Source organism: Akebia trifoliata, chromosome 4 (assembly GCF_017979445.1).
Source record: "Akebia trifoliata isolate Shusen 1 chromosome 4, ASM1797944v1, whole genome shotgun sequence".
Lineage (NCBI taxonomy): Eukaryota > Viridiplantae > Streptophyta > Magnoliopsida > Ranunculales > Lardizabalaceae > Akebia > Akebia trifoliata.
Genome location: NC_141378.1, coordinates 30876494 through 30948582, shown reverse-complemented (window position 1 = coordinate 30948582; position 72089 = coordinate 30876494). Strand labels below are relative to the sequence as shown.

The 72089-nt window shown below is 36.7% G+C and overlaps 1 protein-coding gene across 6 annotated transcripts; it reads right to left on the bottom strand.

Annotated features, from left to right (window-relative positions):
• Positions 1-35814: 35814 nt before the first annotated feature.
• On the bottom strand, positions 35815-52954 carry LOC147404707 (succinate dehydrogenase subunit 7A, mitochondrial-like). 6 transcript variants are annotated; one of them, XM_086440761.1, is made up of 6 exons: positions 52823-52948; positions 51744-51834; positions 51589-51657; positions 37791-37893; positions 37543-37643; positions 35815-36105 (listed from the first exon to the last, which is right to left on the bottom strand). In XM_086440761.1, exons 1-5 carry the CDS (start codon positions 52849-52851, stop codon positions 37558-37560), a joined length of 378 nt encoding a protein of 125 aa, XP_086296887.1. In that variant the 5' UTR covers positions 52852-52948; the 3' UTR covers positions 35815-36105; positions 37543-37557. The 6 variants fall into 6 exon arrangements, with proteins under 6 accessions (XP_086296887.1, XP_086296889.1, XP_086296888.1 ...); XM_086440763.1 differs by lacking the exon at positions 35815-36105 and adding an exon at positions 52649-52750 and having other exon boundaries at positions 37395-37643; positions 52860-52875; XM_086440762.1 differs by lacking the exon at positions 35815-36105 and having other exon boundaries at positions 37395-37643; positions 51589-51654; positions 52823-52954.
• Between the last annotated feature and the right edge of the window lie 19135 nt (positions 52955-72089).

The following is a 72089-nucleotide window of genomic DNA, read 5'->3' as shown; positions in this document are numbered from 1 at the left end:
CGCACCCCGCAGATCGAGGGCGCTTTTAGTGGCGACTCCGCTGGGGACATTGAAGATCAAACTTGAAAAACCCCAAGTATGGGAGCATTGTTAAATCAACCTAGAATGTTTTATTTAGTTTGTTTAGCTGCTTATTTTATCTATTTGTTGTTATCTTGGTTCGATTACTAATTATGCGTTTGGATTTTGAAAATTTGGTATTTTGGCATATTACTGTTATGATTCCAATCGAGCATTATTTATTATTTTTATCCAATTGAGGGTTGTTTAGGGTGATCCCAAATAATTAAAAAATGATTAAGAAGTTTAATTGAGGATGGAGTGATGATTAGTGAATCACGTAGGTTTGATTTTTTTCATTTTAAAAAAAAATATAAAAATAAAATAAAAAATAGAGTTTTTCGGTGGTTGATGTATCTTCGATATTTTTTTTTTTTTAGTTTGTTTTATTTTTATTTTTTTATTTTAAATTTTTTTAGGTTCCATTACCAATGATAATGGTTGAGGGAGTTGACTTGTAAAAAAATAATCCTTTTAACACCTCTCCGTTTCCTATTTTTTTTGTTATCTACAGCAACATGGGGCTGGTATACATTAAAAAAAAATCGATTTAAAAAAAAAAAAAAAAAATCTGCTTTCTTAGGTATTGTTCACAGGAGTTATAAGTTGGTGTGTAACAAGCAAAAATTGCTTTTTTTTTACGCACATATCATCTTCTTAAGATGATTAAGTCAGTTGGGTTCAACGTCTTTTAACAGAGAATGAAATCCTCTCTCTTCTTCTATAGTAAATCTTGAGTCTCTTTAAAGGATTGTTATACACTCAGAGATTTCAAGTTTTGATTGATCAACTGAAATCAATGGTTAATGGTGGAAGATGAACATGAAGAACAGCACTAACACCAACGTTTTAAAAAAAAAACCTGTTGGTTTTGGTGCTGTTAGTGATTCCTTTTGTTGGTTTTTTGCGCATGTGTATCGACTTATAAAGAGATCAGGAGGAGTACTGATGACTCCATCACAGATGGAGATGTCTTCTTCGATGATTAATCCACACATCATCTTCTTCAACGGTTTTTACCCATTCTTCATCGTTTTTTTAACAGAGACTGATCTAGTCTCTCAATCTACTAGGTTAAATTTGGTCCGGTCGATTTAGAACTCCATATTAATCACTTTTTTTTCGTGATTTAGATTTTGCAATAATCGGTTTTTCTTGAAATCGTTTGAAGTTCAAACGGTTGTTCAATCAATCTCTTGTTTCGGCTGTCGAAGAGAGGTCGTGAAGGTTGGATTTTGAATATCAAAATCAAAGAAAATCTAAGTTTAGATCTATCCATTCAAGACCATCAGATTCTAATTCGTTAGGTGACAATGGGCAGGTCCAAGACACCAAATTGAGTATAATACAATCTGACTCAAATCTGCAGATCATATAATGCCGATTTCACCTTTTTTCTTTCGTCCAGCTGCTCGTTTTTGGTAATGTTCAAATCTGACAAACTTTTATCAGTAAAAACGAATGGAAGGATTTTGTTTGCTAATGTTTTCATGAATTAAGAGAATAAGGAAAAGAGGGATTGAAGGCCGATTGGTGTTGCCGTCAGCAACATAGTAAAAAGAAAGTTGAGATTTTGGCTAGAAATGTTTCTTTTATAATAAACCTGTGAAAAGCTTGTTGTTTAAAATTTTTTTATGAATGAGCTAGTCTTACTAGCTTAGTAAGATTCTCTTTTTACTGCGAGTCATTGTCACGTGACATTTAAGAGTAATTCCATGTCACATACTTATGGAGGACAAAAGTCTAAGAATTTTTTTTTTTTTTAAAAAAAAATTCGTCACGCGATATTTAAAAGTGATTCAATGTCATGTACTTATGGAGGGCGAAAGTCTAAGATTTTTTACAAAAAAGAAATATTTCAAGAAAATCCCTTTTATTTTGAATTTTGATTTTGTGATCGCCCATTTTCAAAACATTGGATCAAATAAAAAGTGAAGTTTAGATCCAAACGTTTATATTAAAACTGGAAGTTTGTGACATTGGATTACCAACATTATGGACCACGTGGCCTAATGACTCTTGGTAAAATTTGAAACTGTATGAGTTGGTCACACTAGCCTATGTTCTCAAAGCATTTGCTATGCATGTTTAAAAAAAAAAAAAAGGAGTTCATCCTACTCATCTCAACGATTATCATCACCAATGTAACATCTATTAGAATCTTGATTTATCCTGGGTCACCCAAAATAACCTTTAATTGTAATACATAAGGAAATAATGCTTGCTTCTAACATTGGTATGCTTAATGTGCTTATATGATTCGAATGGTGGTGATATTGATTAAATATTCATACGATTCGAATGGTTTTGGTTTTGATTAAATATTCATGTAATCCAATGTATAATGGTATGATCAGGGCCATGGGCCCATTTGTTTGAAAAAACCTCGGGCACACCCCACCCTGTTTTGCACACACCACATGCATGTTTACTATTTTACTCACTTACACGTCCCATATAGCCAACGTGGCACTAGTGCGTGGCCCGGTCTCTTCGGAGATGCGACGTCATTCATGAAAATCACAACTCCAGTCACGTACCTTAGGGTATATCAAACTGGAGCACCAATACCGTCTGATCAGGTGATTCTGAGAGATATGTTGATGCACCCAGGTTGGAGCGACCTGAGCCTTTGACCTATTGTAAGCCACACAGTCACATGTCCCGATTACCAACGTAGTACTAGTACGTGGTCGGTCCCCTCGTGGGATGCCAAACCATTTATGAAAGCTAAAACTCTTGACTCGTACCCGTAGGTGTAAAAGATAATCTAAGTATATCAATTGCATTTCTTAGTCAAAATCGGTGCCTAAGTAAGATCTTGCCCCGCTGTACCCTACTGTACGAGGGGGATAGACTACGTCTATTCTAGACGAGAGGTATTTAAGTGGGCCCTTGCTCAGTATTGTGCGCCACCTCTCAACTGGAGATCGAACTGGCTGTTTTTGGCTTCAGAGAAGTGAGTTGAGGTTTTAGATTATCACCTATACGGTATATCAAACCAAGTCACCACGTATCGAAAGGTATATAGGTGTGCTTGGGCAAGGGTGGCCAGATAAAAATGCATTGCACGTAGTAAGCTTAGAGTCTAGAAACCTTCCCTGTAGGTCACGACTCGAACTTATCGTGGGTGTTCCCGGGTTGTTTATTGAATGAAACATTTTGATTGATGAATGAAGGTGAATGATGTGAATGATGAGATCAGAATGCATATGAATGTATGTGAATGATGAGATAAGGAATGTATGGTTGTCCTCAAGGATAAAAAAATTTGTTTCGAAAATTAAAATGGGTGCACCGACCCAATAAAAAATCCATCTCTTGCAAATGACCCAGCCCAACTCGATCCAACAATCCTGATGAACCGGACAATTTAAATCGAAATAGAAATCAAATTTTCAAAAAAGAAAAATAGTTTACAAAGGGAAAGTATTTTTCAAAATAAGTGTTTTCCAGAAAAAGTGTTATTCTCTAGAAAATAATGTTTTCTAAGAAAAAGTGTTTTCCAGAAGAACAAGATTTTCCAAGAGAAAATGCTTTCCAAATAACAAACTATTTTTCAGATAAAAAATATTTTTCAGAAGAAAATATTTTTCGAAAGAAAAGAAAATGAAGGAAAAATGATTTACAAAAGATCTATTTTTGCGTGGAAAATTTTTGAAATATGTTTTTTACCAAAAATCTATTTTTTGCATTGACCTTGTAAAATTATCAAAATATGTTTTTCTAAAAAGAAAATGACTGCAAAAAAATAATCAGAATTGTGAAAATCGTTATTCAATAAAAACATTATTTTCAAGAGTGCAATAAAATTATTTTCCTTCTGAATAATCATTGAATGGATGAAATGTTGAATGGATTGGTGCATAAAATTCAATAAAATCTCAGGGTTCATTTAAAATGCTATCAAGGGGGTGATACTGAAATTGGTTAAATTCACCTTCAAAGAGGTTTTAAGGATTATCGTTGTATGTAAGCTCAATCGTCCATCATCTAGCTAGGATTGTAAATCCGGTCAGTTAGAGTAAACGTCAATATCAAGTCAACAGTCAGAAATGACCTCAAAATTTCTCAACATCATCCAGTTGTTCTTTGAAGATCATAGTACTTCAATCCTACCGGTTATGAGCAATATCTCAGTCCTCAGTCCTAATTAAACTCGTATGGGTAGGATCCAAATCATTTGGGTCAAAAATTACCAATTTAACCATCTTACACAAATACCCTTCAACCCTCTCTAATTTACCCCCACATCTCTCTTAAACCCCACACCATTATACCATTTTTCATCATTTCACCCAACTCTACCCCCAAAAATAACTCTCAAACTCTATAAAAACCCCTCATTCTCAACTTTCACTACTTAATGAAAATTTGAGAAAAATATTCTCTAAAAAAAAACTCTATAGTTATCTCACTACTCAACTCTCAAACTCTCAACCTTCAACTTTCAACTCTTAATTTCCTCTTAAGCAAGTCAAGGAAGACTCATCAAGGAAAGTCAAGGGAGATTAAAGTGGGTTTGGACAAAAGAACACCCCCCCCCCAACTCCCCTCTTCTACTCATCCCTCTTTCTACACTTTTGCACACACCACAATGGTTTGAATCATCAAAGGGCTCCTTTCTCAATAAGGGTGCCCTCAATGGTTTGAACCAACATTAAAGCCCCTCATACTCGAGGGCACATATCGGATTTTTCGATTCTCTTTATTTTATTTTATTTTACTTTCAACAGTTGACTAAATCCGAGGTTTCCACCAACGGTTTGAACCAACATTAAAGCCCCTCATACTCAAGGGCACATATCGAATTTTTTGATTCTTTTTATTTTATTTTATTTTACTTTCAAGAGTTGACTGAATTCGAGGTTTCCACTAACGGTGGATGGAATAGAGTGCCTAACACCTTCCTTACTCCATAAAATGGACCCCCTTACCTAGAATCAAAGGTTGGACCAAGTATACTTTATCCGTACGAGAGTCATCAAAATGCCAAAAATATGATTTTTAAGAAAAATGCAATCCGGGTGACCATTCACACCCATTTCAAATATGAATGGTGGCGACTCCAAAATACCCCAAAGTGGAGGGATATTTTAAAATGATGAAATTCCCGTGTCCACAGCTTGACGACTCTGCTGGGGAGCACACTAGCTGGTCCAACCCTCTTCTTTGATTCGGTTTATTGTTTTAAAAAAAAATACTTGCTTTCATTTATTTGCTTTTCGTTTATCTATTAACGTTTGCTTTGTTTCTTTTTATTTTTCAAGTTTCATATGGGAATGGTTGTAATATTTATTTACTTATGCTTTGTTCTTTTATTTATTTTTTATTTTATTTTGTGACCAATAATGTAAAGATAGATACATTTAAAAAAAAAAAAAATTTCGCACGTGCACATGCGATTCACAACCCAATGCACAAGCCACCCCCTCCCTCGTTAAATTTCTATACCCGGATGCCGGTACTCTCATGCCCCCGAGATCATTATTTTGGGTGGCGGGGAGAAGAACATCCGCCCCAATCACCAACCTAAGACATGCACACTTCGGTGTACATCGAGATTTGAAGAATGGGTATCCGAAAAACTACCTACAAACCCGCATGCATCGAAATGTAAATAATAGACTTAGGACACTAATTTTCAAAATCGAATGTGTATCCATCCCATGCTCATATGTGATGTAATTTTTTTTTAGCCCACGAAGGCAAGTTGTATAGATTTAGACCGTTTTTCGTTTATTGTCGTCGATTGTTCCCTTTAGTAAATAGGGAAAATGTCATTTCTTTGTGATTTGCATCATTATAAAAATAAATAAAAAAATTTGTGGCCCAAGCCAAAAAACAAAGGCTATGTCCCTCAAAATCCAGAAAAACTTGGGCCAAAATGGGATGAGGACCAAAACATAGTAATATTGGAAGGCTAGAAAAGCTTCTGGTCCGTGTTTGAAGCACGGACTTAAGAAAAATGGTTAAGTCCGTGTTTAAAGCACAGACCAGTGTGAAGGCAAAAAAAATAAATAAATAAATTTTTTTTAAGGTTCTGGTCCGTATTTGAAGCACAGACTAGCATAAAAATGTTAGGTCTGTACTTGAAAAACAGACAAAAAAAAAATATATTTTTTGCTCATTTTATTTCTTACATCAGTCTTGATAACTTTTCTTCTAGACTTTATTTTTATTTTAAATTTTAAGGCTTGAAAATGATTGAATGACTCACTTTACCGTTAAAGTCAAGGCCTACCACTTAGAATCAATCTCGCTCAGAATGGATTTTGTCCAACATGGCTCACTATCGATCTCGGTCATAATTAAACCCATTATCATCCTTCATTGAGTATCTACTTCAAAAATGGGTCAACGACCCATATCAGCTTCAAAATGGGTCCACGACCCATATCCATATCAAATGAGTCCACGACCTATACCCACTTCAAAAATGGGTTTACGACCCATATCTGTTTCAAATGAGTTCATGACCCATATCCATGTCCAAATGGGTTCACGACCCATACCACTTCAAAAATGGGTCCACGACCCATATCCACATCAAATGGGTCCACGACCCATATCAACTTCAATGGGTCCACGAACCATATCCGTTTAAAATGGGTTCACGACCCATATCCATGTCCAAATAGGTCTACGACCCATATCCGTTTCAAATGGGTCCACGATCCATATCCAATTTAAAATGGGTCTACGACACATATCCGTTTCAAATGGATCCACGACCCATATCTACTTCGAAAATGGGTTTACGACCCACATCCATCTCAAACTGGGTCTACGACCCATAACCCATCCAACCAGATCCACGACCCACATGCATTTCAAACTGGGTCCACGACCCACATCCTGCGATTTCGATTCAAACCATGACTCGTATGCCATCTATCAAGATTAACAATAGGGTAGTCAATCTAAATGAATCCAACTATTTTCAAAAAAAAAAAAAAATTCAAAGCACTAATTACAATTCTTGATCAAAGTCGGTGCCTAAGAATGATCTTGCCCTGTTGATACAAGGGGGATAGACTACGTCTACTCGAGGAAAGAAGGTGATTTAAGAGTGTCATTGTGCGCCGCCTCTTCCTTGGAGATCTGACTGATCGATCTTGATTTTAGAAAATTGGATTGGGGGCTAACAAAAAAGATATTTTTTTCAATTGGACTTATTTCAATGATCTACTTTTTCAAAATATTTTATCGACTCCGGGTCGATGTCAGCTTTGCGCTGATGTAATTTTCTTTTCAAAATATTTTGTCGATGCCAGTTCCGTGTTGATGTAATTTCTTTTTCAAAATGCTTTACCGACTCCGTGTCGATACTAACTCCGTGCTGAGGTAATTTCTTTTCAAAATACTTTACCGACTCCATGTTGATGCCAGCTCCATGCTGATGTAATTCTTAAAATAAAAAAAATACTTTATCGATTCTGTGTCGATGCCAGCTCCGTGCTGATGTAATATCTTTTCAAAATGCTTTATCGACTCCGTGTCGATGCCAGCTCCGTGCTGATGTAATTTCTTCTTAAAATATTTTACCCACTCCGTGTCGATGCCAGCTTCGTGCTGATGTAATTTCTTTTTCAAAATACTTTACCGACTCCGTGTCGATGCCAGCTCCGTGCTGATGTAATTTCTTTTTAAAATATTTTACCAACTCCGTGTCGATACCAGCTCCGTGCTGAGGTAATTTCTTTTCAAAATACTTTACCGACTCCTTGTCGATGCCAGCTCCGTGCTGAGGTAATTTCTATTTCAAAAATTTTTACTGACTCTGTGTCAATGCCAGCTCCGTGCTGATGTAATTTCTTTTTAATATTTTACCGACTCCGTGTTGATGCCAGCTCTGTGCTGATGTAATTTCCTTTTAAAATGTTTTACCGACTTTGTGTCGATGCCATCTCCATGCTGATATAATTTCTTTTAAAATGTTTTACCGACTCCGTATCAATGCCAGCTCCGTGCTGATGTATTTACCGATTCTGTGTCGATGTCAGCTCCATGGTGATGTAATTTCTTTTCAAAATACTTAACCGACTTTGTGTTGATGCCAGCTCCGTGCCGATGTAATGTCTTTTTTAAAATGCTTTACCGACTCTGTGTCGATGCCAGCTCCGGCTGATGTAATTCTTTTTCTTAAATGTTTTATCGACTCTGTGTCGATGCCAGCTTCGCGCTGAGGTAATTCTTTTTCTAGTTTTTACCGACTCTGTGTCGATGCCAACTCCAGTTGATGTAAATCTTTTTCAAAATGTTCTTCCAACTTCGTGTTGATGCCTACTCCATGCTGATGCCAGCTTCATGTTGATGTAATTTTTTTTTCTCAAATAATCCAGCTCCGCGTTGACGAACCACATTTTTTAAATTTACTTAACTAAGATTTTCTTTTGGGTGCCATCCCTAATAATTAATGGACGTAATAAAACATCATGCATTTTCCTTTTTGTAAGTAAGATAGTAATGCTTGGTCTTCTTTACACACAGGTGGCCAAACGAAAGAAGTTCAAACATCCTGAGAAGCTTCCGTATTTCCTTCAATCTTCATCAAGTATGAGTAACTTAGAAGACCCACAACATGCCACGAATGAACTAGCTGAGGCTAATGCAATGATAGCAAAGCTATTAGAAACAACGAAAAGGTAGGAGCAAATCTTGACGGTCGTTTTAAGTAGCACTAATTTTCTACAAGCACAGGCCACTCAACACCAAGCATCTGGGTCAAACCCCGAATTCCCTGAACAAACACGACCAGATCAACAGACCACCCCACCTCCTACTATGCCAGTGTATCATGGCCCTCCACTTTACATCACACAGAATTAACCACCTCCAGTGGTGACCCCAGATGATGAGTATAAATTCAGGGTTCCCCAAGCCAAAAATTCTACTGATGAAAAAATGGCCCAACAAAACAAATCTCTCCAAGAGGAAATGAGACGAATGAAGGGTGTAAATACCCTATGAAGGACCAGGTTTAAGAACCTTTGCTTCTACCCCAACGCATAGCTGTCGGCTAAGTTCAAATGCCTAGAATTTGAGAAATACAACGGGGTAGGGTGTCCTTTGTAGCACTTCAAACTGTATTGAGGGTCGATGTGCCAATATGACGAGGATGACATATTGTTGGTACAGTTATTTCAGAGAAGTTTGACAGGGCTTACTCTCAAATGGTTCTTAGGGTTAGACCACTCACTTATCAAGAATTGACAGGACTTGGCAGAAATGTTCTGGCATAATTATAGGTTTAACATGGATGTTGGTTTGGATAGAAATGACATGGCACGAATGATGAGGAAATAAAGGGAAACAGTGAAGGAATACGTCCAAAGGTGGCGAAAGTCAACTTCTCAGGTACAGCCAGCCATGACAGAACAAGAGATGAACACCATGTTTATCTCTACATTGGGACATTCATTATACACCCATTTAGTGGGGCATACCACGGGTACTTTCTCCAATCTTGTTCAAGTAGCAGACCGGGTCGAGGACGGGATCCGAACCCTTCTAATATTTGACTTCACAACCCTAAGAGCAGCAGCAAGGACATCGGCATTGAAGAAACCAGTGCCGTTGGTCAAGAAAAAAGATGAGCCTCAAAATGTACAACACAGCCAACCTCTCTTTATTCAGGTTCCAATTCAGAGGCCACAGGCACCACAAGTCCCTTGGACGCCAGTACCTCGAGCTGTCTGGGCTCCAGCATCGCAAAATCCCTTCCGGATGGTTCCTTCACAAGCCATGCCAACACAGCCAGCGCAACAGTATGGGCAGAATCAACAAGCAAGACCTAACACGGTTAATAGAGTGTTCACCAGATTACCGATGACACTGTCAGAACTACTTCCCACATTACTACAGGGAGAGTACCTTACTAAGAGACCACCAAACCCAGAAGCTTCTAAAGGAGGGGTACAATCCTAACATCTTCTGTGAGTTTCACATGGGCGCACCAGGGTACTCCACTGATCAGTGTTGGCAGCTTAAACACCAAGTATAGAATCTGATTCATCAAAAGGCCATCATATTGGATGGTTCAGTAAACCAAGCTCCACAACAAAATATCAATCAGAACCCTTTGCCTGCCCATAATAGAGGAGGAAATGGACCTGCAGTGAACATGGTTATGAGAGAAGAATCCGACTTCAACCCTTCAGTGTTGATAGCTCCTATAGGATCAAAGGTCCGAGTTCATCTAACAAAAAAGCCAGCAATACCAACTGTTAACGTTCTCCCCTGATACACTGACAACTCCACCTCATTACCACTACGGATATCCGACATGACCATCTATTCTGATGACCAATCTACAAGCTCTATCGTTCGACCTCCGCACATCATTCCATACGCATCTCCCAACCCTCAAAACTCATCTTCTCGTCCACCTCTTCACATGCCATATGCTTCATCTTCGCGACTAGTACTAGTTTTTCCTTGTACCCCTTCAAATCTTACTCAAACTATTACCACCCCTTCATCAAAGCCACCACCCCTCATCTTCCATGTAAAACCTGAACCACCCCGAATCACAATACACTCTTTCAAACCTTTCCCATACAGTTCCAATTAGGCGGTCCCGTGGAGCTATGAAACGAGTATTGTCACCTCAACAAGGGTAGAAACAATGAAAAAGGCTATGGTAGCAAACATTGGTCACATGACCAAGACTGGGGTATGCCACAAGATACTAGGAAGGACAGTGAGGGTCAAAGAAAAAAGGGAAGAAGTGGTAGAAGAGAATGAAGAAAAAATGAAGGCAAAGGGGAAAGATAAAATGATTGAAGAAGACAGGTCAGGATAAGAAAAGACAAAAGAAACAGGAACCTAAAGTGACAAACAAAGAGGGAACATACTTTATCAAACTCATCCGCAAAAATGAGTTCAATACAGTGGAACAGCTAAACAAGAGCCCAACACAGATCAGTATCTTGGGTCTCCTGCAAAGCTCAGAAGAATATCAACAGGCACTGGTAAAAGTCTTGAATGAGTCACACGTACCAGAAACTACTTCACCTGCACAATTAGAACAAACAATAGGACAAATCATGGCTCCCAACCTGATTGCTTTCACGAAAAGTGAACTTATCCAAAAAGGACGCGGACACACCTAGCCACTGAACATTATGGTTATGTGCAAAGGTATGATGGTCACCAGGGTACTAATCGATAACGGCTCGGTTCTCAATGTCTGTCCTTTAGAGACCTTCCACAAGCTGAATGCAAACTAGTCCCATATCAAGCCCAACAACAAAGTTGTCTGAGGATTCAATAGCTTAAGAAGAGACTCTCTTGGGGAAATTGATTTGCCGGTCACTATCGCCCTTGCACTTTTGAAGTTACCTTTGAAATCATGGACGTATTGCAATGTTCAATCTTCTACTAGGGAGGCCATGGATTCATATTGCAGGGGCAGTACCATCTTCTCTACACCAAAGGTTCAAGTTCATAATGGGGCAAAACATGATATCGGTTCTAGCAGAGAACTTAATCCCAGCTGGTCGAATCCCAAATGTGCCATTCATAGACGTGGAGATGACAAAAGACAAAACAATATACCACTCGTACCAGTTAACCATGGTCAATCAAGTTGAAAAGGAAAAGGAGAAGGCAAGAGCAGAACTGTCGAAAGCGAATTTGATGGTTGGACGAATAATGAAAGAAGCTGGCTACCGAGCCAAGCAGGGTTTGGGGCCGGGAGGAAAAGGCAGAACTACTCCAATTATCACAAGAAAATACACATCTTACTTCGGTCTCGACTTCAGACCCACAAAGAAAGACATTGTTGACATGAACGACAAGAAGAAGGAACTCCGGTTAGCAAGACGACAAAACCGAGAGCCAAATGTCTGGAATCTGGGTAAGGTTCCCCACATTAGTATCAACTTTCCTAGCTCTCAAGCCAAACCCGACAACTTATCTGAAGAACAGCCACAAAAGCCAGCAAGGAAGCCAAGAGTTGTAAGTCTCAAACAAAAATACGTAAAGAAAAACACGGTTGTTAGTCCCCGCCCTCTTGTGTGGACAACATTGATATTCTATTCAACGGGGATTCCATCGAGGATTCAAAAGAGACAACATGCGAGCCCGCGAAAGCGAAAGTTACCACAAGTAATAATTCCCCATTTCCAATCAGCATTGACTGGGCATCAGTCGTCATTCCACCCAACCTGAGAGTACCTAAACCCGACCTTGACAACTGTCAGCCGGAAGTGATGGTCATCTCAGAACTATCAAACAAATCACTTTCTCATCTCATCAAACCCCCTCAGAGAAGGGGAAACCTTAAACAATTGGGAGGAATTCCCATTAACTCTCGAGGTTGTTGAGGCCTCCAAAAAAAAAATCCATTAGACGAATCTAGTTTGCCCGAGGATCATAAAGAGTCCTCATCCTCGGGGAAAGACTATTTTGAGGGCTCCCTATCTTTACCAATGAATTTGCATGATTATTCTTCTTACTTTAGGTGTCCGAAAAATAGCACTCAAAAACCAAAAAAATCAAAAAAAATCAAAAAGTCTTCAAAAAACAAAAAAATCAAAAAGCTTTCAAAATTTCAAAAAAAATAGATATATTCCAAAAATCAAAAAATGAGTTTTCTCAGAATTTAAAGGATTTGTCTCAATCGAATAGACCTTTGGAAAGAACAGAATATGAAAGGGATGAGTATGACTTTGATCTCAAACTCGACTTCGACCTCATGGGTATTGAGGAAGAAGTGGAATACTCTCCTAAAGAAATCAATGACCTTCTAGAATGACATGAAAAAGGTGTTCAGCCAAACATTAAGGATACGGACTTAGTTAATCTCGGCACTGAAGATGACCCACGTGTTGTAAAAATCGGAGCTTTGTTAACCCCTCAGTAGAAAAAAGAAATGATTGAATTACTACGTAACTATCAAGACATCTTCGCCTGATCCTACAGAGGTATGCCCGGCTTAAACACAGATCTCGTCGTTCACAAACTACCAATCACTCCTGGGAACAAGTTGATCAAGCAAAAGTTGAGAAGACTTAAGCTAGAGTGGACCCTCAAAGTCAAATATGAAGTGATGAAACAGTTCTAAGCAGGATTTCTCGCAGTCTCCACGTACCCCGAATGGCTAGCCAATGTTGTTTCGATACCAAAGAAGGACGGGAAAGTGGGAATGTGTGTCAACTATCAAGATTTGAACAAAGCCAGTCCTAAGGATAATTTCCCACTACCTCATATCGACAATCTAGTCAATAACACAGTGGGGCATGGCATGTTCTCATTCATGGATGGGTTCTCCGAGTACAATCAGATAAAAATGATAGAAAAAGACCAGGAAAAGACAGTATTATCACACCCTGGGGTACGTTTCATTACAGAGTCATGCGATTTAGGCTTAAGAATGTCGGGGCAACTTATCAACGCGCAATGACGGCTTTATTTCATGATATAATCCATAAAGAAATGGAGGTTTACGTGGATGACATGATTGCTAAGTCCAACTTGGAAGAGGATCATTTGATAAATTTGAGAAAGTTATTCGATTGGCTAAGGAAGTACAGTCTAAGGCTCAATCTAGCAAAATGCATCTTCGGGGCAACGTCAGGCAAATTCTTAGGTTTCATCATCAGTAGAAGAGGCATTGAGATAGATCCAACAAAGACCAAGTACATTCTCGAGATGAAAACACCGATATCAGAAAAGGATGTCTGAGCATTTCTGGGTAGAATACAGTAACATCAGCAGATTTATTGCACAACTCACGCCTATTTGCGGACCAGTATTTAAGCTACTCAAAAAGGATGTGCCAAAAGCATTGAACAAGGACTGTCAAGAAGCTTTCGACAAGATAAATAAATATTTGCTCAACCCGCCAGTCTTGGTTCCTCCTACGTCAGAACGACCCTTATTAATGTATATCTCAGTGCAAGAAACGTCCATAGGCTGTGTACTGGGGCAACAAGATGAATCAGGTCAAAAAGAACAAGCCATTTACTACCTTAGCAAGAAATTCACCGATTATGAGGCAAAGTATTCGATACTCGAGAAGACTTGTTGTGCACTGGTCTGGGCATCTCAACAATTATGCCATTATCTCCTCAACTACTCAACTATGCTTATCTCTCGAATGGACCCTCTCAAGTATCTCTTCGAGAAGCCAACACTGATAGGTCACACCGCAAAATGGCAATTACTATTATCTAAGTTCGACATCACCTATGTCACTTAAAAATCCATCAAGGGACAAGTCATTGCCGACCACTTAGCTGAGCATCCCTTACCTGACTATGAGCCATTAAAGAAAAATTTCCCAATTGAAGCCATCATGTTGACAGAAGTTGAAAACAATGATGAAGAGCAAGGTTGGAAGATGTATTTCGACGGAGCTGCAAATCAAAAAGGAAATGGAATAGGGGCAATTTTGATCAAACCAGATGGATCTCATGTTTCGATCGCCATCCGATTGAAATTCTAATGTTCCAATAACGAGGCAGAGTATGAAGCATGTATCGCAGGGTTAAAAGCAGCAATCGACTTGGAAGTGGACGAAATCGATGTATTCGGGGATTTAAGTCTAGTAGTCTATCAGACAACTGGAGAATGGAAGACTCGAGAACAAAGATTAGTCCCTTACCATGAATACCTTGAAGAACTAAGCTCAAACTTCACCAGAATCTCATTCACTTACATGCCACGAGCCAAAAATTAGTTTGCTGATGCACTAGCCATACTTGCTTCCATGATTAGTATTTCCGAAGACTTGGTAATCGATCCTATCAAAATTGGCATCCAAGATGAACCAGCTTATTGTTTACCAGTGGATGTAGTAGAGCCTGAGGAGAAATCATAGTATTCAGACATTAAGGCATACTTAGAAGATCGAACCCTCCCATCAGATGTGACAACAAACGAACGAAAAACCATCCAGAGATTGGTATGGCAATTCTTTTTAAGTAATGGGACTCTGTTAAAAAAATCATATCACGAGATTCTCCTTCGTTGCGTCGCAGAAGCAGAAGCTAAACGAATGATCGAGATCGTACATGGGGGAGTCTGTGGACCTCATATGAATGGTCATATGCTTGCTAAGAAGATCATGAGAATGGGATATTACTGGACTACCATGGAAAGTGATTGCTATCAGCACGTTCGAAAATGCCATCTCTACCAGATCTATGCCAATAAGATCAACGCTCCACCTTCAGAATTGTATAGTATGACTACTCATTTGCCTTTCTCACTCTAGGGCATGGACGTTATTGGACAAATCTCCCTGAAAGCTTCAAATAGACATCGCTTCATCCTAGTCGCTATCGACTACTTTACTAAATGGGTAGAAGCAGCATCTTACGCTAATGCTACAAAGAGCGGCGTTCTGAAGTTTGTCAAGAACAACATTATCTACAAATATAGGCTTCCCAACGGATTAGTGACTGACAACGCCAAGAACTTCAAAACAAGGATATGATCAAGATGTGCGAAGACTTCCAAATCACTTATCACAACTATGTACCCTATAGGACCAAAATGAACGGAGCAGTTGAGGCTACTAATAAAAACATCAAAAGAATCATCGAGAAAATGGTAGTCACCAACAAGGATTGGCACGACATGTTGCCTTTCGCCCTTCACACTTATCGGACTTCATTTCGAACTTCAACTGGGGAAACTCCGTACTCATTGGTTTATAGAATGGAAGCAGTCTTACACGTTGAGGTTGAGATGCCCTCCCTCCGGATCTTAAAAGAAGCAGAGCTAGACGAAACAGAATGGGTTCTGGCTTGGTTCGATCAATTGAATTTGATAGAAGAGAAACGACTTGCAACTATCTGTCATGGGCAAATTTACCAATGGCGAATCGCACGTGCTTACAACAAGAAAGTCAAACCACGAAATTTTTTACCAGGAGACCTTATCTTAAAAAAGATTTTACCAATTCAAGAAGACGTCACGGGAAAATTTCGACCGAACTATGAGGGACCATTTATAGTGAAAAAGATAATAACATGAGGAGCTCTGATTCTCACAGAAATGGACGGATAAGTCTTTCCGCAACCAATCAATGCTGACACTGTCAAGAAATACTACGCCTAAGAATTGATCCTGAGATGACAAAAAGTTATTTTGTTATCCTAAAATAATTATGCAACCCTAGTCAATCCTTTTGAGCCATCACGTTCATTTCTTAACCTAAAACTGAGGCAAGTCAACGTTACAAAACAAAACAAAAGAGAAAAAAAATAGAAAAAATACAAAAGAAAGCATCAAGTATACTCCTGGCCCGCATGAGGATAAACTGTGAACTGCTAAAAATAAAAAAAAATCAAAAAGTCAAAAAATCGAACACTTGATCTTGAGCTCAACTCAAATCTCCAGCCTAAACAAATTCGAGAGACATTGGGAAGAAACATATATCACCTTTTCGAAGCAAAAATAGACGAACCCCATGTCTAGCCCACTTCAGATAAACTCGATAAACTTAGACCTTAACCTTTTTGTACCTTTCCACTACACTTAACCTTAGCCAACATCTTATCCCACCAAAATTCCTTTCGGACCAGGGAATGTTCTAAGGCATTGCAATGACAATGGCAGCACCAATGATCTTGTAACTTGATCCGGACCTCAAGTCTTATTAGTCGTTGGAAGACTCGAGAGGGGAATCTAGATCGGATATTCGAAAAAAAACAAGTACTCGAAGCGTAGAGTAGCCGATCTCGCGGCTCAACTTGAGTTGTCGAACCATGAATAGTCGTCAGCAAACTCGAGAGCATAATCTAAGTCGATCACTCAAGAAAGAGCGCCACTACAAGAGTAGAGTCACCGATCTCACAGCTCAACTTGAGTCACCAAACCACAAAGACACAGAGGCTCCAAACAAAGTTGGTAATGTAAAAATCCAAAAAAATACAAGTATAATCTGAAAGGGCATAGTGAAAATCCGAAAGGGCGCTATGAGTAAAAGAATCAGACTATGGCAAGATCAAAGCCACCGGCACGATGAAAACCCAAAAAGGCGTCAATGCGCAAAAATGTGAAAATCGGGTCTGGTGAAAATCGTAACTGGCACCAGGGGCAATAAGGGAAAACAAAAATAAAAACAAAAACAAAAAAAAACAAAATGATGAACTCCTGGCTCGCATGTATATAAACTATAAACGACGAAAATTTCTCGAAATCCCAAATCCCACGCTCATTCGATATTTACCTAGTACTGGGGCATTGGGGATGACTTTAAAAAGAGCCTAAGAGCTACTGACATCTATATCCTCAGAAGTTGGCAAAAATACATATATCATCGAAATAACAAAGGTTTTTCAAAAGTCTTCATATTTTGGATCTACAATATCTATTTGACAAAGACAAATCACCAAAGATTCAAACGTTTTCCAAACTATTATTTTGACCAATGATGAAAAATCTATGACCTATTCAAACTTCATGTTTTCAAAGCAATAGATATACTTGAGGTCAAATAAGTAAAAAACTTATTTTCTTTTCATTTCAAAAAAAGTTTCACATTACATTTTTTTTCTAATAAAAAAAAAATACATGGTGCCAATCACACGTCTCGATGAGCAATGAAAAAAGAATCAAGTATCCCTTCCAAGTCACGAATTTGGGTAGCTTGCCCCGTTACCACCACCTCAGCGTCCGAAGCATCATAACTCACCAGGTAAGACGCAAAGGCATCGAAGCAGGGATCCTAAGGTCCCGCAAATCACAAATCTCAAAATGGAAGATTCCTTACTCCTCAAAGACCTAGGACGACCTCTTGATCTTGGTAACTGTGTATCTCTACTGCGAATGAATACTCCAAATTCCAACCAGAGCAACATGCTGATATTACAAGAGAATAGCACCGATGCAACATGCTCGTTCGTAGTTTATGCTCCTGTTGATATTGTTGCAATGAATGTTGTTCTAAACGGGGGTGACTCAGACTATGTAGCCCTCATACCTATAGATTTTGGTAGATTCGACTCCAACAACAAAACTCTTTATTGGATCTGTGGCAATTATTAACAACCATATTGCTTGCATCGCTGAAAGGATCAAAGGCGTCATTACAAGGGACAATGCATGAATTGGGAGGATCAATTTATGGTCCAACAACAAAACTCTCTCTTGGATCTGTGGCAACTGTTAACAACCATATTGTTTGCATCGAAATAATCAAATGAATCATTACAAGAGACAATGCATGAATTGGGAGGATTAACTTGCTGTCCAACAGCAAAAAAAAAAAAAAAAAAAAAAACCAAAGGAAAAAAAAAATTAAAAAAAAAAAATCAACAACATATCATTTTTGCAAAAGTGAAATTTAAATTTGTTCAAGACTCGTTAGAAAACTCTCGTTTCAAAGTTTTTCTCAAAACTATCACAAATTCGAGACCTCGAACGAACTCCGCACCACGAGGTTGAGGAAATCAAAAGGCTTACCTTGTCAGACCCCGTGCTTGGGTAGTCACTTCTTATCATCAAATCCATCAAACTAATCGATGTTTTCAAACTTGTCAGAGCAAAATCTTCGGACCTGCACAAATCAGGATTTTGTCTATTATTTGCAGTTCTTTGCACGCAACTCCTACAAAGAGGGGCAGCTGTAGACACCCAAATTTGACCGAGCCTTCGACGCAAAATGTCCCAAAAATTATAAAAATTGGAATGGGCTCCGAATTCAAACCTACAAAAATCCAATGTATTTTGTCATTCTTTTTCAATAAACAGCCCAAGGCTACTCACTTGGCCCATGGACCCAAACACCTCACCACCTTCCTATATTCTTAAACTCAACCCAATACAAGTCCAAACCCATCTTTATTCTACACTTCCCAACCCAACCTAGATCCATCACCTAAGCCCATTTAAATTAATCCTATCCATCAATACACCCAAGCCCAACCTCCAATCTAAAACCCAACCATTCTTTAATCCAATCCATTACCAAAGCCCAAAGCCCAACTCATTACCCAAACCCAACTCAACCCAACCCAACATCATAACCAATCACCACAATCATCAAGGTGGGACACATGTCACCACCTCAACTCACCTCCCTCATCCCCAACTTATCCCATCACCTTTTCTCTAAATATCATCTACCCACACCTCCAACTTACACCTCTCCCCTAACCTATCATATCCATTCTTTCAAATCAAATACTTACAACCTACACCTCCCCCTAACCTACTATCATTACTCCCTACTAACCAACAATCACCTTCCCCTAATCTATCATCATCATTCCCTACAAAATCCACATCTACAATCTAAACCTACACCCCTCATCTCAAATCAAATACTCATCCTCTCCCACCAATTCATCTCAACCCTTCATTTCTACCAATTTTAAATAGGGCATCATCTCTCTCACCTTCCCAAAATATCACCAACCACCCTCTTACACCATCCATTCTCTTAAACCAAACACCATTTAATCACAACCACCATCTTAAAAATCCATACCATTTCTCATCATTTCACCCAACTCTACCCTCAAAAATAACTCCCAAACTCTATAAAACCCCCTCATTCTCAACTCTCACCACCTAATGAAAATTTGAGAAAAATACTCTCTAAAAAAAATTCTCTACTCATCTCACTACTCAACTCTCAACTCTCAAACTCTCAACCTTCAACTATCAACTCTTAATTTCCTCTCAAGCAAGTCAAAGAAGACTCATCAAGGAAAGTCAATAGAGATCAAAGAAGGAACAATGTGGGTTTGGACAAAAGAACACCCCCCCAACTCCTCTCTTCTACTCATCCCTCTCTCTACACTTTTACACATACCACAATAGTTTGAATCATCAAAGGGCCCCTTTCTCAATAAGGGTACCCTCAATGGTTTGAACCAACATTAAAGCCCTTCATACTCGAGGGCACATATCGAATTTTTTGATTATCTTTTTTATTTTATTTTATTTTATTTTACTTTCAAGAGTTGACCGAATCCAAGGTTACCACCAACGGTGGATGGAGTGGGGTGCCTAACACCTTCCCTACTTCATAAAATGGACCCTCTTACCTAGAATCAAAAGTTGAACCAAGTATACCTTATCCGTATGAGAGTCATCAAAATGTCAAAAATAAGATTTTTAAGAAAAATACAATCCGGGTGACCATTCACACCCATTTCAAATATGAATGGTGGCGACTCCAAAACACCCCAAAGTGGAGGGATATTTCAAAATGATGAAATTCCCGTGTCCACAACTGGGATAGTATATCGATGTTTCGGACTGAAGTAACCTAAGCTTTGTCCTAGCCTATCCTCAACATATAGTAAGCCTAGAACTTAGGTGCGGTCCTACTATGCCACGACTTGAATTGACCATAAGTGCTCTCGGGTTGCCTTTCTTTAATCTAACCAAAAGGTAAGTGGGTGGACCGATCCACACCGCTCAAATGGAACCCGCATCATCGGTCCAACCCAATAAATGTAATTGAAAAGTTATGTTGACCAATCACTTTCCAACCCATTAACTCGATTGGTAAGTTGATCTTTCAGATCAATATACAAGTTGATTGAGTTAATTGGTTCAATAAAATGTCTAATAAGGTGATATATCATTTTTGGGTAGAATCGATCCAAATGTGGTAACTAAACTTTTTTTTCTGACCAATTCTATTCAATGGATCGAACCTTTCTTTAAATCAAAATGGTTGAATCACATTAAAGATCATACAAAACAAAAAAATAAGCATGGCTTGTTTTTAATGTATCAGTAATGGGAGTTAGTTTTTTTGTTAAATGGCTCATGATGATGTACGATTGTTGATGGATCGAGCCTTAGAAGCATTCACCACAGTCAAGAAGTACAATTTTGATGCATATGGACTTCAAAGAGTATTCTCCCTCAAGATAGTGAATGTCAACTAGAACCTCTTATGTGCTGCAGTCAATTTCTAGGACCCGAACTACCATGTATTCCGTTTTGGTTTAGTCATACTTTGCCCAACTCACGAAGATTATTGCAATATTATGGGGATAAGCACATTGAGTCCAATGATTCATCTTCCATTGAAATCCAAATTTACAAAAGAACTCTCAAAAGGATTAGGGGTTAAACTTAAAAAAGTAAGAAGATTCACAGATCACGGTTTACTGAACATGCGAAGACTTTCAGAAGTATACCGAACTCCTAAACACGAAAATACTGGGGATTTCGCTCCGGAACCTCACAGGAAGGCTAGAGATTTTACTTTATGTTTGGGGATATTGTCAACATATTTTCAGGTTTTACTTAGGATAGGCCATCAGTTGCCGAGCTTCTTCGCAGATATTGCCAGACAACTTAAAAATAAGGTTAACCCAGTCCCCACAATACTCGTCGAGACTTTTGAGGGATTATCAAATGAAAATGTACCAGAAGGGGCAGGATTTCGAGGAAGTCCACATTTACTTTATATATGGTTATGTATCCGACTTCGCATAGTAGAATTTTCGCAAATCAAAGAAAGTAAATGGGAAAAATTCGTAGGAAGAGAAATATTGGTGGACTTTGCATCCATGGAAGACTTGAAGAACTGGCTCTCAAATTTGACTACACAAGATGTAAATTGGAATAGATTGGGATCAAGAATGGATGAAGGCACCGTGCTTAGTTCAAAAGGGTCTGATCATGTAATGCTCACTAGTCTGCTGAATACATCTTTTTATTCCTCAAGGATAATACCAAGACAAATAGGATTCCCTTTATGGATCCCAATGCTTCCAAGGAATCGACATCCTATTAAGGAGCTGACTGTGCACTTAGTGGAACACATAGCTACGGCATAGGACCATCGGATGCTTACTGAATCGAAATATCAACAAGCATTCAAGAAGTAGAAGAGAGGAGACTCTCCTCTTACTGAATCGAATGCTTAATGAAAATGTACCAAAAAAATGCTTGTTGATCTTCCGATTTAGTAAGAAGTAATAGGGTCCTAGATCGAGTCATTTTTTGCTTTAAGAGGAGAGTCTCCTCATTTCTTTTGTGTTCGCATTTGTCTCATTGGTACAATTTTTAATGAGAAGTCACTTTCAATAAGGCCCTAATTAACAATAAATCACCTCATCAGACATAAGCGCGACCAACACAACTCATCAATTATAATAATAAAAGCAAATGCTATCAAAAGGGATCATTTACCTACCACCAATTCTTAATTCACCTTTGATGGGGTTTCAGGATACTATTGCACCCAAACTTAAGCATCCGCCACCTAGTTGTTGTCAAGAGTTAGGTCGTTTGGGAAGAACGTCAACACCAAGCAAATCATTAAAGATGGCTTCTGAATCTAAACTCACGAAAATGCATAAGATCTTGGCAGTCTTTGCAATGGATATGAACAGCATAAAGAGCAAGGTAGAAATGCTAGAACAGATCTCTGAGTCAACAAAAGACCACCCTGACGATCAAATGGGCAAGGGACCGGAAGGTAGCACAGCTAAGAATCTGGATGAGGTTTATGAACTTGACAGAAATGATGAGCACTTTAATGAGAATCCGATGTTAACCAAAAGAATGACTCAGTTGGAAACAACCATGAAGAACATAAAAGGGATTGACAAAATTGCAACAGGGATAGAGGCTTTGAATCAAATCCCTAAGATCCGTCTGCCCGAGAAGTTTGTAATGCCAGAAATGGAAAAATTCAATGGAGTAAGCTGCGTAAAAACGCATTCACTAACATGCACACAATGGGCCTTAGTGACGAACAAATGACATTGTTATTCCAACGTACTCTATCAGGATTAGCGCTACGATGGTTAATGTCCCAAGATCCAGTTGTAATAGGGACATAGGAAAATATGTCAAGGATGTTCTGGCACCAGTACAAGTACAACACCGAGATAGAAACTTCTCGAAGGGATTTGGAATCCACTAAGCAGAAGAATGGGGAAACATTTACTAATTTCATTAGTCGTTGGAGGGCTAAAACTACACAGATGTGGGATAGACCATCAAAAAAGGAACAAGTGAAGATCATATTGAAAAACCCCTCGTAGGAGTATGCTCAGCATTTAGTCGCCCAGTATCTCCCCATATTCGAATCCTTGTTACAAGCCGGAAGCCAACTTGAGAATGCTTTTGCCTCTAGGATCCTTTCCAACTCTTCTAAAAACAAAGCCAAAAAATCCTTCACTAATTCTAAACGTAACATCAACCATGCCTATATAACCAACACTTCCTCCACCCCAATCCAACCCTCAGCTCGTACCAATAATCAAGCAAATTCGGGTAGAGCCCCCCTCGACAGTTCACAAATCTAGGGATGACCCTCACCGTAGCTTTCCAAAAACTATTGAAAAAGGGCTTCTCACCCCTCTTCAACCTCGGCCTCTGCCAAACCGCCTACCAGCTTCACATAACCCCAACGTTTTTTGTGAATACCATCAAAACCTTGATCATCATACTGACCGATGCATCTCTCTCTGTCATACCATCCAAAATCTCATTGATGATAAAAAAAAAGTCATCATTCCTACCCCAACACCGCCAAATGTCACTACCAATCCACTACCTGCATATCAACCTCCACCAACATTGAATATGGTCTCTAACACCCAATTACCATTCGACCCAGTCTCTCTCATCCACCCAATCTATGGCAAACCTCCTAGTTATCCCCTTGTTGGAATAGCTTTCATTATCGAAGTCTATGCTACAAGCTATGAGCCATTTGATCTAGTTAAAGATGAGACATATTGTCTCTCCCCACCTCACTATGATAGCCCGTCATATACCAGCTATGTCTTGGCACAAATGATCTCGAAAAATCTATTCTCTATAACAGATGAAGATCATTACTTGTTGGCCGAAGAAGACGAGCCATTTTCACTCTCTTATGATGAAATCAAGCGTGTAACACAGGGAGGTAGAATCTTTAAACCACCAGAACTTAGCGTTGACGATCCAGCAGCTTTGGCAAGGAAAAGAAATTGATCCCATCAAGGAAACCATTGAAAATGATGATATCGTGATCAAACAGTTGAATAAGGCAGGCGCCAACATTTCAATTTGGGGTTTACTCATGGCCTCCACAGCCCACAGGGAAGCTGTTCTCAAAGCATTGAGCGCAACTCAAGTTTTCCTCGACACATCTCCGGATCAACTGGCCAGTATAGTAGGGGCAACCTATGCTAAAAATAGTCTATCCTTCTCAGACTCAGATCTCCTAAAAGAAAGACCAAGCCACACAAAGCTACTACATATCACAGTTGACTGCAATGGAATGAGAGTCCCTTTAGTTTTGGTAGATAATGAAAGTGCACTAAATGTCTATCCTTTGAAGACCTCAACTTGCCTCTGGTTCAAAACAGAAGACTTCAAACCAACTAGCCAAGGCGTCAGAGCTTACGATAATACCAAAAAGGGATGTACTAGGGACTTTGCAGCTACGAATATCCGCGGGTATAGCAGACTTCCCTGTGGAATTCTAAGTCTTGGATATTCAGTCATCATTCAACCTATTACTAGGGAAACCGTGGCTGCATCAGATTAAGGTTGTACCTTCTACTTGCATCAGAAGATTAAATTCATCAAGGACGGTTTGGTGCTCACACTTCATGGGGATGCCGAAATTATGGAGATTGTGAACGATATCGAAACCAAGGATAAATCGTTGTCTGAAATTCAACTCGAACAAAAAGAAATACAACTCAGCGGGTTTGAATTTGAAAATATTCATGCTATTCAATGGGATAATTCTGTAAAAGAGCTCATTCCTATTGACAATACATTCAGCTATTGTGTGGCCAGTATGTTCAAAAGCATGAGATTCTTCCTAGGCATGGGCTTAGGTCGTAGACAATAGGGGATCAAAGCTGCACCAGCCATTCAAGAAGTAGTTGGGACATTCGGATTGGGGTACGAACCTACCAAAGAAGACTGGGCTCGATATTAGAAGACAAAGAAAGATAAGGCAAACACAATAAGACAAAGGCATGTCGTTGATCTGATCAAAATGAAGCCTTAACGCAAAACCCTTAATGGGCACTTCATGAAAGCAGGGGAAGATTTCCCTTATTGTGGTTTTCCAGAACCCTTCATTGACCACGTCACGGGTACTCACCAATCAGGATTTGAGATTTTCTTTGGGTTGAGTTGGCCTGATAAGGAAGAAGATAGAGCATCTGAAGAACTTGAAAGAGTAGATGATTGGCAGATAACTGTGGATTCATTCAATATCACTCAGATGTTTCTCGAAGAAGGAAACGTGTCAGTCTTGTCAATCAAAAATAGTATTCAAAACCCACAGTCTATAATCAGACCTGCAGTCGGGTCTCTTTCCAATTACAATGTAATGAGTCCTTCGTTGTATATCGAATCTAGTCTTGTTAAGTTTGTCAAGTCCATAGTAATTCCTGTCACCCCATCTATCTTTAATGAAATAAAATAAGTTTCTGATTACCCCGAGTGCAATAATAATTTAACTAATAATTTGACTTTGAAAGACAAATCTTCTAACGGAAAGACTCCTATCGAATTAAATAAATTACTTGAACAAGAAAATAAACGTCGGGCTCAACCTATAATGGAAGAAATAAAACTAATCAATCTCGAGACTAAAGAAAATCCTCAAGAGATTCAAATTGGAGTCACCTTATCTCTCGAGAAACACGAATGGATAGTAGATCTACTCAGAAAGTTCAAAGACGTATTCACGTGATCTTATGAGGACATGCTAGGAGTAAGTACGAATATTGTTTAACATCAGATTCCATTGTATCCCAATGCTCGGCCAATAAAGCAGAAACTCCGACGTATGAAGTCAGAATGGACTTTGAAGATTAAGGAAGATGTCACTATATAGATCAATGCCGAATTCTTGGAAGTAGTACAGTACCCAGAATGGATCGCTAATGTAGTTATAGATCCGAAAAAAGATGGAAAAGTGAAAATGTGCATGGACTTCAGAGATTTAAATAAGGCCAGTCCAAAGGATAGCTTTCTGTTGCCTCATATAGATGTATTGGTCGATAATATAGCAGGGCATGCCATGCTTTCATTTATGGATGGATTTTCGGGGTACAACCAAATAAAGATGGACTTTTGTGACATGCAAAAGGCATCATTCATCACGCAATGGGGAACATTTTGCTATAAAGTCATGCCTTTTAGCTTGAAGAACGTTGGGACTACCGATCAGAGAGCAGCTACGACTTTATTGCACAACATGATACACAAGGAGGTCGAGGTCTATGTGGATGACATGATAGTGAAATCCAAAGAACGATCGAGACACGTCGTTGCACTAGAGAAGTTTCTCACAAGAATCCAAAAATACCAATTACGCCTTAACCCGCAAAAATACGTATTCGGAGTGACTTCTGGAAAATTGTTAGGATTTGTGGTCAGTCAAAGAGGGATCGAAATAGACCTTGAAAAAATCAAAGCTATAAAAGAAATGGCACCTCCTAAGACTGAAAAGCAGATTTGAAGGTTCTTAGGCAGAATTCAATATGTTAGCAGATTCATCGCTCAGCTCAGCAATGTGTGCAAACCTATATTCAAGCTTCTCAAGAAGAACGAGCCGACAGTATAGAATGAGCAATACCAAAAAGCCTTCGACCAAGTTAAGGAATATCTCTCAAATCCGCCCATTTTGGTTTCGCCTACCCCAGGTGAACCTTTTCTCATTTACTTGTCAATCACGGAAGAAGCTATAGGATACATGCTAGCATAGTATGACAAAGACAATCACAAAGAGAGGGTCATCTACTATATCAGCAAGAAGATGTTAGAGTATGAACGAAAGTATTCAGCTCTCGAAAAGACCTGCCTAGTACTAGTATTGGCTATTCAAAGGCTTCGGCACTACATGCTCTCTCATTCAGTCATTCTGTTATCTCGGATGGACCCCCTAAAATATCTCTTCGAGAAGTCGGCATTGACAGGAAGAACTGCACGGTAGTTATTGTTGTTAACAGAATTCAATATTACGCATGTTACGCAGAAATCTATCAAGAAAATAGCAGTAGCAGAATACTTGGCTGATCATCCAGTGGTAGAAGGAATAAGACCTATCGATCAATTCCCAGATGAAAATATCCTCAACCTTGAAGAAGAATCATGAGACCGAGTATGGCAGTTATACTTCGATGGAGCGACGAATCAGAATGGGTATGGAAAAGGGGCAGTCTTGTTCTCTCTCGAAAAATGCCACATTTCGATTGCTATTAAGCTAGCTTTCTCCAGTGCTAATAATACAGCTGAATACGAAGCATGCATCGTCAGGCTTGAGGCTGCTTTGAATCTAGGTATCACAGAAATTGAAGTATTTGGAGATTCAGCCTTGGTCATACATCAGTCGTTGGAAGAATGAAAAACTAAGGACGTGAAACTAAAACCCTATCATGAATATTTGCTAAATTTAGTAAGGAAGTTCAAAATCATCCTGTTCCAACATCTGTCAAGGGAAGAAAATAGATTTGCTGACACTCTGGTTACTCTATCTTCAATAATCCATTTGCCTCCAAGCATGGAATTAAAGCCTATCACCATCGAAATCAAAGATAAACCTGCATATTGCCATCAGGTCGACATCATCACTCAACTTCCTGACAGAAAGCCGTGGTACACTGACATCCAAAAAGTATTGGAAAAATAAGAGTTTCCAGTTGAAGCGTCAAGCAAATAACGACAAACCCTACAGAGATTCGCATCCCAGTTCATCCTATACGCAGGAAACTTATATAAGAGGTTTTATGATGGAATTCATTTGTCATGTGTTATCGAAAATCAAGTTGAACGGATAATGGAAGAATTGCATTTCGGAGACTGTGGACCGCATATGAGTGGGAAAATGTTAGCCGAACGAATCATAAGACAGGGATATTATTGGCCAACAATGGAAACAGACTGTTATCACTTAGTCAAGACCTGCCATAAATGTCAAGTACATGTTAACCTCATACATGTACCTCCATCTCAGTTAGTTGGTTTAACTTCGCCATGGCCATTTTCTATCTGGGGTATCGACATAATTGGCAAAATCACACCTAAAACATCGAATGGACATGAGTACATTCTCGTGGCCATTGATTATTTATAAAATGAGTGGAGGCCACTTCATATGCTATTCTCACTGCATCCAAAGTTGTCAAGTTCATCCAAACACATATTATCAGTCGATATGGGGTACCTTCTGAACTGATATCTAATAACGGGTCACACTTCAAAGCTGAAGTGGTTACTTTGTGTTCAAAGTTCAAAATTCGACACCACAAATCATCACCCTACCATCCTCAAACTAACGGAGCAGTTGAAGCAGCTAATAAGAATCTCAAGACGATCATCAGGAAGATGTGTCAATCACATAGGGATTGGTTTATAAAATTACCATTTGCACTCTGGGCATACTGTACCTTGATACGATCTTCCACCGGAGCCACCCCTTATTCATTAGTATACATAATGGAAGCTGTCTTACCAATTGAAATGAAAATCCCGTCCCTCAGGATTTTAATGGAAAGTCAGTTATCAGAAGCAGACTGGGTTTGTCACCGATACGAAGAGTTGAACTTAATCGATGAAAAACGACTTAGAGCTCTATACCATATGAAAGTTTATCAGAGAAGAATCGATCGGGCATTTGATAAAAGGGTTAAAGTTCGTGACTTACAAGTTGGGGACCTAGTACTCAAAGAAAACCGAGCACCCATCTTCAATCCTAGAGGTAAATTCAAAACCAATTGGGGAGGTCCCTTCATTGTCAAAGAAGTGTTGCCTAGGAAAGCTGTCAAACTCCAAAATCACGATGACGTTGAATTACCAGAACCGACAAACCTTAACCAGATCAAGCGGTATTACATTTGAGGAGACCATCTTCGATCGAACCAATTTTCTTGTTACCCAATTAAATATCTCCTTTCTCAACCCCTTATAGCCATTTAAAAAAAAACATTTTTCTTCCTCAGCCAGATCACCTAACCTAGGGGAGGGAATGTGTTTGAACTACGTTTTGGTCTAATCCCAAAATATTGAGGTACGTATGCAACCTGAGAAGTTACTTCAGGCCCAACCAGTTCAAAAAAATAAAAAAATATGTTCCCCCGCAAAGAAAAAAATATAAAAAGAAAAAATTGTCAAAATGGGGAAGGAAAAGAAAATTATTTTAAAGGAATGCCACACAAGGGGCATTCGGGTACTTGAGTTTCAAGTCTCCTTTCTTTCTTAGCCTACTCCTAAGCCCACCTATGGAAGTCCTCCTAAGTACCGCACGAAGAGGTCGAGGAAAATAACAAGCGTGATCAAACAGTAACTCCAGAAGTTCAAAAAAAAAATGCCTACTAGATTGAAAACCCGAAAGGGCTGCTTAGGCAAAAATTAAGGCAAGCTCGTAAGGTTGAAAATTCGAAAGAACGGCCTTGGCAACAATTAGAATAAAGAAAAAGAAAAACTTTAAGCTTGCTAGATTGAAAATCTGAAAAGGCGATCTAGGCAAAAATTAAAGCACACTCGCTAGATTGAAAACCTGAAAAGGCAATCTAGGTAAAATGCAAAGTAATCGAAAGAAAATCTCCGTCGAGTCGAGAATCTGAAAAGACGAGTCGAGTTAGAGTATCAAAAGTCCAAATGACTAAGCTTCAATACCTAGTTTAAGTCAGGCAAAGACTCAGAAGCCACATGTATCTCGTCTACGACTGATCTGAAAAAGTTTACTTTCCTAAGCGAGCCAAAGGGGAAAGAACATGATCTCCAAAATAAATCTCAAAAGTCATTCTTTGTTTCCAACAGATGAACCTGACTCATGATCTTCAATAAAGTCGAAATTAAAAGTGAATCCTTATTGCACTTGTGGTAATCTAAGACTTCTAATTTTCATATTGAGGGGCACTTCTTTTTTCATTCAGAAGCATATTTATTTTCCCCCTATATTAGGGGCATGTCTTTTCAAAATATGTTCAATTATCCCTAGTGTAAGGTCTTATCGAACTAGGGACATTTTTTATTCTTAAGCCAGATCAATTCCAGCCCCAAAGGATAAGGAAAATCCTGAACTAAAAGGTTACCCTTTCGATAGCATTTTTTCAAAACCCTTGAGGTTAAAAAAAAAAAGATAAAATGTTGACCTGACCATTTAAAAAAAATGGTTCCTATGGAATGAGATTTTACTCCAATCTTTTACTCAAGCCTATTCAGATTTTACTCAGACCTGCTCAGATTTTGCTCAGACTTGCCGACACTCTTTCTCGGATTTTACTCAAGCCTGTTCAGATTTTACTCAGACCTGCTCAGATTTTTCTCAGACCTGTCGAGAATCTTTCTCGAATTTTGTTCAGACCTACTCGGATTTTACTCAGATCTACTCAGATTTTGCTCAAACCTACCGATATTTATTCTCGGATTTTTCTCAGACCCGTCAAGATTCGTCTCGGATTATTCTCAAACTTGCTCAGATCTGCCGGGATCCTGTTCAGATTTTATTCAGACCTACCCAGATTTTGCTTAGACCTGCCAAGATTCTTTCTCGGATTTTGCTCAGACCCGTCGAGATTCGTCTCGGATTTTACTTAGACCTACTCAGATTTTGCTCAGACCTGTCGAGATTCTTTCTCGAATTTTACTCAGACCCGTCGAGATTCGTCTTAGATTTTACTTAGACCTACTCAAATTTTGTTCAGACCTGCCAAAATTCTTTCTCGGATTTTGCTCACACCTGTCGAGATTCTTTCTCGGATTTTGCTCAGACCTGCCGAGATTAGTCTCGGATTTTACTCAGACCTACTCAGATTTTGCTCAGACCTACCGAGATTCTTTCTCGAATTTTGCTCAGATCTGCCGAGATTCTTTATCGAATTTTGCTCAGACCTACCGAGATTTGTCTCGGATTATTCTCAAACCTGCTTAGACCCGTCGAGATTCGTCTTGAATTTTACTCAGATTTTACTCAAACCTACTCAGATTTTGCTCAGACCCGCTGAGATTATTCTTGGAGTTTTGCTCAGATTATGCTCAGATTTGACTCAGTTTTATCCAAAAAAATTTCAAGCGTTGCTCGGATTTTATGTTGATCTTACACAGTTTTTCATTGTTAAGCTTGTTGTCCTCCTAGCATGAATGTGCATAATAGAGATGCGTATTTTCAAAATCATCACTACACAATGGCACACACATGCACTCGCATTGTATTTGCATTAGTCAAGGAGAATTTTTTAAAATTCAAGGATCTGACATTTTTCCAAGGAGAGGTTACCCTCAAAGATCTGGTCGTTTCGACAAATTGTCGAATCAGGCTACAAAATGAACTGTCACTAGCTTTGGCATTCGGATGTTGCACTATCTACCACAATAGATTGGGCATCTAGTTTGCTTCCACCCTCTGCCAAAGAGGGGCATCTATAGACACCCCATTTTTGCATCTGCCTAATTCGACAATTCGTCACCCGATTGTTGTGGATTCCTAATGATGAGCATAAAAGAACTCGAAGGCTTGTGAGTATTGTTCTTGATTCCTTCTGTTTTTAGTTTCTTTTCATTCCCCTACTCATCACAACTCGACATAGAAATTTACGCACGCTTAGGATCGCTACATCTTACGCTCGACTTAGTAAGCACGTACGCATAGGTTCGCTACATAGTTCAATAACTTAGAGACTTCATTACGCTAGGAAAATATGGATTTGAAACTTAGAAATAACCACACAGGGACTGAAAGAAACCTCACGCTAAAACTCATAAATCTGTAAAAATCACCAAAATTTGAAAATGTTTGTTCAACACCCTCTGACTCATCTGAGTCAACCCATGTAGCTTGTGCAGCCAGTTGTTTCGTTGAACCTAAATATTTGGAAATCGATTGTTCTAGGCTACGAGAAATAATTAGCAATTGAAAATTTCAGGCTTCGTGAAATAAACTAAGGAAAAATGACCAATGCCTCCACAGTGATAGCATGCAATATCATCCTTTGACATATATGGAGGTTTACTAATGAATCGCCTTTCGTCATCAGGACAACTTATTTTACTGAAGTTATGTGATCCTCTTTTCATATTGACAAAATTTGTCTCCATCAAAGTCATGTCCTCAACATCTAGGTCACTCTCACTATTTTCCTCAAGGATAGTTTTACTATGAGTTTGGGAGAAGGAATGAGATGACATGGAATTTACTTATTTAGAGGATGGCTTTGAAGAAGAGAATCAGGAGCACCATCTACCCCTTTTAGGGAAGACCTTCAAGATGAAGCTCAACCATGGTAAGCAATCTAATGAGTTCTTCAACCCTCATAATTTACATCTCGGAACTACATTCGAGGTTGCAATGTAAGCAAATCTCTTTGGAAGGGACCTAAGAATTTTCATATAAATTTTTCCTTCCACAACAAGTTATCCTAGGAAGTACATGGAAATATAATAGTCTCTAAGCTTTACATAAAATTCTCAGACAAAATTGTTTTATTCCATCCTAATGTTCTCAAAACAATTTGTTAACATTTGAAGTTTGAAGTTTTGACAACGTAGGTTTCTAAGGAAGCCAAGCTTGTTAAGCCGACCGATATGTGACAATATGTTTGAGTTCACTTAGGGCAATGCCACCATGTATAGAATTTAGTATTCTCATATTATGACAGCTATCGATTTTTAATTGTTTAAAATCGTTTGGGTGGCTCATACCCTTCCTCTACTAAAAATCAAAAATCACAACTCAAGAAACTTGATGAAAATTATCATCCTAATTTATCAATATGCACAATTAAACTAATAGATAAATGGAGGTCTAGAAGATGACCATTGTTGGACTTAGAGATAGTTCAAAATCTTGGGATCAACTCTAGGATGTTAAGCCTATTAAGAATAACCCGCTCTGATACCAATTGAAAATACGAGCTTCGTACCATATCTAGTCCTAGAAGGGGGGTGAGTAGGATAATTAAAATTTCTTTCGATTTATCCAATTTTAACTTAGATTGATAATTTGACTATGTGTTCTAAGTCATTCATTTAACCTCGATTTTGCACTCATGTCTCTAAAATGCATTTAATGAAAATTCATTTGGAATTTAATCATGTCATTCAATAACACATCATATATGATTTTCCTATTCGGCATTTATGGCATCTCATGACATTCAAAACATTCAAGTGTAAATTTGTAGAATTATAAAAATATGCATTAGACATAAGACAACTAATGGATCGACAATGTTTTTCATCCATTTTCACGACAAGTGTCTAGTTTACAATGCAATTGAAGTTCTCTTAGAATTTAAACATTCATGGCATGACATACTTAGTATGGTATTCATTCATAGCATACATTCATCTAAGTGTAAATTAATAGAGGCATTTCCACAAACACAAGACAAGCATTTTATAGTGGTCGGCAACGTGTCTACGTCCACTCCGATGGCTCCTACCTAGGAACTTGGTGTTCACTATCAGAGAGGTTTATGGTTCACCTCAAACCTTTTACATAGAATTTTTATACATAAGCTAAATTATAAAACATTAAGATCGAAAGACGCATCATCTCGAAATTGTGAGGTTTGTTCCTCGGAAACTCACAAACCTCTACTCTTGTCAAGAATCCTCAATTCTAACAAAAACTTGATTTTTGAAGGCTGAACCAAGTAACCACATACATATGTTTTTAAAACTAAAAACAAAATCAAAGACTCACTCAACTCTATAAGGTTCGACAATGGAGATCTTGAGTTCTTCGAGTCCTTAAGCTCACAAGTACGTCTCGACGGTTGAATCTTCCAATCAAGCTCTCAAGTTCATCGGCTCCTTGTGATTACTCCTACCATCATCTTCTTTTGCTTCTTGCTCCATGATTGTACCAATGTGTGTGCAAGGTGAGGTTTGATGCTTGAAGAGGGATCAAGTGAGAAGTCTAGGAAGGTTGAAGGAGTTCACCTAAGTTAGACTCTCATGTAAGTAGAGAAGACTCTCAAGGTGTGGACAGAGAAGAGGCAATCTTCTCTAGGGTTGATCCAAAGGAAGGGCATGGTTTAAAATGATTTTCAACTAAGTTTGAGGCTGTCCATGGCTAGAGAGAGGGTTAAAAGTGTGTGGAAATGAAAGACTTTCTTCTCTCTAGTTTCAATCAACTCAAAGAAATGAGTTGGAGTTATTATATATGAAAAGGGGGCAAATTCGTGGCTCAACGGTAAAAAATATGACCGTTTGAGCGCTTGCTGGAATTTGGCACCGTGAGGCACATCAGTAAATTATAGAAATGCCCCCGTAGAGTGTTTTGGTCATAACTTTCAAACAGTAGCTCCGTTTCGCTTGTTGTTCGGGGAACTAATAGATATTACTATTTAGAACATGCTCAAACTGCCACCAAGGGGTGGAATATGATAAAAGTGAGTTAAATGATCAAAATATCTTTTTTACCTTTTTGGGTCAAATCGAGCTTTCCAGAAGGCCGGTGCCGAAATGTTTCGAAGGTGTGCTAGATATTACCTATATAAGGCCACTTATAAAACACCAAGGACAGAAAATGAGTTTAGGGTGATCAAATATCTTATGTCCCCTCTGTGACCATTTTCGGTTCCCGAAATATTTTTTTACATTTTCAGATCAAATCAAGCTTTCGGGAAGGTCGTTGCCAAAACGGTTCGAAGGTGGGCTAGATATTACCTATATAATGCCACCTATAAAGCACCAAGGACAGAAAATGAGTTTAGAGTGGTCAAATATCTAATGTCCCCTCTGTGACCGTTTTCAATTCCTGAAAAGCCCGATGAGAGAACGGGTCGAAGAACGAATTTTCCTAATCACTACGGGTTGACTTATCACTTATCTATATGTTGGGAAAATGTCTTAGGTGGTATCATTACCTTTTGGGCTTCAAGTACACACATTGGAGGTTTTCGTCGAGGCACGTGAGGTTTAGCAGTTTAATCGGAGTCTTCATCAGTCTTCAATGGTAAATCGATCCGACACTCAACATATGTCTTGTAATTAAAAAAATATGGAATTAACAGGATCTTCTTTTATTAAATATCTTTTTGACCAAAGATTTGTGTCAACCTCTTTTAGACCGAGTTCTTAATCGCCTAGAAGGTAGGAAGTCCCAACATGTTTCATACTCAGGTCGTTTAGAACTCCTTAAGTCAGTCCTCTCAAGTCTGCATATCTTCTAGATTCCATCCTTCAATATTCCAAAATCCAAAGGGTATCCAAAAAAATATTGGAAACCATATTCAGCAAATTCCTTTGGGAAGGCCATACTTTAGAAAATTCCTACCATCTTATGAGTTGGAGTAATGTTTGTAAACCTATCAGGGAAGGAGGCCTTAGCGTAAGAAAGCTTAGAGACTGGAACTTGGCAGGCATGATGAAATGATTTGTTGGGAATGGGGATATATGGTCTTGCTATTCTCCTCAAAATGCATCATGGGCATGGAGAGGAATCTTAGAGGAAATGGAGTTGGCCATGAAGAACATCAGAATCCATGTTGGTAAGTGGTCTTCTGGAGAGATCCATGCCTCATAGAAGTCCCCCTCATAGCTCTACCAGTTCAGAAGTCCGTCCTATCATCACCCAAATTTCTGATTTGGCAAGCTTAGAAGGCTAGATGCTCCTCGCAATGATCGAATGGTCGAAGTCATCAATCTCATCCTTTCCCAGAATTTGGTGTTAAAAGATAGATGTGTTCGGACTCCAAGTGCTAAAAGGATTATTTTCTTTCAAAAGTGCATGGAATTCTATTTACTCTCCAAGTCCAACTCCTGATTGGAGAATATCACATGGAACCCAAAACGGGTTCCTTGATATTCTTTTTCATCTTAACTTACTCACTGTTGAAAACCTTTAAAAAAAAAATAAACTTCTTGAAGATGCTGTTACGGTGATTTGCAATTGGCAGAATGGGAGTTGGTACAATAATAATGGACGACATTCAGGTAAATATTGGGTACAAATTTCTATATTCAATATGCGATAGGCTTTTTGTGCTCTTATTTACCACCTATGGCGTGAGAGAAATAGGCCAAGGAAGCTATTCTGAAGATCTTTCAGGTTTGAGCCACAAGATTATCAGGAACTGGGCAATGTTCATACTCAGTTACCCAACCTCGATCTATCTCAACTCTTCTGGAGTTGTCTGCCGCCTGCGGTAATAAAAGGTAATAAAAGTTAACCGTGATAGATCTCTTTCTAACGATTCATTCTTATTTTGATATAAAAATCGATCGTTCACAATTCTAAAATAATTTTGATGGGGTTATAAGTTTCAGATTGGAGTGATCTTTGGTGAGGATGATCTCCTCACCATAGAGATCATCCTAAAAAAATCAGCTCAATCCAAAACTTTTAAACCACATAGGACAAAAATTGTTAGTGTTTTATCATCCTAAGATTGTCAGCCGAACATCCCACCCCATATATATATATATATATAGGGTCCTATTCAATGGCCAACTTTTCGACAAACTTTTTGGCAAAACATTTTTCAAAACATGAGTTAGAAGTTTTGGAATGGGCTGATTTTTGGTGATGATGATCTCCTCACCGTAGAGATCATCCTCACCAAAAATCAGCCCATTCCAAAACTTCTAACTCATGTTTTGAAAATTGTTCTGCCAAAAAGTTGGCCATTGAACGTGACCCATATATCTATATATATATATATATATATATATGTGTGTGTGTGTGTGTGTGTGTGTGTGAATTAATAAATAATTTAGACCGAGTCAGAGTTAACCAATTTGATTAAAATTGGGGAAATTTGTTTTAAAGTACACGGTATGTCAGGTAGGTTCCCAGATGCTTTGGGTCGTTTTGCCGTAATATCTGGATCATCCATCATACAGTACTTGGGCTTATTAGGACTTGTCAGTCAAACAATATGGTCTAATTGCACACACCATTCATACAACCCAAATACACATTCATGATCTTTTCAACACTTGTAACGTTTTTCTTTTGATAGCTTCTTTTCCAGAACAACAGAGCAACATGAATACCCGATGCAGCCGAAGAAGAAAGAGAATGGCATAGTGAAAGGGTAAAGAGAGGAATGAAGGAACAGCGATAGTACTGGAGTCGAGTTCTATATATTCACATTTAATCATTTGAAACCATTGGAGAAAGTTCAGATTGTATTGCTCCATACACAAGGAATGAAATAAAATAGAGAGAATCAAAGGCAGGTAGGAGTAAGAACATCTGAGAAAAGGAAAAAAAATTAAAGTGGGCAAGGAAAAAAAACGGAAGAAATGAACAGATTTGAGTGAGTAGAGTTTATTCAATTAAATATAGAAGGGCAAAGAAACTGCCTGAAAGATGCAGATATTGATTAAGTTTGACAATTGCATTCATCCTTAGTTCAATCTCATGGAGAATCAAGATTCATGTTTAAAACTAGTTTAGGATAGCTTCAGTTAAATCCACACTCAGATACAAAAGCGCCCTTTTAATTCTAAGTTTTATTTTCAACTGTATCAACAAGCTTGCATCGCTTATTTAAACAATTCAAAGCTACAACTTGATAACAGTTTGAAAGTAGTTTAACATGTTACCAAGAGGGATAAACTGGAAAAGCTTACATGCAAATACAAATTTCACGATGCTGCCTCAGTGGCAGATCGTGCTTGTTTTCGAGCTTCTTCCCGCATTACTGCTTTGACATAAATCTCATAGCAACAGCCTAACACAAACAAGTAATGAGAACTTCAGTTGCAATAAACAAAAATACATCTTTATGATCTGATATAGTAGATAGCAGATCACATAAACAAATAGTTTTTCTTTGATGATTACACAAATAAAACTCCATAATCATGTACGGGCATACCTGCAACAACAATAATCGTAAGAACATCTCCAACTCTTTTGAGTCTATACACACTCTTCTTGTGTGACTTGAATCGCTTCAGTGCGGGGTCTGCTTCCAAAAGCTGACAAGTAAAATCACTTGACTTTGTTCAGTGTGATGTAATGTAGAAGTAAGAACATATAGTGAAGTTAAACACCAATCACAATTCCATTTAAGCATTGCCAAAGATAAAGAACGCAGTTTTGGAGAAAATAATCTAGGGCCAAAAGAATTTACTCAAAACAGTTCTAAATAAGTAAACCACACTCCATCTAATGAAATTAAATATCCATGTCAACAGAGACCATTAAATTTCAGTAGTTCATATGAAAATGATGCATCAGAAACAAAGGGCACGAAGTAGTTCAGAAGTAGGGCTGCAACCTGGGCGGGTTGGATTGTAAACCCAGGCTCAACCCAAGTGGCAAAGCCCTCAACCCGAGCTTAACTCAACCTGGTCATCGTGCCTGAGCTCATTAACTCAAGCTCAACCCGAGTTTGAGCTCCAAAAATTGGGTTAGCTTGAATTATGTAGTTTTGGGCGGGCTGGGCTCGTTGAACAACAATAATTTTATTTTGGTCAACAAATAAATTTTATATATGAAACAAGAAATACAACATTAGAAAAAATAACCACTAGTAAATAAACTTGCATGCAATCTCTAAATAGATCATTGCAAGAAGATTTAGACAATATCATTCCGAAAGAAAACAAAAACTTAAGATAATTAGTTACTAAAAATATTTGGAGGAAGAAATAATTAAAAAAATATTTTCAAAATATGTAACCAGTATATAGCATCCTGATCAGGTAGAATTGGGTTGCCCGACCCCTCCACTGGAGCTCAACCTGAATTAAGATCGGGTTGAGATATTCTAACACAGTCTTAACTCATTGTCTACATAACCCAGCCCAGGCTTGCCCATCAATCGAGTTGAGCTCAGGTCAACCTGCCCAAGTTGCAGTCCAATGCAGAAGAAAATGACACCAGAAACACAGTGGAACAAAAACGGTACAAGTGTCTTGAAAGCTAAGTGTGGCAAATGGCTCCTACTACTTAAATTGAGAAGGAAGTTGTACACTAGAATTTTGGAGGAGTCGCTAACCACATAAGATGAATGTGACAGTCACTAAAGAACTTGATAATAAGAGTTTAGCAGAAGTTGCTAGAACCTGGAAGTCAAATTCAGTTTAATGCGTTCAGGAACTTGTCAATCAAGCTAACATTAGTTTTGAGAGTGTGCCGTATGATGTGCACCTCATCTTATTGTTAGCAGGAAATTCTCTTGATTTATCAGGTGAATGCACACGTTTTTATAACTTAATTTTTTGTCGTATTTATTGAATTGGCAGCACAGGTGTACAAAGAAACCCCCTCTTTTCTTCCCAAAAAAATGTTTTTGAACTAGAACAAACCCTTATGCATCTTCCCATTCCTCCTTATTGAATAATATAGTATATGCTTGAATTTTGGCTCCTTAATTGCAAAATTCATACCCAACACTTAATTACTGTGCTTGATTCTTAGGTGTACAGATAAGAAGATGGATAGGCAATCTTATTACATTTTTTCTCATGTTTCCAGTGCACAGCTCTTGTGATTCAAATTTGTGAGGCTGTACATATTATTTGATTTAATCAATAAACCTTTTGGTCAGGTCCACCTAATCCCCACTTTCCATTCTAAAAAAAATTCTTGAGTTATAGCTCTTATTTATTTATTTTTAGCAGAAACCTATTTTGGTTATGCATATAAATTGTTCTTTCATCATCACTCATAATGATCCCAAACATTGGGATCGACAACATCAATCTTAAAATGTTCATTAAAGTCTATTATTGTTTTAATGTAGATTAACAGGTTCCCTCTACAACAGCACTAAATCAGCTTCTCATTTATTGCATGAAAGAGAATTGCCTTTCCTCATGGACTGTAAAGAATTTATTATTAAACGTCACCACCATCACCATCAAGCCTTATCTCAAGTGTCTGGGTTCAGCTAAATGAATCATGTTTCTCCATAGAATTCTATCAAAAACCATATGATAATTCAGTGTCTAATATCTTATCCCAAATGCCTAGGTTCAGGTAAACTAATCACATTCCTACATAGAATTCTATTTGAAGCCATATCTGTTGTGCATGTGAACACCTTTGTGAAGTCACTTAGTAATCTAACCAAACACCTATTGGGTATTTCACCAAACACCTTGTATGCCACACCTTCCAAGACCTTGTTTGATAATGGCAATGAAGGATAACTCATCTAATAGTAGCAAATGCAAAGAAGATAAATAATCACACAAAGAAAGAGTAAGAACACAATACCCACAACACGAGATTTTACATGGTTCACCCAAAGGCTACGTCCACAAAGGTATGAGCGTTGGAGCTCGATTTAACTATGAAAAACACAGGGCAAATCGATATAAGGAGTCACCTCTATCACTTAGTTTCACCTTCTTCTAGATATCAATCTTCCCAAACCTCTCAACCTCTCCTCTCTTGGGTTTTCTCTCTTTCTCTACTCTTCTCTTGAAAAGACTTAAGACTTAAAGTTAGACTCACAACGAAAGAAAACAAAACCCCTTTTAGAAGCACCACATAAGTGGACCACTTACATAAGTTACAAGCCCTACCCAAATAACCTTGGACCGACAAAGAAAAACACACATACTTGAATTGGGCCTAATTGTTTTGAGCCATACTTCAACTATCTCCACCTTGGCGAAAAAACTATTTGACCCTTGGAAATGTAAGAAATGTTGGAAATGTTATAAAACCTCCACCTTGATGAGAAACCTCTCATCTCCATGCACCTCAAGTGAGTAGGTACCCTCCAATCTCAACAAGCAATGAGATTAAGCAAGTTTAAGCAATGCTCAAATTTGTCCCTTGTAACCAGTTTAGTGAGATCTCCCTCACTTGCCATTAGTGCAAAATGCACTTCATCCTCCCATCCATACCTTTGAGGTGGTATGATGGTTCTTTTTGGCCTTCCTTGTACTATGTTAGAAAGCTCATCATAAGCCTTCTCTTGTTGTTGTTCATCCCCACCGAGTGTGCTACCCTCCTCAAATTCCCTTGTAGTCTTCTCCGTGCTAATAGGAATTTCGATAACTACATTGTTACCAACAACTGACTTCCCACCATCATTTTTCTTGAATTCTCCCTTTGCCATATAACCTTCATCAAATACGACATCTCTACTAAGGATTTTTTTCTTGTTTACCAGATTCCAAAACTTGAATCCCTTCACTCCCTTCTCGAATCCGAGGAAGATGCACTCAAGTGACTTTGATTACAACTTGTTTCTCTCATTACTTGGAATGAGAACATATACCTTGCACCCAAACACTTTCAATGTAGAGTAGTCCACTTCTTTGCCTGTCCCCATACCTCTTCAGCACATTTAAATTCAAGTAGCTTAGATGGTGACCGATTAATCAAATAACAAGCATGGTTAACCGATTTCGCCTAAAATAATTCGAGCAACCCCGCATGTAACCTCATGCATCTCTCCCTCACCATGAGAGTTCTATTCATCCTCTAGGCTGTGCCATTTTGTTGAGGATTTTTCTTCATAGTGAAATGCCTTGTGATGCCTTCTTTTTTGCAAAACTTCAAGAACTTGTCATCTTTGTACTCACTCCCATTGTCACTTCTCAAGTATTTGATTTTTCTCCTTTTTGATTTCCTACTACAGTCTTCCATTCCACAAACTTGGCAAAGACATCGGATTTCTCCTTCATAAAATAGACTCAAATCTTTCTTTAAAAATCATCCATGAAAGTGACAAAGTAGCGAGCTCCACCTTTTGATTTAATAGGTGCGGCCCCCACATATCAGAATGAATGTAGTTTAACAATCCCTTACTCTTGATCCCTTTGTTTGCAATCTTGAACGACACCTTACTTTGCTTTCCCATCACACAAAACTTATAAAATTCTAGCTTGCATGCCCTAACACCCTTCAGCAATTGTCACCGATGTAACTCTTGCATTGATCTTTCACTCATATGGCCAAGTCTTAAATGCCAAAGTTGAGTTTCATCCTTTCTAGAATTTTTCTCTGTGGATATTACAACTTCACCTAGAATTATGTTCCCCGAAAGCTTGTAGAGGTTATTTGCAAGCTTCACACCATTTATTATCACCATGTCTCCCTTAGACACCTTGAGTGCTCCATCCTTTGTCGAGAAAGAACACCCATTTGAGTCAAGTGTGCCCAAGGATATAAAATTCTTCTTGAGCGTCGATACGTGCTTCACATTACCTAAGGTTCTAACAACCTCATCATACATTATTATCTTCACGGTACCCATTCAAATGACTTTGCATGCCGCATCATTACCGATTAGAATATCCCTACCGTCATAAGGTTCATAAGAGTCAAACTAATCACGATTGGAGCACATATGAAAAGTACACCCAGAATCTAAAATCCAAGAGTTGGAGTTGAGATTACCCAAAGATGCCGCTAAGAGCTCTCCATTGCTTTCCAATGCTATGCTTACCGAGAAGCTTGACTCAACTTTACTTTCTACAATCTCTTTTGTAATATTAGGGCTGTCAACGGATACCTATCCGATCGGATAGTGCTGTATCCGAATTCGAATCCGAAAAAAAATATTGATATCCGAATTCGAATTCGAATCCGATCGGATATCTTTAACCAATATTCGAATTCGAATTCGAAAAATATATCGGATATCCGATAATATCCGATTCGATAAAAATCCTAATTCGATGTAAAAAAATCGATTTTCCTAATTTTTTCAACTTCATAAGTTTTAATCTTCAACGTATTTCAGAGTTAAAATCAAATAAGCTTTGATTTTTGAAAAAAAAAAAATGGTTTTAAAATCAAATAAACTTTGATTTTTGAAAAAAAAATTATGAAAATTTTGAATAATACATAGGGTTTTAGTGTGAGAGAGAGAGAGAACGATGAAGAAACTACCTGATGCTCGCCGACCGGAGACGATGGTGGAGACGATGGCGGTTATACCGTTACGGAGCTCGCACGATTGAAAAAAAGTGGGTTTTAGATTTACTGAGAGAGAGAGAGAATGAGAGAGAGGAAATACCTACCTCCATCTTCGCCGGCCGGAGAAGAGGGTGACTGTACTTACACAGTGGAAACCCACGGTTGGTAGAAACGTTCTCTGGTTTACGGATGAGACATTAGAGAAGATAAATATTTCGAGTTACATTTCGTTGTGAAACTCGAATACACGAGAGCATATATGTGTATAAATAGCTTTTTGTTGTGTAACATGAATATCGGAGCGGATATTATCGAATCGGATATCATAATATCCGAATTCGTATCCGAAATTTATTCGAATGTTAAAATAACATCCGAATCCGAATCCGATATCCGAAATTTTCGGATAATATCCGATTTTTCGAATTCGAATTCGGATTTCGGCTATCCATTGACACCCCTATGTAATATCCCTTCTTCACGCAATAGTAGCACTCCACTTCATTTTTACTTCTAGATTTGGATCTAGAATTTTTCTCTTCGAATTTTCCCTTCTCCTTTGTTTGGCTTCGCTCACTTTAACCCTCCGCAATGAGTCCTTCCCCTTGAGCATCCTTCTCACTTGACTTGTTCATGATCACGTGATAGATAAGGTCTTGAACCACTTCCTTAAACTTGAGGGTCTCCTTGCCAAATATAAGTGTAGTTCGAAAGTGTTTGAAGGAATTAGGAAGTGATCTCAACAAAAGCAATGCTTTGGCTTCTTCTTCAAATTTCACTTCTACCTTCAACAAATCACTAAAACACCGATTGAACATGTTCAAGTGCTTCATGATGTCTTGTCCCTCCTCCATCCTTAGGCCATAGAGTTGGTCATTAAGGAATAGCTTGTTGGACAAAGTATTTCCCATGTAAAGCTTCTCAAGCTTATCCCATATTCCCTTTGTAGTCTTTTCTTTCATGACGTTATACATGACTTCATCGGAGATATCCAACTCAATGGAACTAATAGCCTTCAAATCCAACTCTTCCTATGTCTCATTAGACATGTTCTCCAACATCGCTTCAATGCCTCAAATGAAATTATGAAGCCCTTGTTGGATAAGAATATTCATCATCTTCCTTTGCGACAATGTAAAGTTTGATTTTCCTTCAAATAGTTTCACCTCAAACTTCACCCCACCGGAACTTCCAATCATCATTTTACCATTTTTCGTCATTGCAAACCCCCTAGATAACCTAGGCTTTGATACCACTTGTCATGTATGTGAACACCTTTGTGAAGTCACACAGTAATTTGATCAAACACCTATTGGGTATTTCACCAAACACTTTGTACGCCACACCTTTCAAGACTTTGTTTGATAATGGCAATGAAGGATAACCCAACTAATAATAGCAAATGCAAAGAAGATAACCAATCACACAAAGAAAGAGTAAGAACACAACACCCACAACACGAGATTTTACATGGTTCACCCAAAGGCTATGTCTGGAGGTATGAGCATTGGAGCTTGATTAACTATGACGAAAATGGGACAAATCAATAAAAGAAGTCACATTTATCACTTAGCTTCACCTTCTTCTAGATCTCAATCTTCCCAAACCTCTCAAACTCTCCTCTCTTAGGTTTTCTCTCTTTCTCTACTCTCTTCTCTTCAAAAGACTTAGACTTAAAGTTAGACTTACAACAAAATAAAACAAAATCCCTTTTAGAAGCACCACATAAGTGGGCCACTTACAAAAGTTACAAGCCCAACCCAAATTACCTTGGACTGACCAAAAAACACATACATACTTGGATCGGGCTTAATTGTTTTTGAGCCCTACTTCAACAATATCTTGTGTTACAATGTCTTCATATCTTAACCCAAATGTCTAGCTTCGGGTAAACGAATCATGTTCCTTAGTCCAATTCTACCTAAAGCCATATCTTACATCTCAAGTGTCTACATGTCTACTCTTTTTTTTATAACCAAGTCTACATGTTTACTCTCAGTAAGACAATCCGCGCCTTCTTTAGTATCGATCTTATGCTGTTTTTGTTTTCTTTTCATTTTTTTTATAAGCTCATAGGTTAGTGGGTGAAGATGCGTTTTGAACCCAACTCATGGTATCAATACACACAAACTTTACCAACTTAGCAAATTGGTATCTTCAATTCACTCTATTGCACAAATAAAATAACGTTGAAAATGTAATAGAATTTAGATTTTCATACATTGATTCATTGCATAATACTTGAGCATCACTATTTTCAAGAAGGTTTAAGGCATTGAAATCCTATTCTCTTATACGTCGCCACTCGCCATAAGGTTATATCATGCATCAATATCGAATTTTGACTATTATATCAATACTCTGGAGGTTTGGACTAGTTTACGAGTATAATACAACCGACGAAGTTTGGAACTAAACAAAAATGTTGTTCACTCATTGGCAAACAAATACAACAGTATAATTTCAACTCTGAAAAAACAATAATGGGAGAAAACCCATAATTAAAGAGGACAGCTTTTACCAACCCCTATTAGAATGGAAGATGGTTCATCTTTACTTGTTGAACTCTATTGGTATCAATGTACAACAGATAGTCCACATAGCACGAAAGGAGTTCAAAATTGAGTTTTTTTTTTTTTTTACTTCATCAGGGAACCATTTGACATGCATCCTGAATCTAATTTATAGTGACAAAGTCAGGATTCAGGAAAATTCAGCAAGGGACAAATTTGACAAAAGATGGCCAAGTCCACGAAAAATGGGGAAAAAAATATACTAATACAGTAAGACTTATGGATAATATAAAATGTATATCTTATATAGTAAACATAAACATAATACTAAACAAAATTACAAATATTCATATTAAATATAATATAAAAATGCATTTTTTAAAGTTTTGCGAATAAGGCCCTGCTAGGTATGCAGCAAATCCTTTGCAAATGCAAATAATTTTCTGAAATCAATTTTACTGGTGCTTGGTTACACTGTGCAAATGATTTGCATTGCAAAAAAATATTTTATTTTTAATAATAATTATTTAAATTATAAAAATAAAAAATAAAAACTAATTACGTTAATCAAAACATACAAAACCTGAATTATCTCACTGGTTCACCAACAATACCGAGATGACACAGAGTGAGTAATCTGTTTCAGCTGATCTCTAAAACCATGACTTCATCAAAATTCAATAATTGATATGCAATAGCGGTTCAGTCAGATCTGTTCTGTGTCCCTAAATGTATATTTTCCTAACTATTAGGGATAATAACAATGATACAATCCGAAAGATTGGAGGGGAAAACAATAGATAAGAATATAAAGGAAGGACCAATATAAATATAAATCAAGTCCACCTATAATGTAGGTTCCTCGCAATCACAAGGATAAAAATTGAAGCCCAAAACTGCTAACAAGAACAACTGCTTTACTGACAGTTAACCTCTCAAAGCCACAAGTACCTAGTTTTTCTTCTTTTTTTTGCTTCCTTTTCCCGGCACACGACAGGGCCATAAATTATGCTTGTAATTGTAATATACACATTCTACACCAAAACCTTTTTTTTTCCTCAACCATACAAACTTTCTGACATCGAAAGCGTGTGAATCAATAGATTCGATAGAAATTACAATATTGTATTCAATAAAAAAACGCAAAATCAATTTGAATCAATAGATTTAATTGATAAACAAACAATAGCTTGAAAGAAAATAAAACATAAAGCTAAAAAGTAATTAAGAAATGAAAAATAATTGAATTGATATGTTTTTTAATTGATTGAATTTCATTTTTGAAGTGCTCCTTATATAGATAACATCATCATAACAATTTAGAAACATTCTAAAATACTAAAACATAACTTTCCTATCCTATTAAAACTCAATTTGGACATTTCTAAGCACTTCTAATTGTACCCTAAATAATAAAAACGAATTTAGAATAAAATAGAAACCTAAAACAAATTAGAGACTAAAAAAATTAGAAACTACACAAAATAGAAACTTCCTGAAGTTGAAATAGAAACTTCCTAAAGCTGAAATAGAAACTAACTAAAAAACTTAGAAATTGCTTAAAATTCAAATAGATTAAACACATAGGACTAAAATCTAAATTGGGTTGAGTGTGGACCCAACAGGGTCAACCCGAACCAGCTCGTCAAACCCGAATTGATCAGATTTGACTAAGTCAACTCGGTCAGAAAATTCTGATCTTCCTCATGTAGATGTCCTACATCACTTTCACTCTTGACCAGACCACCCACAAATGACATGAAACCGCATTGTCACAAAACCCACACACCAAAGGAATGATTGGGAATAGATTATGGGAAAGAATGGGTAATAAGCATAAATAAACACCGACCAGACCTGACTTGACATAACACAATTTCTCTCCTGAAAAAGCAACCAGCACACAGCTCCAGCAATACCACAAAGGCACTAAGACGAGAGGATGGATTGCAAAGTAAGCTGCTGTTGTGGCTGTAAGGATGGCCAAGCCCTGCTTGGTACACTACAAATCATTTGCACTTGCACTACAAATGTTTTGCAATGCAAATGGTTCCCAATGAATGATTTACCATTGCTTGGCAACCAGTGGGAAATCTCTTGCAAATCCTTTTTTTGTGATTTGTTGATCTATGCAATAAAAAAATTCATTGTGATTTTGCAAATGATTTGCAGTGCTTTGTATGCCGCAAATCCTTTCGTGAAAGCAACCCATATTGCTAATTGAAAGAATCGTAAATTAATCACGACTTTTTTCAATAAATCAGAGAATTTTGTCACCATGATCATATTAATGAAGTAGAGTATAAGATTCAACTTCAATTGAATAGGTAGATTACTTTCTAACAATAACCTCACTATGATCGGTTTTGATTTCTCCGGATTGGGAAGTGCACTTTGAGGGGTTTCATCAAGCGACGATTCCAAATCCAACTTCGGATCAATGTCTCATCTCCTTGGTAGCAAGAGAGCGAGCGCAAAAGACAATTCCCTTTCGTTTTAAGACTATGTGATTACAACATCCTAATTTTAAAGATTCCACAATTGGTGGAACGAGTTCGCCTTCATTGATAGACACGGAGCGATGTTTAGGAAAAAATTGAAGTTTATCAAGGAAAAATTAGAATTGTGGAACAAGAAGGTTTTTGGGAGGGTGGAGCTAAAGAAAAAAAAAAACAATTCTTGAAGAGATTGACAGTCTTGATAGGGAGCAGGAGAAAGGGCTGTCGGGGGAAGGTGATAGGGCAAGGAGGGTGAACCTTACATCAGAATTTCAAAAGGTGGTTGTGTTGGAAGAGATTAGTTAGAGGCAGAAGTCGAGGGTTACTTGGTTGAATGAAGGCGATAATAACACGAGGTTTTTTCATAAAATGGCTTTTTGTCGTAATCGTTCTAATGCATTTTCAATTTAAAGATTGATGGGGTGTGGAAGTCGGAGGAAGAAGAGATCACGAAATGAGTTGTGGGTTTTTATAAGAAGTTATATTCTAAGGAGTTTTGAAATAGACCAAAGTTGGACCATCTAACTTTTGACACTATTTCGGGGGAAGACAAAGTTTGGTTGGAAAGACCGTTTGAGGAGGTGAAGACTTTTAAGGCTATTGCGAGCATGGCAGATGACAAGGCCCCAGGTCCGGAAGGTTTTACAATGGCCTTCTTCAAATCATGTTGGGAAATTATCAAAAGTGATCCCGTTGTTGTTTTTGATGACTTCTTTAATGAGGTTTTCTTAGACTTAGACACTAGTACTACTCTTGGAAATTTCTGATTTCAGGCCTAGTAGATTGGTTTATTTAGTGTATAAGATTATGGCAAAGCTTTTGGCATCAAGAATGAAATCAGTTATAGAGAGTATTATTGCGTCGGCACAATGAGTTTTTGTTAAGGGTAGACAAATCCTTGATGGGGTTTTTATTGCGAATGAGTATTGATTCTAGAAAGGAGTTGAATTTGACAGGGATGGTGTACAAAATTGATCTTCAGAAAGCTTATGATCATGTCAGTTGGAATTTCTTAAAGGACCTTCTTACTCGCATGGGTTTTGGTAGTAAATAGATCTCTTGGGTCATGAGATGTGTCTTCAACATCCTTTTCGCTTTGACTGAATGGGTCTCCAGAAGGTTTCTTCAAAAGTTCCAGGGGCTTGAGACAAGGTGACCCGTTATCACCTTTCCTTTTCATCGTGGTGGCAGAAGCTTTGGACCGCATGTTAGCTAAAGGGGTAGATATTGGGGAGCTTACTGCGTTTGCTCCGGAGAGAATGGTCATTTGATATCTCATTTCCAATTTACGAACAATACTCTAGTGTTCTTGGATGATTCGAGTTCTCAGTTGAGGTTTTTGAGTGGTGCTATGTGTTGTTTTGAAGCTATTTCGGGTATTCCAGTGAATTTTCGCAAGACTAAGATTTTTCCGATTGGCAACATCCCAATAGTAAAAATTTTGACGGGTTCTTTTGGATTCTAGGTCGGTTCACTCCCCACCACTTCGTTAGGGCTGTCTTTGAGGGGCCTTATAATAGCAAAAGTTCGTGGGATCCCATCATTGAGCGAGTTGGGAAGAAACTTAGTACTTGGAAATCAAGATTCCTCTCTAAGGGTGCAAAATTGACTCTTATTAAGAGCTCTTAGGCAAGCATCCCTAACTACTTTCTTTCTTTGTTCTCCTTACCACATTATGTGGAAAAGAAGCTTAACAAAATTTGCAGAGAGTTCCTTTGGAACGATAAAGATGGATCGAGAAAATTTTGCTTGGTAAGTTGGAAGAAAATGTGCAAACCAAAAAAGCTAGGGAGTCTTGAGCTTCGTAGTTTTTGTGGGTTGAATTCAGCTCTTCTAAGTAGATGGTTGTGGAGATTTGTGGATGAGGGAAACGGTTTGTGGAGGAAAGTTATTAGTAGTAAGTATGGGGAGAAAGCTCATGGTTGGGAAAGCAATGAAGCAAATGGTCCTTATGGTTGTGGGTTGTGGAAAGGTATTCTCAAAGTATTGCCGTGTTTCAGAAGGAATGTGAGATTTAAGGTTAGAAGGGGAAATGGAGTTTGTTTTTGGGAAGATTCTTGGTGTGGCAACGCTCCATTTTTTGAGAGATTCCCTTCTCTTTTTGCATTTTCACAAAAACAAGGTAATACAATTTCGTGCTTCATATTAGGAGATGAAGCTTCGGTTGCTTGGGACTTTGGTTTTTGGAGGTTTAATGATTGGGAAATTGACAAACAGGGATGACTGTTGAGGTGCTTGGACAGTTTCTTTCATCACCTTATCCTTGAGGATAGGGGGATGTGGGCGGACTCGAAGGAAGGTTTGTTTTTAGTTTGATCTATTTTCACTTGGCTTGCGGCATTAAAGCGTATTCCAACTTTGGACCTTCTTATCAAGAAGATGGGTAATGCCAAATTTTTGTGGTCTTTGCAAAGAGAATGGGGAGTCCTCGAATCATATTCTCTTACATTGCTCTTATGCCAAGCAAATTTAGGATCATTTCCTTTTCTTATTCGGGATTTTTGGTTGCTTCCCTTGCTCGGTCAAATCCTTATTCAAAGTCCGGCCTCAATGGGATTTTTTCTTTTACTAAGGTAAAGAGGATTTTATGGAGCATCACCCCATTTGTCATTTGTTAGATTATTTGGAAGGAACGTAACAGCCGGATCTTCAATGGAAAAGAGAATGACGTCAAGGACACTGTGCTTTCAGTTCTAGCTCTTTTATTCTATTGGGGCAAGGTGTTTAGAGGGGTAATCTTTGAAGACTTTCTTGTTAGATGGGATAGGGTTTGTAATCTGGAGGAGTTAGTAGTTTTCTTTTGTTTTTGTTGTGTTTGTTTTAATGGTTTTTTCTTCTTTCGGGTTGGATATATCATCCTCCCTTCTGTAAATTTCTTCCCTCTTTAATAAATTGTTTGTTTGCCTATCAAAAAAAAGAAAAAAAAAAATTATCATTTTGTTCGAGAACGAGTTGTTCACGGTTCTCTTCAGGTTCAATTTAATCCAAGTCATTTAAAGGTGGCAGACATTTTTACCAAAGGTATTTCTTCTTCTATGATTTTTCTGCCATTGCGATCAAAACTGATCGTGCTAGATGTTCAGCCACTCAGTTTGAGGGGAGTTGTTAAGGAGAAGAAGCACTTTGTCTCTGACCCATCACTACATAAACGTGGGGTAGTTGGAAACTAGCCCATTCTCACATGTGGGGCAATATGTAACTGACCCATTACTAAGAAAGTGGACAGTGTCGTTGTGATCCAAACTGACCGTGCTGGATGTTCAGCCGCTCAGTTTGAGTGAAGGGGGGAGGGGTTGTTAAGGAGAAGAAGCACTTTGTCTATGACCCATCACTACATAAACGTGGGGTAGTTGGAAACTGACTCATTCTCACATGTGGGGCAATATGTAACTGACCCATTACTAAGAAAGTGGACAGTGTCGTTGTGATCCAAACTGACCGTGCTGGATGTTCAGCCGCTCAGTTTGAGTGAAGGGGGAAGGGGTTGTTAAGGAGAAGAAGCACTTTGTCTATGACCCATCACTACATAAACGTGGGGTAGTTGGAAACTGACTCATTCTCACATGTGGGGCAATATGTAACTGACCCATTACTAAGAAAGTGAACAGTTTGTAAAGCAACTTAAAACCATTGCAATTATAAGAGCAATAATACGAACAAATTTCTCGAACCCTAATAAAACATACATACAACAAAGGAAAGATCTGATATAAAACTTCATCAAAATGGATCGATTACAGACAGAAAAAAAAGAAAGATCGAGAGAACTACTAACAGCTTTCTCGCGAGCCCCCGGTTCGATGTGAAATCGACGACGAAATTGAAGTGTTGGACCGTCCATCTTCTGATCAACAAAATAGAGAAACCAAAATCAGTAAGAGAGGAATCGATTGATCGATTAAAATAGAGTGGAGAAGAGGAAGAAACAACCTGAGATTGAGATTGAAATCCAGAAAAAATGGTGGTTTTGTTGAGAAAAAACGCCATTTTCGCGAAATTAGGGTTTCGGAGAAGTAAATCACTGCAGCAACGTAGAGATGTGCATCAAGGAAGATGAATGGCGAGCCCCACCATGGACGATTGCCTTTTTTATGTGTTAGCGTCCTCCTTATGTGTACAGTAGTACATCGGGAATTTAATAAGGCTATTTCCGGGATTATTTAACGTCTTGATCAGGAAAACGAATCAGGGGTGAAAAAAATACCTGTTAATTCACCCGAAACCTGGCCCGAAAGTGTCCGAACCCGACTTGGTTCAGGACTACAATTTCTACTAGGGTGCAACTTGGTTCGGGTTGGTTCGATTTAGAGTAAAATCAAAATCGAACCGATCAAGATCGGTTTCATTATATGGGAATCAGAACCGAATCGAATTGAGTTGGTCTAAAATCAAACCAACCCAAATCGACCTTAATTCAATTTGGTTCGGTTCGATTTCATGGGTTGCCAAAAAAATTTATCAATTAAAGAATAAAAATAACAAAGAAATCAACTCATTTAATAATCTTAAAAATAAAATAATAAAAAACCAGTGCTATTTCATCCAAACTAAAAATCCAAATAATGGAACCATACTAAAAAAAAATCCACCACCCAAAGAAGAATACCAAGCACAAAAACAATCAAAACCCATTAAAATGAAAATGACCCATTAAGAAGAAACCACACAAGTAATCCAAAATAAAACAAAATACAGATTTTGTTTTCAAACCATAACAAACAAATTCCAACACCAACAAAGCAAAATAAACATTAAAAACAAGACCCACACATATCAGATATTCATTCAACAAAACACAAAAACAAAATCCCACCAATCGGAAAGAGAAAACTCACTCCATTTCTATGAGCTCTCTCAACAAGACAAGAATCCATCACTACAAATTGAATGCAATCAAACACCACCTTGTCTATACAAGGATCACTACCACTGCTCACCTGCAACTCAATAACCTCAATAGGAAAAGAATGAAAATTTGAAGAAGAATCAAGAGAAACTCATTCACTCACTGCAAAGTGACACTCTGCTCTACAATCATCTTCTTACTTCTACCACTCTTACTCTTCTTCTTCTTCAATCTTGCAATTGCAAAATACGAAAGACGAGAGAGAGAGAGAGAAAGAGAGAGAGGGAGGGAGGGATGGATGATCGCCGGCCACTGGGAGTTCAGCCCACAGCCGCACCTTAGCTGCAAGAGACAAAAAAGAGAGAGTAGAGGAGGGAAAGAGGGAAAATGGGAAAGTAAGAGACATCTTGCACTATTAGTCCTTAGGGTTTTAAAAACCTAATATTTTTATTTAAAATAGCATTCGTTCGGTTCTCGATTTGGCTCGGTTCTTTACAAGGTTTGAACCAAGAACCGAACCGAATTCACCGGTTCTTCATTTTTCAAATCCGAAACCAAACCGTTATCAATCTAAACCAAACCAAATCAACCCAAAATCCACGGTTTGGTTTGGTTCTCAGTTTGAACCGAATTAAGTTGCACCCCTAATTTCTACAACCTGTAAAATACCTGATGCCCATTACCTGTTATTAGATACACCTAAAATATTTATAGTTTTAAGTTAAAAATATAGGTCTGGATCCCTTGACTCCTAAGAATGATTCCTGAAAAAAACACATGATCCAATCATTTAAAAGCAAAATCCTACAATTGAGATTTATCCTCTAAATAAGTACCTCCAAGATTTTGTGTTATGAAGATACTCATAAATCTCAATCATTGGATTTTGTGTTTAAAGGTTTGGGATCATTTGTTTTTTCATGAGTCATTCTTAGGAGTTAATGGATCCCAAACCTAAAAATATTTAGAAATATCTTAAATAATTTGCATGTATCTTATTTTCTATAAAAAAAAAGATTATTATAGTAAAATTTATATATTTACAAATTTGAACTTTAGTTTAGATTTAAACTTTAAAGTTAAACTAACGTATATAAATAAATCAAATTTTAAATTACAATATTTTAAATTTTAATATGTGTCTAAACCCGTACCCTACTTGAACCCGTACTCGTAAAATACCTGAAAAATAAGATTTGGGTAAGGTAAGGGTATACCCTTTTGATCTTTACCCGTACATGAAAAATCAGGTTGGGTTCGGTTCTGAGTACCCCAATGTAAACCCTTATATTGATGAGAACATCATTTTCCTGCATTTGGGTTAGGCATGTCAACGGATACTAATCAAATTGGATAGGGGTATATCAGAATTTGAAATTCGACAGATATTCATATTCAATGTAACAATTCGATTCGAATTCAAATTTCAAAATAGTTCCCTGCATTTTTTTTAAATCATTTTTTTTTCCTCAAATTGAAACATCAATCCTTGATTTATCTCATCTTCAACCCTAATTTTGAACTTGTATAAAGAAAATCCTAATGTTTTATTTCTATCAAACCCTTAGATATATATCAAATTCATCAATCTCAATTGTATAAAAAAAAACCATAAAACAATCAACAGTTTTAATTCTTGGCTAGAGATTAAAGAGAGGGAGGGGGAGATGATGTTGTCATTGGATCTAAGAGAAGGTCAGTTAAAATCTTCAATGAGTTTAGAGAGAAGAGAGACGAGAGAGTCTATGTTTCAATCCATGGAAGCACACAAAGAGAGATAAAGAGTTACCTAGAATGATTTGTGCAAAAAGTCATCGTTGGAGAAGATGGTGGTTGTCACTCCTTGGTTTGTGAGCCCTAATAAGGGAGATGGGGGTGGAGCATGGTTTTAAAACTCGTTTTGACATCTCATCTTGTCCATGAACGAGACTGAGTTGTCTCGGACAAGATATCCGATTTATTTGAGTCATTTTGGACGAGATTTAAAAAAATGCCTTAGAATTAGGACAAACCATATCTTTGAGACAACTTGTCAACTCGAGTTGTTGGTCTCTGATACTAAAACAAGTCAGACAAGTCATCTCGGTCTCAAACGAGATTTAAAACCATGGGGTGGAGTAGAAGAGAATGACGGTAAAGATTATTTTTTTAATATATATAAGTAAAAAAAAAGACAAATTTATAGGACAAACCTATGAATTGCAATTTTATTACAAAAAATCACGTACTTTATCCAGTGTGGTAACAGACATTTACTTCATGAATCAGGCTAGAATGATAGTAAGATTTCAATCTTACGAAGGGTCGTTGGGCTCATATGGATTGTTAAATTGGAAATCCAAGATCACATACTTCTAGATTTCATGAAAAATATCAAATTAAAAAGAAAACAATTTGAAAAAATTCATTTTTGAGATTGATTTAAGGTATTGAAAATGGATGGCCTACCGAACACCCAAATTTAATTATAAAATTCAACGGTGAAAACTAATGTTTTTTTTCTAGGCTCGTAGAATTTTGTCCTTTATTATGGCATCATATCACGTTTTTGGATGCCACATATTGATGCGGTTAGTACCCTTAGGTTCACTACATATTTCGATAATCTAGAGACTTAACAATGGTAGGAAAATATGACCTCGAGATTTAGAAATAATTACATCGGAACGCAAAGAAGTCACTCGTTGAAATTCGTGAAAATTGAAAAAATGAAAAAAAAAAACTCCTTACGGGCCCCACACTTCCAAATTATCTCAAAACTACTTTTATTACTCTAAGAATGTGATTTCGAGTCTAGTAAGACTAAAATCGGTAAAAACGGAGAAGTTTACAAAAAATTGTAAAAATGACCAAAATATTAATTGATATTCGACTTTTACTTATAAACCTCAATTCTTAGGAAAATGTGATTGAAAATAAACCTTTTGATAATATCCGCACGAATCGACTAAACCTAAAGACCTTTGATGTTTAGGAAAATTAAAAAATTTCACATAAAATGATGATTTTCATTTATTTGGAAAGACATATTCGATCACTTAAAACAATAAAAATTCCAGGTAATGATCACATAAAATGATAATTTTGATACATTAAATGAAAACCTTTTGAACACATGAAACCTTAACAGAAGAAATTCAACCTCAAATCGATGAATCAAATCATGATCAAGTCAATTAAACCAATTAATAAAAATAATCAATTTTAGAATCAACCAATCAAATAAAACAATTCAAAATTGAAAATTTTAAAAAGAAAAGAAAGAGAGATTTACCGAGTATACCAGTTGTTGCAATTTTCTTACAAAAGTCCCTTTTACTTTATCAAGCTTGTTGGTGACCAACTTTATGAATCAAGCTAGCATGATTAACTAAGGTTTCCAATCTTACTAAGAGCCATTAGTCCCACATGGATTATCAAGTTGCAATTCAATGTCACAATTTTGGATTTCATGAAAAAAAATTCATAATCAAAAGAAAATAGATCATTGTTTTTAACTTGATTGAAGGTGTCAAATGGATGGCTAATTATTCCCACAATAAAAAAGCTAATGATTCAATGGTGAAAATTATTTCTTAAATTATTATTTTTTTCATTCAATTTCATATTTATGCATGACCAAAATTGACATGGTTATGCTTCACCCCAAGGTATGTCAAGTAGCAAAAGCTAACCACATCAATTTTGGTGTTACGACGTTTTCTTTTATAAAATACAACATTTGATTATGCCGAATAAATCACTCAAAACAGTAATAAAAAGAATAGAAAAGGGAAATATAAAGAGGAAAATTTAGCAATTCTAAACTACACCTACGTGAAAACTTTTTTTCAAAAGACAAATCGTTTATATGTGATTTCAGTCCTCATTCAACGCATTGAGTCAACAATGGATTCTCTACAAAACAAAAAAATAAAAATCTCCAATTAAGTCATCCTTAGAGATCGTTAAAAATAAAAAATTCTGAGAATTAATCAATTGGAAACTTCTCATGTGAACCGATTTTGGAAGGAATGAACGATCAAGGAAATGTTTCTAGGGATCTTTTGGATCTTTACTTAAGTCGCAAGTTTCTAAAGAGGAAAATGGAGAGAAAAATCTGTATAAGGGAGCACCTCCTTGGTTCAATACATGACCTCTTCTCCAAAACAAAGAGAAAAAGAAAAGAACAATAGAAACAAAAAAGAAAAAAAGAATTTAAAAATAAAAGCTAACTTGAAGCATTAACTCCTCTCAGGTTCATAGTACAACAGCCACAAACTCTCTTCACAACCTCTTCTTTCTTTTTTACTTCCTTATAATGATCACCATCCCTTCTTACCATTCTTACCTTCTCTTACACAACTCTGCACCATTCCCACAATCTCTTTCTTACGTTTTCTATGACAACTATCCTCATATCTTTATCCCTTTCTTTCTCATTTCTTTTTCATCTCTTCCCATTTATGTTTTGTTCCCACCTTGAAAATTCAAGCCTTCGGAATTTGAAGGAATATTCACGATAACCACATTAATAAAGGTGGGGATTTTATGTTTTTAGTTTCTTGGACTGATTTTTTAATATTTTATCTTGAAAGAGTTAATGGTGGTTAGAAGTAATTCATATTGGGGATTTGGACTTGAGGACTATGGAGGCATGGATACTCAAAATTAGAAGATCGTATAAGATTGCATGTTCATTGTTATATTTCTTTTCTTTTCCTAACCATTGATGCAGGTTGTGAATGAATGAATGTCCATGCTTCAATAGGTTGAACATATCCCATTTTGATTTTGTAAAGAATGCATACAATGCCAAAAAATATGTACTTATAGTTGGACTTAATTAATCTTTCATCTCTCTTGGATAAGCTCTAAAATTTCGATATACGTTTCACCATGCTACCATCTACATCTCATGAACATAGAAAAGAGAAGAAAAATTTATCGAAGTCATCAATGTCACAAGATTAATCATTGTTATATTTCTTTTCTTTTCCTAACCATTGATGCAGGTTGTGAATGAATGAATGAATGTCCATGCTTCAATAGGTCGAACATATCCCATTTTTTTTTGTAAAGAATGCATACAATGCCAAAAAATCTATACTTATGGTTGGACTTAATTAATTTTTTATCTCTCTTGGATAAGCTCTAAAATTTCGATATACGTTTTACTATGCTACCATCTACATCTCATGCACATAGAAAAGAGAAGAAAATTTTATCGAAGTCATCAATGTCACAAGATTAATCATTTATTTAAGGGAGCGACTCGTTAATTTTTTTTTCGCAATCAATAGTTTATCTAATTCATTTTTTTTTCTTCTCTCCTATTTTACAAAAAAATCTCATCGAGTCAATTCATCAAATTTTATAATGGTTAAGAAGATGTTTGTTTTTATGACTGAGTCAACTCACTTGTTTTCAAGGTATTCTGGATTATTTTAATTGGAAAATTTTTCATAAAAATTAACATAGGTTAACTCACTGATTTTGATGCACGCAGAGTTTTTAAATCCAATTTTATAATAGTTAAGTAGATGTTTATTTTTATGGCTGAGTCAACTCACTAATTTCGAGGTGTTTTAAATCAATTTAATTTGAAAAGTTCCCATAAAAATGTGTGAATTAACTCACTGATTTTGATGCACCTAGAGATTTTAAATGCTATCTTTTTTACTTGTTAAAAATATGTGAGTTAACTCATTTTTATTTATTAAAAATATGTGAGTTAACTCACTGGTTTTGTTGCATGTGGAGGTTTTGAATCTAATTTTCTATTTGTTAAAAAATGTGTGAGTTAACCCACTGATTTTGGTGCAATTGGAGATCTTAAAATCAATTTTCTCTTTAAAAATACATGAGTTGGCTCCGTGATTTTTGTTGCACGTGGTACTTAAATGGGGATCATTTTAGTTTCAGTCTTTTATCCCAAAATTTGTCATTTCATGTATATTAATACATAATACGGCTTATTAATGTGTGCCATGTAGATTTAAACTGAAGATATGATTTTTCGTAAATTTCCTAACATGATTATGAAAGAATATTTTTGGGAAATTATGACCATAAGATTTATTTGATCGACTAGAAGTAAAATTATGATGATTCGTTTGGCCGATTCGACACAAAATAATGATGATGATTGGACCCTAGTCTTGACCTTAGTATTTTCCTCTTAACCTTGGATGTTCTCGGATCATATTGATCACCTCGATCAGGCAAGTTCGATGCCTAACACCTTCCGATATCCGTAACCTAACCCCTTACCCATATATCTTAACTGTGAATGGCTCCAGATACATTCAAAGTTATCTATGGTTCTTAGACCTAAATTAGGTAGCAACTCCCCCAAAATCATTAGATTTCTTTTTTTTATTTAGCAAAAAATGTTGAAGTGCTTTTAGTGGGGATTACATTGGGGATTTTAGGGTCAAACTCGACCCGATCCAAGACCATCCCTAAGTTGAATTTCACTTGAGTTAACCCTATTGACTCAAGAAAGCTCATAAACTAGCATTACAAAAAAGACAGGATTTAGAGGAGCAATTAAGTGTCATTTTTCTTAGAACCTCTTTTAAACTAATCTCAACCATTCCTATATAAGAATATGGTCGCAAATGAAGATTTTATTTACAGGCGGTTGGAGAAAATGTTTCTACAGGCTTTACTACAAAATTGGTGGGTGTAATACCTCGAGTTTTCAACTCGTATCTCGAAGAAATCTAATAGTGAAATTTTAAGAAAATTCTAAAAGAAAAACTTAAAGTAAAATACTCGAATTTCGTTGTATTCATTTTCAATGAAAATCAACTTCACCATTAGATTTAAAATGGTTGGAAAACATACATTAGCCTGTAAGCACACTCAAATTCGAGTTCGAATGAAAAAGATATAAAAATCTTCGAATTTCATGTTGAGTGGGACCTAAAAAAGTAAATTTTCATTAGAGTGAGAATCAAAAAAATTCAACCACACCATTAGGTCCGCAATGAAAAATTATTCGAAATGGAATACTCATTTGTCATTTTCCAAGTGCGAATGGTCAAGTTACCATCGAAAATGGAAACGAGTGAAAAATACCAAAATACCCTCCAGCTTTTGTTATAAAAGACTTAGCCTTTCTTTTATTTCATTTTCTCATCTCCAACTTATAAAGAACCAGCCCATTTTTCAACCCAAGGATTTTTACCAATTCTCGATGAGATCCGTCGCAACTAAGTTCATGTTGATCGTCTACGAAGAAGGAAAAGTTGTCGGCATCGACGAGCTCCACATTCGCATCCCATTCAACCTTCATTTTCTTTTCTTTTTCTTGGTCCCTCACCAAAGATAGCGTGTGGGTTCGATTCTACCCACTTGGAGTCCCATTTAATTTGAAGAAGAATAGTCCATCATCGTTGAAAGAGGAAGGATACTTTCATCGAGGGTTTCGCGACCAACCCGATCGTTGGCACCCAAGTTCACCCAATTTCAAAGTTCTGCACTATCGATCCTTGATTTCCAAGCTAGCCCATCGTGTCCAACAACCACAACTTTGTAAGGGACTCTCAATTTTTATTACTAGCCATAGACTTTGAAATGTACATTTAGGTTTTTAACAAAGCTTGTTGTTTATTTTTAAATCGTAGAATGTGCTTCGTTTATTTCTAAAATCACGGGTAGGTTAATAGAATTGAAGAACGAGTGAAAAACCCGAAAGAAATAATGAAAAATTGAAAATTTGCGAAGTCTGAAACTTTCTAACTGTTCCATCGTCCTTGACCACAGTTCCGCCATGCCCTGACCAGAGTCCCACTGTGATCCACCGTGCTTGATATTTTTTTTCAAAAACTGCACCTTGTTTTTATCTTGAACTCCCCTTCACTTATAGGTGTATTTCAACCCTTTATTTCATTAAAAACATTTAAGTAAATGTCATCTTTACTTTAAGTTCTTTAATGAAATTAAGGTTTTACCCCCCATTTCGGAACAATGGGAATGACTTCAAAATCAAAATCTCAAAGGATCAAAATCCAAATTTTGGTTTCAAGAACAAAACATAAATTTTGACGTTTCTGTTAGATTTTCAAAAGTGAATATCTTTTTCATTATTTTGAATTAGGTAATAAAAATTACATAGTGTCGAATCTCGTGTTCAAGGCTTTCATTTCTAAAATCCGTTTTCAATTTCAAGAACTTTGAAAAATCAAGTTTTCGATACTTAGTCAAATTTTCGCTAGCTTTCACAGTTTTAACAATTTTGGTTTCATGCATCATCAGGACTCTATTTTGAGTAAACTTTAATAGTTTTTCAATTGAATAAATAAAATAACTTTGAAGGATTGAAAAATGGATGTTGTGCTTGAAAAGTTGAAAAGTAAAAATGTCGAAAGAATGGAGAATAGATGAAACGATAAAATATCATAATCATACCCAAGGGGTGATGTGTGCATTTTACATTGTATGTTGCATGTAGGTTGGTGAAAGGATATCCAGGGATAATGATTGGTTGCATGTTTATTTAAATTTTATTAGCGCAAGACGCGGAGTTATGATTATGTTCTATTATTTATTTTAGGCTACATGGTCATAATTGCATAGTAGGAAACTAAATATCCATTCTTAACCTTGTATTATTAATTTCTCTTTTGTTTTTAAAGTAAAAAAAAGAATATATATATAGCTATTTTGTGAGCTGCTAAAGAGTCTGTAAATGCCTGAAGGAATAGTGTGTCATATCATCTAGAGTGATGTAGTATCTTAGGATGTACGGTAGGAACAACCAAGTTTATACGTGGTATGAGATGCATATGAGAGTGGAGTCACAACTGGAATCTAAGATCATTTTTATCTTTCCAAGTGAACTTGCATTGTAAATGTGATCATTTATGAATGGAGTTGTTTATTTTGGGAATCCCATGTACGCCTGATAGGCATATGTGAAGATAATTAGTCAGTGATCACTAACAATCTAGAAGTAGTCAAACGTTCTGACATATCGAAAAGAGACTTATTGCTTACGGTCACGTCAAACGACCAACCTAAGCGGGATAAATGGTCCCGCAAGTGTGGTAAACAGCGACCAAACACAAAATTAGGAACTAATACTATATTATGGAATATCATGTCCCGACTATGACTGGAAACGATCCAGTCGTGAATCCTAACTCTCTAATTATATTGCTCTACCATTGTGTATTATGCAATTATTATTTTATTTTGCAATATAAACTAAAAAGCATGCCTGTTATTTCAATGTTGTCAATTATATTTGTATAAAAACGGAAATGTATAGTGAGTACTAATAATTGATGTTATGTGAACGTTAAAATTGTTTAGTTGCTCATCCCTAACTATATGTACCAGTTGATTGTATTTTTATGTTTTAAAGCTTTACATGTATTAAAATGTTCAGTATGCTTACTTGATCATGTTTAGGAGAGGTTATTAGTAGGAATTGGTTGTGGACTTATTGGGTAACCATTATTTACCCTTTCCTTCCTATTTTTTTTAGTTTCAAAACTTGTAGTTACCGAGATAGGCGTAAAGTCAGCAAGTGAGGAGTATATGATTGGTTAGATCGACGACCAGAGTCTATTGCATGGTGAGTACAAAGGCTATACCCTTTAGTGTTGTCAGTTTCATCTAGGATGTATATAAATATTGGGGTCAAGTATTAGGTTCATGTTAGAGTGAAGGTATATTTTTGTAATCCTATATATTGTTAAACTTTCGTACTCGAATCTACTTGTATGTTCAATGTATTTAGCCTTCGGTTGTTATTTCCGCGGTTGCATTTTATGTACAAGATTTGTTGTATATTGGATTATCAAGTTTTCGAGTTCCGTGGAGTGCTAACATAAACATAGGGAACCATGTCAAGATTCTTGAGGTGCCATCTAGTACATGGAGATTTGACCTTAGGATTTGTGTTAGCATTTGGCAGGGTGCCACAGTGGGTTTCCAAGGCTATTTCGTTTAGGCGGCTATGTGAAGTGTCAAAATAGGAGATCAATCAGGGGCAATCAAGGGTAGTTCTATTGGAAATGCCTTTAATAAAGGAATCGATGAAAAACAAAGTCGATTTTGATGAAAAAAATCAATGGCGATTTTGTGAACAACCATAACAGACCCTAAATCAAAGCTGTTTCTTCCAAAATGCCATTAAAGAGATGAAGAATTGATGCATTTTTTCTTGTAGAAGCCTTCTAAGTCAATCAACAAATTTGGCGCCTTCATAGTCTCCAATTTGGTAATAATTTTTTCATTTCCTCTTCTCCTCTTTCCCTCTTTCCCACTCCATTTTATATCTCTGTCACATTCTCTAACCATACTACTCTATCACAATTTCTCAAGGTTGAAGAAGAAGAAGAAATTAAGGTTTTTTATCGAACCCCAAATTTGTAAAGGAGAGTTGGAAAGTAGTTTTTTTTTTCTTTTTTTTACTTTTCTCTATATGAATTTCTTGGAATACAATTCGTTTTGAATTCAAGCTTAAGGGTTTTTTATCTCCTACATTCTGATTTTATTAATGATTTTTGTCTTAAGAAAAACAATACAATTAGTGAGTGACAATACCACTATGGGTGTAAGCTTCTTCTTTTCATTGATTACATCTTATTTTTGCCTTTCAATTAGTTCCAACTTTCAAACATTGCCAAGGAAGGCTGATAGTAGTTGTAAAATCCCTAGTTTTTTATTCATATCTCGAGGAAAAATAGTAAAAGTTTGAGAAAATCCTAAAAGCAGAACTTAGGGTAAAACTGTAGGATTTTATTCTGATAACTTTTAATGAAATCTGACATTACCATTGGATTCAAAATGGTTATAAAACATACGTTAGCCTATAAAGCACGCTCAAATGCAAGTTCAAATAGAAAAGTTACAAAATTCTTGATTTTCAAGTCGAACCAGGTTAAAATAATGATTTTTTGTTAAAGCAAGAATTTTTAAAATTTGATTACATCATTGGGTTCATAACGAAAAATTATAGAAAATTAACTATTTACTTATTATTTTTGGAGTCTAGAAAATCGAATTATCGTCAAAAATGGAAACGACGTCCATTTTAAGGTCCCACCGGGCCAAAAAAGTAAATTTTTATTAGAGAGAATTTGTAGAATTTGACCACACCATTAGATCTAAAATGAAAAATTATAAAAAAATAGAGTATTCATTTATCACTTTTGGAGTCTAGACGATCAAGTTATCGTTAAATGCAACAATAGGTAAAATATCGATTTTTTCTCAAAAATTTATACAAATAATTTTTTACATGAATTTACCATTCATCATCATTTTAAATCGTCCAAAATCAGCTATGACTTTTTTTTTTAAAATTGATTTTTTTCCGATTTTCAATCTCAAATTCGTCGCGAACGGTCCGTCTTCAACCTCCGACGTAGAAAGGAAAAATGTCCGCAACGTCATTCTCTACAAAACCTACCCTATTTTATTTCATTTTCTCTTCTTTTTCACCCCGTATCATAAAAAAACAGTCGTATGTGATATAAGGATTTTGATTTTTAAACTACGAATTTCATTTGTTTCGGGGCCAAACCATCCTCCGTCATGGAAAGGAGAAAGGACGACGGTATCGAGACCTTCGAAACCACCAGGTCAGATTCAAAAATCAGCCACCTCGAAGTTCGATTAGTCTTGATTTCCGTATTGATCATCTCGATTTTCGTGTATATACTTTAATCCTATCACACAAAGATTGTAAGGACTCTCAATTTCTATTGGTAACCGTAAATTGTGAAAATTGCATTTAGGGTTATTATTGAAAACTTGTAATATGTTTCCAAAAAATGTAGAATTCTTTTCTTTATTTCAAATTCATATTAGAACTTGCATACGTGGGTAGGATATTTTACCGGGTTATTTCCGTCAGTTGAGTTCTGTGCATTATTCGGATCCTGTTGTGATATAAGTTTTGTGAAGTTTCAATTTAAATGATAAAAATGAATTTCAAAGTGTGAAAAAGAATTTGATATCAGAAAATGAATATTTGAGTGAATGAATCCAAAAAATAAATTATGTGTTTGAAAACGTAGAAAGTGCAAGAATAAAAAAAAAGGGAAAAGGGGATAAAATAGTAAAATGTAAGAGTCACACTTGAGGGGTGATGTTTACATTTTACATTGTAATGTTGTGTGTAGGTTGGTGAACAGATATCCAGGGATAATGATATTAGTTGCATGTTTATTTACTTTTTGTAGCGTGAGACGCAGTTATGTTTCTATTCTATTATTTATTTTAGACCACGTGACCATAGTTGCATAGTAGGAAACTGGATATCCATTTTCAACTTTATGATGTTAATTTCTTATTTATTTTCAAAGAAAAGCAATGATATATATAACTATTTTGTGAATTGTTAAAGAGCTTGTAAATACCTAAAGGGATAGTCTGTCATATCATTCGGAGTGATATACTATCCTAGGATGTACGATAGGGACAGCCAAACTCATACGTGGTATGAGACGCGTATGAAAATGGAGTCACAACTAGAACTCGGGTTTATTCCTCTTTATCTTTACTAGTGAACTTGTAATGTAAAGGTGGTCATATACTGAAAGCGCCCTCGATCCGCGGGGTGCGCGGATCCACTTTTGACCCTTGAGGTTTGGGAGTCGCCACCTAGTTGTTAAGGTCTAGGAACCAAACTGACTCTAAAAAAGGTAAACTAATCTACGAAAGAGAAAAAGAGTCCGGGGATCACGTTACGGGGTTGGAAGGTGTTAGGCACCAATCCCGCCCAGCCAAAGCCGGTCTCTACTAACTTCCCAAATAAATCACATTGCTAAAAACCTAGATAAAATAAAAATAAAAAATTTCATACCTTTCCGATAGTAAGGATTTTGTTCCCTCAGATCTGACAAAAATAGCTCCTTGTACCGTACTCCCTTACTTCGTTTTGTCTCCGGATTTGATTTCGGATCTCCGAGGCAAGGTATCTCCTTATTTTTGGATATGAACTCTTCAAGTTTGTCGCGGATTTTAGGATGTTTTTGAAAGGCTTTTAGGCGTTTCTTATGCTAAAATCGAAGAGGGGATGTTAGGTAAGGAGTTGGGGCTCCAAAACTAGGGTTTATGGGAGGCTAGGGGGGCTTTTAGACCTACTTCTCTTAGGGTTTTTGATTTGATACGAAAATAGGGTGTGAGCACCTCTATTTATAGATTTTTTTAGGGGTTGATTTTGATAGAGTTAGTATTTAATTAGAGTTCTTTTAATTAGAGTTGTGTTTTAGTTAGACTTGTTTTAGGTAGAATTGTATTTTAATTAGAATTGTTTTAGGTAGAATTGTTTTTTAGTTAGAACTCTGTTAGATTGAGTTATTATTTAATTAGAACTCTATTATGACTTTTGGTCTTATTTGATTGACTTTTAATGTTTTGACTTTAGTCTTAATTGATTGACTTTTAATATCTTGACTTCAGTCTTGTTTAATTGACTTTAATTTTGACTTTAGTCTCACTTGATTGACTTTAATACCTTGACTTTAGTCTTGCTTGATTGACTTTAAATTTTTGGAGAACCCCCCTCTATAATATCTTTAATTCTTTGGACCCCCAAATGGAGGGGTCCTTAAAAAAATATCTCACGAACCCTCAACAATTTTACTTGAAAACCCGATTGATCGATTTCTTCGGTTCAAAATTTTAAATTAATTTCATCAATGTTTCACTTTAATTATTTAATATTTTATTTATTAATTTTAAAAATTTTAATTATGAAAATTGTGAAATTACCGTTTTGCCCCCAGAGAGGACTTTTCACGTTTCAAGTCGGTTTTTAATGTTCTAGGATGTTTTAGAATCGATTTTTCGTAAGGAATTCAATGGAAATATTAGTTTGTGTCATTTACAAAATTTTTTGTGAAATGTTCATGAACTTTATGAGGGGCACTTTCGTAATTTTGTCAAATTCTGTTAAAATTGGTGAAATGATTTATTTGGTTCCGATTTGTTATTTTATGTGTTCGAGAGAGTTTTCCTAAGCATAACGTAGGCTCTAGGGTTGTTTTGAGGTTAGGGGTATTTTGGTAATTTGATCAATTTTTAGTGATTTTTATCGTGAAACTTCTTTTTGGTCTGTAAGATGATGATTTCTATGTTTATGGGGTCGTATTTTCCTAACGTAGCGTGGTTTCTAAGGTTTTGTCAATTCGAGATACCTCATCCGGATTTCTGAAACATATCTGGTAACAAAATAAAGTAATGGAATACACATCCATCATTGGGAATCATTGCGATCGGGTTGACGAGTTGATTAATCAGGCGAGTACAAAAATGGGGTGTCTACATATACGAATGGATTGTATATTTGAGAATCATATGCACGCCTAATAGGCATAGAAGAAGATGATTAGTCAGTGATCACTAACAAGTGTGGTAAACAACGACCAGTTACAAAATTAAGAAATAATATTTTATTATGAAAGATCATGTCCCGACTGGGAGCAATCCAGTCGTGAATCCCAACTTTCTAATTCTACTACTCCACCATTGTGTATTTCCTTATTTTGATTTATAAAATGAAATGCATGTTTAATGTTTCCATTTAGTTAATTAGATTTGTATAAAAAGAAAATGTTATAGTGAGTATTGTTGATGATGTAATATGAGTTTTAAAATGTTTAGTAGCTCATCCCTGGCTATATGTACTAGTTAATCATATTTTCTTCTTTAAAACTTTACATATGTTAAAATGATTTAGTATGTTTATTCGTTCATGTTAGGAGAGGTTATTGGCAGAAATTGTTTGCTTTCCTACTGGATAACCATTGTTACTCATCATTTTCTTCTTCATTTTTCTAATTTCATATCCGGAGCTTGGCGAGGTCGGTGTAGAACACGAGTAAGGACTATCTGGTAGGTCAGATAGACAACTAGGGTCCATTACCTGGTGAGTATTGAGGCTATAACCCCTACAGGTGTTAGTTCGTTCAGGTAGTTAAAGCGCCTTCGATCCGTGGGGTGCGCGGATCCGCTTTTGACCCTTGAGGTTTGGGAGTCGCCACCTAGTTATTACGGTCTAGGAACCGAACATTGACTCTAAAAGGCAAAAGAAACTAATCTACGAAAAATAAGAAACTAAGTCCGATGATCACGTTACGGAGTTGGAAGGTATTAGGCACCAACCCCGCCCGGCAAACACCGGTCTCTACTAATTCTCAAGTAGAACTACATTGCTAAAAAGACCTAATCAATAAAAAAAATAAAAATACTTACCTTTTTCGAATGCAACGATTTTCTTTTCCCTCAGATCTGATAGAATAATTTCTTGTACAGTATTCCTCGTTTCGTTCTCTCACCAGATTTGATTTCTGATCTCCAAGTTGAGGTATTTATTTCTTAGATCTGAATTCTTCGAATTTGTTTATGAGTTTCTGGGTGTTTTTGAAGGACTTCTAGGTATTTTTTGGAGCTAAAATCGAAGTATGGATGTTAGGTAAGGAGTTGGGACTTCAAAATTGAGGTTTATGGGAGGTTAGAGAGGTTTTTTGACCTACTTCTCTTAGGGTTTATGATTTGATACGAAAATAGGGTGTGAGCACCCCTATTTATAGATTTTTTTTAAGGGTTGATTTAGATAGAATTAGTGTTTAATTAGACTTCTTTTAATTAGAGTTGTGTTTTAGTTAGAATTGTTTTAGGTAGAGTTGTGTTTTAATTAGAATTGTTTTAGGTGAAGTTGTGTTTTAATTAGAACTCTATTAGATAGAGTTATTATTTAATTAGAACTCTATTATGATTTTGACTTTTGGTCTTATTTGTTTGACTTTTAATATTTTGACTTTAGTCTTAATTGATTGACTTTTAATATCTTGACTTCAGTCTTGCTTAATTGACTTTAATTTTGACCTTAGTCTCACTTGATTGACTTTAATACCTTGACCTTAGTCTTGTTTGATTGACTTTAATTTTTTGGAGAACCCCCCTCTATTATATCTTTAATTCTTTGGACCCTCAAATGGAGGGGTCCTTAAAGAAATATCTCACGAACCCTCAACAATTTTGCCTGAAAGCTTGATTGATCGATTTTTTTAGTTTAAAATTTTAAATTAATTTCATTAATGTTTCATTTTAATTATTTAATATTTTATTTATTAATTTCAAAATTTTTAATTATGAAAATTGTGAAATTACCGTTTTACCCCCAGAGAGGACTTTTCACGCTTAAGTCGGTTTTTAATGTTCTAAGATGTTTTAGAATTGGGTTTTCATAAGGAATTCAATGGAAATATTGGTTTTTATCATTTATGAAATTTTTTGTGTGAAATGATCGTGAACTTTATGAGGGGCATTTTCGTAATTTTATCAAATTTTGTGAAAATTGGTGAAATGATTTATTTGATTTCGATTTGTTGTTTTATGTGTTCGAAAGGGTATTCCTAAGTGTAATGTAAGCTCTAAGGTTGTTTTGATGTTAGGGGTATTTTGGTAATTTGATCATTTTTTAATGATTTTTATCGTGAAGCTTCTTTTTGTATGAAAATAATGATTTCTATATTTTTGGAATCGTATTTTCCTAGCGTAGCGCGGTTTCTAAGGTTTTGTCAGTTCGAGATACCTCATCCAGATTTCTGAAACATTTCTGGTAACAAAATAAAGTAATGGAAATAACATCCATCATTGGAAACCGTTGCGATCGGGTTAACGAGTTGATTAATCAGGCGGATGCAAAAATGGGGTGTCTACAGGTAGTATTATGGGTCTTATACTGAGTGTTAGGACTTTTGTTAGAGTGAGAAATGTTTGTAAAATCCTATATTTTATTAATTCTTCCACACTCTAATCTATCGTACGTTATTAGATGTATATAGGCTTTCGTTATTATTATATTTTGTATGTATATACAGGATATTATAGATGTTGTTTATTAGGTGGAACAGGTTGAACGCCTTAAAATGCTAACATAAATAGAGGAGACCATGCCAAAATTTTGAGGGGTCACCTAGTGCCTCAAGATCTGATATGGGATTTTGTGTTAGCATTTGACGGGGCGCTACAAATGGTATTAGAGCATAGTATTAGATCCGTATGGGATACAGATCTGTTATATTTTGAGGAATAGGCTGATACCACAGATATTGGAGATAATCATAGAGTGTTACTAGGAATTGGGTATCCGAGCTCATTAGTAGTTCTACATTGGAATTACGAGTTCTTCCATGTCTAGAAGTTTATAGAGCCTAGTAAGCGTAGGATAAGATTTTAAGTTCATTCTGTAGTAATGAAAATGGTGTTCATTACTAGATTCCTTATTATACTAGTATTTAATGCTTCCATGAGAATGATGTTGGCGTAATTTTTGCTTTGATAAATTGAAGATTACTGAACTTGCAAGCTAGAAAAGATGCAAGGAAATAGAGGTGCAACTGAACCCATGACAAGGAGTCAAACTGGTGGGGAAGATCTACTTGGGTCTAGTAAACTCATCAAGATAGAACGGTTGATAGAAACAGTTTCTGAGTTATCTCAAAGTCAAGCTCGCATGGAAAGAAAACAATCGGAGATGTTTGAAACCCAAATGATCATGGTGGTTCAATTAACAAAAAGATTAGAGAGGATAGAAGAGTCAACCACTATTTTAAAGATAAATCCCAAAAGGATCAAACAGTAAATATCTCACCACAGGGAGGACTACAAGAAGAAATAGGAACAGTACAAGCAACACCTCAAAGCCTAGTAGAAGAAAGGCAATTAGGATCTAATAAGAGACAAACAATTACGAAATTAGTAGAATCATGAGAAAAATAACCATGCATAAGAAGCGAGACTATAGAAATACCCGCTCAGGAGATAGAATAATTTTACAAGAAACAGCAACATATAATATTAAATCAATCAAAAGAAGAAGTAGTGGCATGTTACGAATGTGGTAAGTTGGGACATAAAAGAGAGTAATGTTCGGGTCAATGTCAACCAATTAAAGATGCATGGCTCAGAAAAATGTTAGAAGGGTCAATTCAGGAATAATAAGGCCATCGAGTTTTAACAAGGTTGATGACATACTTATACCACGACAAACAGACCAAATTAGTGGTCAAAAGCGAGAGGGAATGGAATTACAGATGTCCCGAAGATAAACTAGTTAACCCAAGACCTCTCTTCCTTCAAGATCAGACCCAGTCAAGAGGCCGATGTATTCGAGGCCAATCTTCCCCGGATCAGTAAACCCATAGTATAAAGTTCCTCCACTACCGAGTTGTAGAGTTCTCCCATCACCGAGTTATAGAGTAGTTGGAGCTCCAGTGATGCCAACAGGGTCAAAGGAATCAACAAGGTAGATTCAGAGCCTACAGACCCTAGTTTACCAACTATTAACTTCATAGAAATCTACAAAAATAGGATCATTGACATGTTACGCGTGTGATCAAATGGGACATATTAGGAGATAGTACCTATTTTCGATGAAGTTTTGGAAGGTACGATTTCTAATTATAATTTAAGAAAATGGAGTTATATTCAATACTGATTCCTCTAGATTATATAATTCTGTTGAAATTTTGCACACTTGCTATAGCTAGAAACTACTAACATGGGTCGAGTAATGAAATTATCAATACCACAGGGAGACTATGATGGTTAAAAAATTATTGAGTAGTATGGGGCAAAGAATGTTTATGAAATAGGTACAGTAAGTTAGAGTAGAAAATGAAATATTGAATTGAATATAAAGATAGTAGTGCATTAGGAATATAGATTTTAATGCAGTTTGCGAATTTAGTGTTAGTAGATATTTGTATTATAGTAAGAATATATTAAGTGTGGATGTTGTGTATTATTTTATTAAGAAGTATTAAATGGTGTGCAAATAGTAGTGGTGTGTTTGCGGTAAGTCTAGGAGTAATATCCCTGGCAAGTATGAGTAAAATATAGTAGACGGTGAAATTAGTGAGAGAAGTAAAAATAAAAAAATAGAGAAGATGTGAAATGATTGCTGTTGATAGATATTGGTGAGGAAGTGATATAATAAGAGTTGATTATTTTCTTAGGGTTATACAAATAATGGATTAATTGAAATATGAGAGTAATTTGGAGTGATTAATTGATAGATGTATTGGATTGATGAAAAATAAGTGACATAAGGTTTATGAATTAAAAATGAGATTGGCTTAGAACCAAGAATAGATGATAATTGAGGGTAGGTATCATTTATTACACATGTTGTGTGGTGACGACGAAGTTTGATGAAATATAATTTTAATTTCGAAGGCGAAATTTTTATTAAGGGGGGAGAATATAAAATCCTAAGTTTTTTATTCATATCTCAAGAAAAAAATAATAGAAGTTTGAGAAAATCTTGAAAGTGGGACTTAGGGTAAAATTGTAAGATTTTGTTTTGATCATTTTTAATGAAATTTGATCTCACCATTAGATTCAAAATGGTCAGAAAATATACTTTAGCCTATAAGCACGCTCAAATGCGAGTCCTGAACAGAAAAATTGCAAAA

Bases quoted from the DNA above. Each gene is read 5' to 3' on its own strand.
- LOC147404707 (XM_086440761.1), bottom strand. From the start codon at position 52,851: ATGATTGTAGAGCAGAGTGTCACTTTGCA. The intron at 51,835-52,822 runs GTGAGTGAATGA...ACGTTGCTGCAG, and splicing joins GAGCAGAGTGTCACTTTGCA to TGATTTACTTCTCCGAAACC. The intron at 37,644-37,790 runs GTATGCCCGTAC...TGTTTGTGTTAG, and splicing joins TACGATTATTGTTGTTGCAG to GCTGTTGCTATGAGATTTAT.